Raw genomic sequence first — 61,952 nt, 5'->3', positions numbered from 1 at the left:
CATTAAGTAGAATTTTAAAGAAGTTAGGGGAGGGGAGGTGTGTGGAGATGACACTGGACATACCTTATTTTTAATGGAGGGAGGGAGGGAGGAAGAGAGGAAGAGAGAGAGAGAGAGAGAGAGAGAGAGAGAGAGAGAGAGAGAGAGAGAGAACAATCATGCTGAATTGAAAAAGAAAAAAGCAAGTATTTCCCAAACAGGTTTTGAGATACAGTTCAAATTTATATTTTTCAATTTCTCATGGGGATTAATCATTATAAGAGATCTCGGTCAATAAAGGCATGTGTCCAGGACAGTCTACTTAGAGAAGCAAGGATATTACACATTAATTCTTATCTTTGCTGGCTGCAATAAAAGTGAAGACCAGGGCATTGCAAGGTTTAATTAGAAAACCAAATCAACATTTTGAAGCTCATTCCTTAAACAAGTGGCTCTTGATTTAGCTGCGCATTAAGGCAACCCTGGGAGCTTCCACAGTCTTTCCACCTAGGTCCACTCAAGATCAATTAAAGGAGAATTGCTGACATTTTTAACTCTACAGGTGATTCTGGTGTGCTTCCAAGATTGACATAGATTTCCTTGGATACTAAAGCTATTTTAAGCTTTAAAGCATTTTCATCTAAGCTACAAATTAAATATCTACAGCTCCACAGCCTTTCAGTCCTAGAAGTAGTGCTGCACCCAGTTTTAAACCCTGATATAGAGGAGCATCCTTGCTGGGTCTTTTCTTTCTGGGATGAGAACTGAGCCCTTTTAGAGCAGGAAAAGTGAACTTCACCCCTTTGTCCATTCCCCTGGCCCAGGACTGTGCTATACACCCTAAAGGGAAGAGGACATCCGCCCATCAGAAAGTACCAGACATGAGAATAAATACAAGCTAACTATGTTGTCTACATTTACACAGAAGTTGACTCAAAGATGATCACTCTTAACTATATAGCTACAGCAGTGATGAACCTTTTATGTAGATTCTCACCTAACTACAGATTAAACTTTATGCTGAATCGAATAGCCTCAAAAGCATCTAGAAATATGGAGCTCCACACTGAGGTCATTAGATAGTTGAAGGATGGGCAGAGTTACTGGGTTACAAGCAAAATCATAAGATGCAACTTTTGTATTATGCTATAAAAATGAAAAATACTTCCTGAGGGTATGGGGGACTTTTGGGATAGCATTGGAAATGTAATTGAGGAAAATACGTAATAAAAATATTAAAAAAAAAAAAAGAAAAAGAAAAATACTTCCTTACTCCAAACAAATAAAACTCCATGTCAAGAGCTTAGGGGACTAATAATGAGGGCTTTGCTATAGAGCAAGTTTTTATCCCTCTTGGTGGAGAGGCAGATGAGCAGTAGGGGGTTAGTCTATATCTTCAAGAGGCTTAGATGTGTTGTCCAGAAGATGAGGTGCTGCTAGCCCTGAAATTAAAGACACAAACATTTCCAGATTGTGTGGTTGTGGTGGTTTGAATATGAGTGACCCTCCCCCCCCCCCATAGACCCGTATATTTGAAAACTTTGGATTAGAAAAATCTGTTGAATGCCTTAAGTGGGGTTTAGTGGGACACAGTAGGAGCATGGCAGGCAGTGGTGCTGAGGGTGATTTGAATTGTGGGGGCCTGGTTCAAAAGGTTTCCAGAGGAGAATATGTGTATGTGATGTGGAGACTGTTCTTGTGATATTTTGGCTAAGAATGTGGTTGCTTTTTGCCCTTGTCCAGAAAAAAATCTGCCTGAGGCTAAATTGAGTTTTGGATTGTGTTGGCAGAAGAAATCTCAAAACAGCCTGGTATATTCTCTGCCATGAGGTTTATTAGTGTTCACTCTTATGAAAATCTATAATGAAAAGGAGCAAGCTGAGCAAGGAAAAATAGAAAATGTGCAATTTGAGGAGAAAAAGGGCACCAGGAAGTGGAATGGAGCTAAGTCCTGTGTTTAAGGAGATCAGGAAATTAAAGAAAAGCCTGATATTAAATGAAACAAAGGAGGTTGTGACCTCAAGGCAAGACCCCCACCCAAGTAAGCTTTCAAACTTGTAAAAAGGAATTAAAGAAAAGTTTAGGTCCAGGCCTAGTGGTACATGCCTTTAATCCTAGCACTTGAGAGGCAGTGACTGTTCAGTCTCTGAGTTCAAGGCAAGCCTGGTTTTCAGAACAAGTTCCTGTACAGCCAAGCTTAGGCAGTGAAGGAAACCATAAAACCAAAAAGCTGGTGGAGATGTGATTTGATAAGGAGGCCATTTTCCAGCCCAGCAAGCAGTAGAACTTGGCATTTTTGGTGTAGGACCCTGAAAGGCAGCCTGGTTTCTGGTTGAGCTAAGGTTGGAAACCCCAGCGATCCTGAGGGATGGTAGGTGTTTTGCCAAGCTCCTGGACACCAGGCTCCTGGCACGAGGCCATAGCTCTCCATATGTATTTGTGTCCTTCAGTCTCGTAAGGGCAACGCCCCAAGCCCCTCCACAAGTAGACCACAGGTCACATAGCCTCAAGACAGATCTCCATTTTAATGAGGTACCTAAAGACCTGGAGGCTTAGCCAATAAACTCCCCTTCCCAGACACTCTTCCCTGCAAAAGGAATTTAACCTCAGGCCTGCCCTGAGAAAGTTGGGTACGGTTTTATTTATCTACTCTCTGCCATGACAATAAATGTCTTAAAACCATGGACTGTCTCTTTCCATCGGGATCAGCCTAATAATCTGTGGAGGGCCTCTCAGCGTTCCCAGTCACGGCCTCCACCAAGCCAAGCCACCCACTGAACAAGTCAAAGACTCTGCTACCCGCAGGACCCAGCCAGAGATCTCCCTTCTTTTCCCCCTTGGCCCTGGGCTAGATCCAACCTGCGGGCCCATACCCCATTCTCAGCTCTTCCACGGCTCCCAGCGGTACCTGGGTGCTCAAGAGTCTGAGAACCAGATGAGCCCGGCCTCTCTGCAGTTCCGGGACCCCTGAGCAGGCTCCGGCAGTCTCTGGGACCTCAGACCGAGCTCCCCCAGCCCTGGAGCGGTGTCCAGTAGCTTCTGGTAGCCTGTGGGGTAAGCACAGTCAAAACTCCCAGGTCCTGTCTCCACCAGCGGCTGGAGCCCTATGGAGCAGTGCACGTGGGATACCCCACCCCAAACCTTACATTTTGGCCAAGGGGTCAAATCTTGCTCCATGGAAGCTGCTGAGGCCACTTGTGTGGCACGGGTGTCCTTGCATGGAGGCCCAAAGAAACAATTGTCTGAAGCTGTGAAGGTGAAGCCTGGATTGTCTTTGAGACACAAAGATATTAGAGATACACACTCGTGGGATATCTGCCAAGGATAGCTGCAAACAGGGGGTGGAGCCAGCCCAAGAGAAAGACCTGTGTTGTAGTCAACAAAGCTGAATGGAGTTGGAGATCTGAAGAACATTTTGCCATCAGACAATCAGACATGGAGATGTAGTTTGGAGTTTGCCCAGCTGGTTGTTCGTCTTCTTTTAGTCCAGTATTCCCTTGCTATGCTCCCTTTCCTCTGCTTTGGAGCGGCAATGTATAACCTGTGCCATTGTATGTTGGAAGTATGTGATATGCCTTTTCAGTTTGGTTTTACAGGGGATTACAGTTAGGAGACCGCATGGGTCTCAGAAGAGACTTTGAAGTTTGGACTTTTAAATAAGTTTGAGACTGTTATAGACTATGGGAACTTTTATTAAAGTTGGACTAAATGCATTTTGCATTATGATATAGTTACAAACCTATGAGGACCAGTGAGTTGAATGTGGTGGCTTGAATAGGAAAGACCCCCATAGTCTCATGTATTTGAATGCTTGGCTCATAGGAACTGAAACTATACGGTGGTATGGCCTTGTTGGAGTAGATGTGGCTTTGTTGGAGGAAGTGTATCACTGAGGATGGACTATGAGGTCTCCCATGCTCAAACCAGACCCAGTGTGGCATTGCCTTTCCCTGTTGCCTGCCAATCCAGATGTAGAACTTCTCCATCACGATTTCTGCCTGTGTGCTGCCAGGCTTTCTGCCATGACAATAATGGACTAAATTTCTGAACCTTTAAGACAGCCCCAGTTAAATGTCTAAGAGAGATATTTAACTCAACTCTACTCAACTGGAGTTGCCTTGGTCATGCTGTCTCTTTGTAGCCACAGAAACTCTAACTCAGACAGGGGTATTCTGTAGTTCTTTTCCTTCTATGGGGCATTTACTTGTCAGGAGTTTCTAAGTGCCCAATAGACACTTGAAAACCAGGCTCTTCTGGGCCTTGATTTCTTGATCCTTATTTTCCTTTCTTTGGCATTTGTCAAATTAATAAATTCCAGTTTGTTTGTTTGTTTGTTTGTTTTTTCGAGACAGGGTTTCTCTGTATAGCCCTGGCTGTCCTGGAATTCACTCTGTAAACCAGGCTGGCCTCGAACTCAGAAATCTGCCTGCCTCTGCCTCCTGAGATTAAAGGTGTATGTCACCACACCCGGCTCAAATTACAGTTTAAAAAAAAGCAGTACAGAGACATCCCATTGAATTTGTAATCTGACTCTTGTAACCAAAGCTAGTGCATCCCCTGCGAGCCCATACTCCATTCTCAGCTCTTTCACGGCTCCCATCAGTGCCTGGGTGCTCAAGAGTCTGAGAACCAGATGACCTCGGTTCTGAGAAAAAAAAAAATCACCTTCATAATTCTTATTTAATGCATTTCTTCTTAAGCTATCATAGAAACTAACTGGTTTCATTGTGAAATTTTAATATACATATGTGTATATATTTATACTTTGTTCTTATATGTCCCCTCACTGTTCTTCCCACCCCACCTCCCCTCCACTTTCTCCTTTCTCCCTTCAAATATCATTTCTTTGTTTTCATGTCACAAATATATTTTGTTCCCCTCTCCCTGTAAAGCTCCCCATCCCATCAGTCTCCTCTCATGTCCTACACACACTCAAGGATAGGAGGAGTAAATATATTTGTCACAATAAAAGCAGACAAGTATTTATGAAATCTGTGTGCCGAGCAGTGGGATGGGTACCTGAGAAGTAAGTGTGGCTTCTAACCTAGCAAACTGCACCGACTTATGTATATTACCCTTCTCAAGCTGAATGTCTCAAAGAGAAAACACTGAGTGAGTTGGAAGATACGACAATCTTAAGGTCAGTGTCTTAGTTGCTGTGAAGATGCAGGCTGTGAGGATACACCATGACCAAGGCGACTATTAGAAACAAAAGCATTTAATTGGGGCCTGCATACAGTTTCAGACATTTAGTCTTTTATCATCATCATGGTGGGGAGCGCCTTAGAAGCATGGCAGCACTCACGGCTAGATAAGTAGCTGGGAGCTACATCCTGATTCTCAGGCAAAGAAAAGGAGAGAAAGTGGGCCTAGCTTGGGCTTTTGAAACCTCCAGGCCCATCCCTCAGTGACACACACACTTCCTCCAACAAGGTCATACCTACTCCAGCAAGGGCACACCTCCTAGTCTTTTTCAGTTTCATTTCTTTGTGACTAAGTATTCAAACATATGAGCTTATAAGGACCATTCTCATTCAAATGGTGACGCAGTACACCAGGGATCAAATACTAAAGTTCAGCTTTTCCAGATGTAGTTGGCTGGTCTCTGCCAAAGATGTCCAGACTTTAATCCACAGGATATGTAAATATGGCTGGATTTGGATAAAAAGGTCTTTCCAGGTATAATTAGGAACTGGAGATATTATCCTGTTGGATCTTAAAACAAGCTGAGTTCTTTTTGTAGGCCCTTGGTCTTGTAGATAAAAAGAATTGAAAATCAGACTCAAAAGAGAACAACTCAAGGACAATTTTATTGGAGTTTGCTTTTATTGATTTTTTAAGGGTGCTTTTAAAAAATCATATTGTGTGTGTACTTACAATGTTGCATGTATGGAAGTCAGAAGATAAGTTGGACTCCAGGGATTAAATTCATGTCTGTCCTCAGGCCTGGGGCAAGCACCTTCACTTGCTGAGCTGTGTGTGTGTGTGTGTGTGTGTTGTGTGTGTTTGAGAAAACAAAAAGGGTCAGCAAGCTAGAGCTCTTGACAGCTTCCAGGAAGAGAGCACTGGGTAAGGAGAAAGTTAAGCTTTTTCACATTATTAGTCAAGAAAGTAGGCAGGATCAATAACGTGTAGCCTAGTGCATGGCCAGTGGTGGTGGTAGTGGTGGTGGGGAGAGGGATCTTCAGAGAAAACAACCTTCCAGGGAGTGAAGGCAATCCCGACTGGGATCAGGCTGTTATCCAGAGCAGGGAGATAATAAAAAGGGAGGTGGAAGAGTTGGAGTCAGCTGTAATTCCGAAAGCAGGGTCACAGAGCAGAGAGCATCTGTAAGTGACTGCCTTGTGAGAGAAGCTTCGGGGATATTCATAAGTGCATGGCTCACTGAGGAGACAAGCATGCTTCCCATCTTAACATGCTTTTAAGTTTATTATATTTTGTTAAGGTTTCCAGAGCACTTCCTGTCCAGATACTTGACAGGCAGATTTGGATTAACTGGAGGGTCTGATATGTTTTTGTAATTTTATTTTCTGATCAGTTTAGAATATATGTGTTCTAAGTCGTACACAGCAACAGAGGTACGACTTGGGTCTAATGTTTTTCATTATCATCATCAACAACAACAACCAAACAAAACCTGAAGATCTTTTAAAAATTAAAGTAAAACAAAATAATATAGCCAGACTTTATCAGGATATTTATAACCTTTCCTTGATTGGAAAGCCCTGCGACTCCGTTCCTTCATGGAATATCTATGGAATTTGCTTTCATAAACCTCTTGTAACTGCATAATATTAAATATTGAAGGGGAGTTATAATACATCCTTCACATGGTAATTCTAAAAAGGATCAACTGTGGTATATTCCACTTTCTTAAAATAGGTATTGCTGGCCATTTACACCAACTCAAGCAACAGGAAGGCTTTTCTGCCATGACCTCCCTTTGTAAATTTTGTATACTTAGTAGCCGTTGTAAATCCTCAAGGCACAAAAGTGGCTAGGTCTTGGCCTCAGGAGCTCTAGCAAGGGCGTAAAGGCTAAAACAGCTGTAACTGCCTTTCTAGTGCTTCAAGGCAGGAAATGGCCAGACCCCCCGCCCCCCGCCCCCATGTGCCCTTGACTTCCCTAATGGTCATTTTTTAAAGGCTGTAATAGCCATTCCCAGCCCAGGTCTCACCGTATAAGAAAAAAAAAAAAAAAAAGAAAGAAAAAGAAATCAAATCCCAGACCACCCTGGAAAGTAACCCCCACCCCAGAACCCTGATATATTTCTCCATCCCTGATATATTTCCCCATCCCCCAATTCAGCCCAGTTCTCTTTCAAGCAGGGGCAACCACCCTCCTTAGTTTTTCCCTCCAAATTAATCTCTTGCCTGAGCTTAGCTGTGCAGCGAGACTTTGTGGTATTCCTTGGCTCCTGACTGCCAGGATACCTTTTGGAGCAGAACTGTCACAGGGGAAATTTTCTATGAGCCAGAGCAAAGCTGTAACACTTGCATCAGGGAAACTTTCCCAGCAGCTGAAGCCTTCCCCTACAGAGCCTTAACACTTAAAGATGTGTTACCAGAGACACAAGAGACAGTGCCCACAGGGAATTATAGTCTCTAAGCTTATTTGCAAGCTATCTCAACAAACTGACAAGTGTTCTCACAACAAAGACGGAAGAGAATGAAAGGCAGGGGCAGGAGTCAGGTAACCATAAGCCAAGGAACGCCTGAGGCACCAGATGCTGAAGATACATGGGACATCCACTCACTCTTTGGGGCTTCAAAACGGACCCTGCTCAACCAACTAACTAACACCTGCATTTCAGAACTGTTAGGCAATAAGGTTCTGTTGTTTGGCTTGACGTGGGATCCCCTGGAACTGCCGCCATGTAGGTGCTGGGAACTGAACCCAAGTCCTCTCCAAGAGCAGAAAACAGCTTAGCCATCTCTGCAGCCCCCAAGACCAAGTTTGTTTCTATTGCTTCCTCGGTAAAATGGAGTAATACCTTAAACATATATCCTAAAGTGGAACCGTGGGGGGGGGGGGAATGTATGCCCAAGAATGGGCCTACGTTAAAAACGCCACCCACACATTTATGGAGAGAGCTTTTCACAATATTTGACTGTGCTCCGTTCTTTACACTTATGGTTCCCGAGGGATCTAATTTATCCGGAGATTCGTAGCTAGGGTGGGAAATAAGGGAGACATGGGTGTTGGCAAAGACGATTACAACAGAAGAGACTCTGGTACAGCTTTTACCCTCCAGGCTAGACTAACGACTCAAACAGACACACTAACGGGCGAGCTGTCCCAACGCTAACCCAGCTTGCAGACTTCGCAGTCTTTTAACTCCTTCAGGACCTGGGTGGCCCTCGCGAGAACCCGTGTCGTTCCCAGAAATCTGCAGGCTCAAGCGTCACTTTCCCGAGCCACGGACTCGTCTTCCACCGGACGGATCCCTTCGAGGGCCAAAACTCATGCAGCCATCTTCAGACGAGAGGTGTGGCGAAAATGGACCAATAGGAACTACGGATTTCGTGTTTCCTAAGCTCCACCCCTTGACCCCAGTACCAGGACGTAACGCTACAATCAGCGGATCCGGGGCGGGGCAGAACGCGGAAGCGGAAGCGGAAGCGGCGGGAGGTGGCGGAACTCCGCGAGTTTCTGCCCCACGTGTGCGGTGAGTGTTGTGGAGAGTTTGGTGCGGGATGTGTGGGGCGAGTGTCCGCCGGCCGCTCGGGAGCGGGGAGCTTTGCGGGGTGGTGGGCGAGCGGCGTCTTCAGCTCCATCTCCGGGACGGTCTACCTGGCCGCTTCTATGGCCCGGAGTTGAAGGAACCCTGGCGAGGGCAGGGGTTAAGCCCTCTCTGTTAAGTTGATTATTGTAGAGCTAGAGGAACAAGTTTCGCTGTCAAACTCCGGCCTGTGCGAGTCACAGTCAGCCCCCTCGTCCAGTGTCAGACGTTGTGCATAGCATCAGTGCAGGGAAAACTGAAGTGATCCATAAGCCAAGCATGATGGGAGGCAAGAGTATTTTAAACAGAGGCAATGGGATGTCCCGGAGGTGGGAGTCAGGAGTAAGTCGTGGACTGGACAAAGAGGAGGGTAGAACTGTGGAGCCTTGGTGTCGAGTCTCTTTATTTTTGTGTAGTGGGAAGTATTTTTCTTTGTGTTCCTAGGCATATAAAATAATGAAGGATTATTAGAAAAGATCGGGAGGTTCATGGTAGGTCTTGACTCTCTTAAGGAGATTTTTGATGATTTGCATTGAGTGTTGGTAGTAGAGACAGAGGTATCTTTAAGGAGACTGCAGGGTAACTTACTGTTGACTGATGACTGCCAAAGAAGTGAACATCAGGAGCGGTGCTCCAGTTTTCTCTCTGCGAAGTGGAGTAGATGGTCCCCGTTGGCTACAGCAGGAATAGACAGGGAGAGAAAGATAGTAATTTGTAGTGGAATGCAGAGGATTATGTCTCAGACATTAAGCATAAGATGCCAGTTATATACATAATCAAGAAGTGTTGAGGACTCAGGTCTGTGAGTGTAGGACATTGTCTCAGGGTCTGAAGACACCCTTGGCCCAAGGCTGCACTGTCTAGAATACCTAATTTGCTTGTCTTGCTCTTGGATTAGCCGTTAATTTGATTGCGAAGTAACTTGGTCAACAGTGCTTTAAGTGACCAGGGTTAACATCATCATGACTGCCACATAGCTTTGTCACTGTGATAACAGCACTTCTTTGCTGTCATGTGCCACCCCTTCCCCTGGCCCAAGCATAACCTCAGTCTAATAATGAAAATCTTAAACTCCCAGAGGGGACATAACCTGGAAAAAAAGGACATGTGGTGGCTATATTAACTGTATCTTGGAATAGGAAGAGGACAGGAATGAGAAAATTGATTTCTAAAAAAACCCTGTGTTATACTAGTGTTATTTTCATAAGTTTCATTACACTGTCTTATTAAGTTGTCATTGGGGAAGCTGGGTAATAGATCTATAGGCTCTTTATCGTTTTAACTCTAATGTAAGAGGCATAGTTTTAAAATAGAGTATGTAAATAAGGTTTTTCTAGAAAGCTACATGTGAGGGCCATTGGCACAATTGCTTAGCATGTGGTAGTACATGAAACCTACATGCAGAAATGCAAATGTGAATGTGATTTACCAGGTAATAAAATGACTGTGAAAAAGAGATGCCCTGCAGGAAGCCGAGCAGTTCCTGTGCTGGAATTATAGATCTGTACCCTGTGTACACACTGCTGGGCATCAAACCCACTGCATTTTCCAGAGTGTTTCCTGGACAAATTTGGTTCTATTAGGTTTAGGAAGTCTTGTGCAATAGATAGTTCATAGTAGCAAATTAAGAATTTGGAAGACCTTTCTTTACTTGCTGACTATTGCTGTTTGATTTAGTGTTTCTCAATCTCAAATATAACATGGACCCCTGCCCAAGATGTTCCAGCATCCTAAGGAACATCTTGTTTTGTTTTGAGTTTTGAAACAGTATCTCACGATGTAGCCCAGACTTGCCTTTAATTTATGTTGCTCAGAGTAGCCTTGAACTCACAGTGATCCTTCTGCCTTAGTCTAGGTGCTAGGGTTACAACTGTGTGTCAACATAGCCAACAAGAAATTAATTCTTGAGTGGAAGTTTCTAATCTGTAGACATTGTCTAGGAATTCCGACAGGTGACTCTTGAGGTCATTTAGAGATGGGCGAACATGTAACTTTGGGGACTGTAGTCATGAGCCTGGAGATGCTTGCCTTTGGTCCATATGTGTTCTGCTTCTTGCAGAGCTTGTAAGTTGGTGGGAGGTGAAGGTCACTGGACCCAACAGGTGACATGTTAGACAAATCCTTTGAAATAAAGTATTACATAGCTCTGTGTAACTTAGAGGCCAGCCAGATATTTGGTTTCCTCTAAAAGAGTTGGCCAGTAACCTTTCTTTTAGCTTTCTTGTGTGTGTGTGTTTTCATTAAATTGCAATATGTGCTGAGCACAGCCTATTTCTGGTCCCTGCTTTGTAAGGTGGATGCCGAGAGATCCACTTACTCATCACCAAGGCTACCCAGGTTAGAAGCTGCAGACAGTGGTGTTTACTCTTACAGTGGTCTGTATTTAGCCAGCTAGGGTGTGCTTGGGCTGGGATCTTTTTTGCCCTTCCTTTTAATGTCTTAGAGGTTAACTATATACGTGGTGGACTTGAGAGCCTCCAGGCCGTGCCTGGATAGTTTATATGGCATCTGAACTCAAGGACTAAACGCTGTAGCAACTACTTAATGACTCTTCTTGGATGAGCAAGTCAGTGATTCTTTGTGGTTTTGGCTTTTGTTTTTCAGAAGTACTATGATGGAAGTCAAAGGGAAGAAAAAGTTTACAGGAAAGAGTCCACAGACATCACAAGGAAAGAATAAATTTCATAAGAACAGTGGTAAGAGGGCCTTTCCCAAGGGTGCTTCCCTTCTGGTGGCTACTTAGATGGGGGCAGGGGGTGGGGATTTATGGCAGGTGCCACTCTGTTCATGGGCTAGGATTACAGTAAACGTGGGAGAAAGAGGCCACTGCTACTGTCCACAAATTGACCTGTTCCTCATGAAACGTCTATGAGATTGCCAGAAGAATCGAGGAATTTTTTTTTTTATTTCTGAAAGCTCCTTTGTGTCAGCAGTCGATGTGGCCTCACGGTGTTCACATTTATTCTCTGAACAATTCATTTTAACATTGGTGAGTTGGAGCTGGCTAATTTTGACAGCTTTTGCCTTCTGAATTTTGAATGGTGATACCTCTGTTATTCCATCAGGTGTCAGTATTGCTGAGTAGAAACATCCAGGCCTATATAGATAACTGTTTCCTAAGCTGTCTTATGTTCCCCTTGTAATGGTCTTGTCAGCTATTGTTATTGGCATCCTGTTTATTAGGTATATGTAAGCTTTTTGACCAAAAATTTTAACCAAATAATTTTATTATAGGCTTTAATTTTTTTTTTTTTACAGAATTAGACCTTTTCAGAAATACACTTTCACTCATTTTTATGATATACTTTCTTATCGTCAGTGATATTCATTTTGTTCTTAGACTCTTATAGAACCACTGATTGAGGTTTTTGTATAAATACTGATGGTACGTAGAGCCAGTAACTTCGAGCATATGCTTAGAACAGCAGAACTATGCTGAGCTAACAGTAGTGGTTGTTTCTAGGAGGTAAATTACAGTTAATTGTGAACTCTCTACTTTCTGGGGCTACATCACTAGTCTATATTGCAGTTTTATAATCAGAAAGTTTTCTTTTGATTTGATTGTTTAGGTACGAATCTATTCAAAAGGGTTAATGCATATTTAAGAGTAAGGCTGTCTGTTGCTCTACAGAGCAGTTGAGTGGATGCTGGTGATTAAGGCTCAGAGTCAGTGAACTAACACATATTTGTTGTTACTGCTAGAGTCTAGTTCTTCAAAGACATTCCCAAGGAAAGCTGTTAAGGAAGGCGGACCTAAAGTCACATCTAAGAACTTTGAGAAAGGTGCCACAAAACCTGGCAAGAAGGGTGTGAAGCAGTTCAAGAACAAGCCACAAGGGGGCAAAGGACCGAAGGACAAATTTCAGAAGGCCAACAAATTCAGCAAGAAGCGGAAATTCCAGCCAGATGGTGACAGTGATGGTAAGCTGACTCATAGAGCCATCGCAGAAGCCTCCCTGAACCAAGGCGCGCAGGTCTCCACCCTGTCGGAGACCACCTGTCCTTGCTCCAAGACAGGCAGCAGTCTGAAGCAAAAGGAAGGAAGCACACAAGGTTTTAAGGAAACAACAGCATGTTTCCTAACCAAAATTTCTCTTACTGGGGCTGGAGAGTTGGCTGGGCGGGTAAGAGCACTTGTTCTTGCAGAGGACCCAAGTTTGAGTCCCTGCACCCACGTGGTTGCACACACCCATCTCCAACCACACACCCATCTCTTCAGACTTCCAGTTCAAGGGGATCGATCAGTGTCCTCTTCAGACACTGGTGACCTCCTCAGGCACCAAGCACACATGCTGTGCTCAGACATGCATGTAGCAAAACACTCATAAGATGAAAAAATAAGTGGTATTTATACCTTGGATTTATTATGACTCATTTACTTTTTATTCTTTAGGTTTTTGTATTGAGTCACTTTTATAATCAGAGAGTGGGAGACATTGGAAATAACTAATTTCTAAAGGACTCAGGGAGAAACTCGCATTAATAATACCCTAGTGGAGTTCTCATTTCATTTTTCTCCCTGGTGGGTATTGCTGTTGTGTAACTGATCATGTGATCAGATTTCAGAGACGACGACACAGGCATAGGTGGATACTCAACCTTTATAGCACCGATCTGTAGAGAACGTCGAAGCTTGCTGTGCATGGTCAGGAGTGAAGGGTGACTGTGGGTCGTCCCTGGATTCGTGTCTTGTCTCCATCACGTAGGAGTGAGGGGAGGCTTTGACATGGCACTTGATGTGGGGCCTGCTTCCCTAGTGTGGAGGGGTGATTAAAGTCATAGGTAGCTACCTCATGCTCTAAGAATTAAGTAATGCGTGACGGCTCTTGGAACGTGGAGTTTTGGGTTGTTTGTGATGTTTGCATTGAATGAGGGACCCCACACGTGCGAGTGTTCCACCTCTGAGCTTCACCACCCACTTTTGAACAATGGCTTTCTCAAATTATTTTTCCTGTTTTAACCTGGACTCACTTGTTTCCATTGGAAACTCTGGCTTAAAGGCAGTTGTCTGTGCTCTAAAGTCTAGTGTCCTTTCACAACGGAAGATGGTGCTTCACATTTGTAGGCACTTTATAATCCTCTCATGTTCAGTTCTCTTACTAGGTGTCCTCTTAAGAATAATAAGCCATTAAAATGGCTGTGCTGTGGCCATTGCACTTACTGAGTTTTAGGCTGGCCTGTGAGAGCCTTGTCTTTTAAAAAGCTACTAAATACATTGTTTTAGATACATTTTAAATGTATAGACTGGCTAAAAATTGTGATCAAATGCAAAACTTCTGGGAAATTATGGTTTCCCCTTGTAGCTTCTAGAATGAGATTGGTTCTGGTGATCGCCCTTTGTACTAACTTCACATTCGGGTATAGTATTTGGAATGCTAAACACATTGAATCTGGATCTAGAATCAGGAGCCAAGAAACCCAAGTGGGATGACTTCAAAAAGAAGAAGAAAGAGCTGAAGCAGAGCAGGCAGCTCAGTGACAAGACCAACTATGACATCGTGGTTCGAGCAAAGCACATTTGGGAGAGCTTGAGAAGGTACCTGAGAGCCACTTCTCTCTTTATCCGACCAAGACGAGGGCAGCAGGAAGGGGTGCCCTCCAGACAGACAGTGCTCTAGGCATCCTGTCTGAGACAAGGGCAGCAAGAAGGGGTGTCCTGCAAACAGACCATGCTCTAGGCAGCAAAGACTGCGCCTGGTTTCTTTGTTGTGTACTGGCAGTCTGCTGTCATGGCGGCAGGATGACTGGCTGCTCAGTGTAGCCGTGTGTGAAATCATTAGGATGGTGTCAGATAGCTTTATGGAAATGGAGAGAGTCAAATAGATTTGATATCTATCCTGAAAGATTTCTTAGAAAATGAAGGACAATTTCTTATCAGCTAGGTTTTGAGATGTTTAAGTATTTGCCATCTGAGATTGTTTTATTATTTTTCTTTGCTTCTGAAGTTCTGGCTGTTAAGATTTAGATTGATGCATAAAATTATACCTTGTGAGATGAGTTTCTGTCTCTGAGAAAATTGCTTTTGTCTGGCTGCTCCAGAATAATAATTTTAATGTCAAAGATTTGCTGCCTTCAAAGGAAAAACCTCACTGAACTGGCGACCATGTATTGCATGGTGTTTGGTTTTCATGTTTAAAATAACTTCATCTGTGCTTCCTCTGCAGAAAAGATTGTGACAAGGAAAAACGGGTGAAGCTCATGAGTGATTTGCAGAAGTTGATTCAAGGGAAAATTAAAACTGTGAGTAGAGTGTGCTCATTATTCCATTTAAAAAATAAAAATTGAGGTTTCCTTTGCTCTTAGGGAAGAGTAGTTGGCTGTTGGTGACAGGGGCCTGACACATGGACAAGTGCTAGCTCAGTGTCGGGACCCAGGTGTGGAATGAAACTCTTTTGTTTCATGAATACTTTATGCATTGGCATTGCTTCAGCTGTCTTTGCATATTTTATTTTTAGTGTGCTTGAGTGTGGCTCATGGCTACCTGTGTCCAGGTGTGGAAATTTTCCCCTTGTGGCGTCATGTTAGTGTTCACAGCTTTCAGATTCTCGAACAGCAGATGCTAATGAGAAGTGCTAATCCAGATTGAGGGGCAGTAATGCTGTAGAACTGGGACGAGACTCAAAAGCCGATCAGCTGAGAGTCTCTTCTCCCTGGATTGTCCGTGTGCTGCTTGTATGTGGTTACAGTGACTGATGCAGCGACACTCGGGCATTGGTCAGTCCTACGTCAGAACCTGTTAACCTTCAGGAAACGAAGCAGTAGTCCACGCAGTCCTGTGGTGCGGTTTTAGTTAGCATTGGAACTTGGATGGTGATAGTATCTTCCCATCTCTTGAATTTATTTCAGCTATCAAATATGATAAGAAACATAGTACCTCATATAATTAGATGTATTTTCACCTCAAGCAGTCTAGTGCAGTTTAAGTTGAGAAAAGTAAAAATTGTAAGAAATAGTGTAAATGTAAGAAACAGCTAACATTCTCCTACAGATGGCCTTTGCCCATGACTCGACGCGCGTGATCCAGTGCTTCATTCAGTATGGGAGCGAGGAGCAGAGGCAGCAGGCTTTCCAGGAGTTGCAAGGTATCGCTAAGAGCGGTGCGTTTACCGCGCGGTAAGGTCACTTGTTTCTCTTGGAGTGCTGAAGACGACCCTGCATGCTCCGAGCTTTCTGGGGGGTGATTTTTGTTGCTGTGTGTCTTAGCCTGGGGCGAGGAGAGTTCGCCCGTCCACAGTCTCGCACAGTGGCGTCACTCCGCGTCGGGACACTGCAGTGAGACGCGCAGGGCCTGAGTTGCTCTCTTTTCCCCTCCAGGCGACTTGGTTGAATTAAGTAAAGCCAAATATTCCAGGAACATCGTGAAGAAATTTCTCATGTATGGGTAAGTTGTAAAGTGGTGGTGGTGGTGGGTTTTCTTTCACTTTTAGTTTTGTGGATTTTACTTTTGTCCGAATGTTACTTTAAAATCTCTGGTCTTGGTGATTGCCTCCAGGGACTTGTGCTCTTCCTAGGCCATAACATCTTAAAACGGTAACTGAAATCGAGTAAAAACACGGTGCTGCCTTCTCTGTTGTTAAGGACCTGTTTTTACATCGTGGGTTACAGAACAAAGCATTGGAACACTGTTGGTTAACAGTGTTTATTTAGTTGGTAGTTATTGGAATAACTTCAGTGAACAGTATTTAGAGGATAGACGGTTAGGGACAGATAAACTGACTCTGAACACTGCTTGAGACAGAAATAGGTTTCCTTCTGTTCCTGGCTACTCTCGGCCGCCCAGATTTAGAGTGAATTCTGTTTCCGAGACAGTTGGACTTTACTTTCTCTCCCTTTGTCCCCTCCTTGCCTTCCTTTCCTTGTGGTCTAGTTGAAGGAACCGACTCGGGCACTTTGTATGTACTGGCCACTGCTCTGCGGGCAGCTTAGTTCATCTCGATCTCCTAGCAATTGTCTGCCTGTCTTTCTTTCTTTCTTTCTTTCTTTCTTTCTTTCTTTCTTTCTTTCTTTCTTTCTTTCTTTCTCTCTCTCTCTCTCTCTCTCTCTCTCTCTGTTTCTCTCTTTCTTTCTTTCTTTCTTTCTTTCTTTCTTTCTTTCTTTCTTTCTTTCTTTCTTTCTTTCATTGAGAAGCTGAGAAATGGAAGACTTCAGGGCTGGGGCTGTAACTTCGTGGCAGAACATTTGCTGTCGTTGACCTTTTCTCTGCTCTTTGTGACTTTAGAAGTAAGCCGCAAGTTGCGGAGATAATCAGAAGTTTTAAAGGTCATGTGAGGAAGATGCTGCGGCATTCGGAGGCATCGGCCATTGTGGAGTACGCATACAACGACAAAGCCATTTTGGAACAGAGGAACATGCTGACCGAGGAGCTCTATGGGAACACGTTTCAGCTTTACAAGGTGACCTTTCCGGAGAAGTTCTTTCCTTCCCATTGTGTTTGTTTTTATGTGGAGTCTCTTAGGTTTCAGGGTCCTATATTTAGGATGTGTTTTTACCAGGGCAGTCCTTCAGAACGCATCTCAAATCGTTTGTTGTCTTAGATTATGTCTCTGCAAGAGGATCGAGTGATCATTCTGTGCTCTCTCCTCCAGAATGTTGCCTTCAAACCCCCTTGGGATCTGTGTGTCCGTTTTGTTCCTTCCCCTGCTGTGTGTGTGATGCCTTAGCACTTCTGTCTGTAGTCAGACTGAGATCAAAGACTGCAACAGTGAGCAGAGCTTTTCTGCTCTAGACTCCTCTTCTTGCCTTGTGTTTTTTCCTGGTTTTGCCGTACCTTTGTCCAAGTTGGACCTGGAGAGGAAGGGGACAACAGACTTGGCAATGGATGGTGGGTAGAAGTCTGAGAGTGGCCAGAGATGGGACTAGTACTGCTCTAGGACCTGTTCTCAACTCTGGGATAGGAGTGTCCGGGGGATATGAAAGGATATGGATTGACTGTAGGGTTATCTCCAGTAGCTTCAGTTCCTGAATTGAATTGCTTTATAGCATTTCTGTGTGACACCTGACCTTGGCAATATCCAGCCAATTATAAAACATACTAATTTGTGATTAGGCACATGCTAGGTGCTTGGTAAGATGTAATGGCTGGTGATTTGTTAGAGGTTAGCCTGGTTCTTGAAGTATAGCCAGCTACTCCCAAACCCTTTTCCAGGGCTTCTACATGCTCAGCCAAACAAAACCATTAAGAAAAATCTATGTCTATATTGGACAAGTATGGAGTTTGTTCTTATTGTTCCTTATAGTATAATCTATTTGCAGAGCATTTCTGCTCTGTTAGGTCATGTAAGTACATGATTGATTTAAAATATGCTGAAGGGTCATATAGGTTCTATGCAATTAGGCCCCATCAAGTTTTTGTGTCCTTGGAGGTTGCTGGGGCCAGTCCTCCGCAGGGATGAGCACATGTTGGCAGATGTGTAAGCAGGCAGTCGCTTCTGAAGAGTAATCTTGCCACATAGTAGATATTTGTTCTAGAAAGGTGAAACATCTCAAATTTATCGGAAACTCAGTTTACCATGGCTGTAGCTGTTGCTTGTTTTGAAGTGATTACATTTGGAGTAATGTAATCTTTCTTTCCTTTCAGTCAGCAGATCACCCAACGCTGGACAAGGTGCTGGAGCTGCAGCCAGCAAAGCTAGAGCTTATCATGGACGAAATGAAGCAGATTCTGACTCCGATGGCCCAAAAGTAAGAGAGGGTTTTTATTAACAGACTGAAAGAAGCATTTGAGGGAGCCACATCTTAATCCTTGCCAGAGAGGGGCCGTACTCCTTCTGTTACTCCTCTGTTGTAAATAAGAGCATCAAACTTTTTGTTTGAAACCATTCTTGATGCAGGTAGACATTGTTCTTGCTGATATTGTATCTTATTGGCTAACTTGTAATAGTGATTATAAACTTTCTTAAAGTGACAAAACCTTTTTTCTTCTTTTCAAAATAAAGTGTTATACTGAAGCCTTGTATGTTAAATAGCTTCATAAGTTCAATTGGTTATTTAAACTGCATTAGTTTGAGCTTGTTACCTTCATGTCTTTTGTACCCTAACAAAATGGTTGAACACAAAGCTTCTGGGACTAGGGAGGATGGATGGGACTCCTGATGCCACATCCTGTGTGCATGTGCACAGCTTCACTTCTCTGGGCCTAGTTTCTGGACCTGTGGAATTGAGGTCATAGCAGCGCATCCTCTGTAGAGTGTTATGAAGATGAAATGGCTTAATGTTTGCAAAGCCCTTAGAAGAGTGCTGTGTGCATCACAGTGTCCATGCTCTGTGTTTGCATGGTCCCTGGGAACTTTTAGGTCCTTGATCTTGAACAGCAGCCTGCACTGAACTCCAGAGTGCACCACAGATCACATTAGAGGGACATAGACTAAGTAGGAGTTGTTGCTCCTGGTGCCACTGTTGTGGTCCATTCAAATTGTAGTGCTACTGAAATGATTTCTGATACTGAGACATTTTGAATGCTTGACAGAAAATAACCATTAGGACTTAGGTTTGCATGTGAGTTCTTAATGCAGTACCTAGAGAGGAGGTGCAGCTGATAGGACCTGGGGTAGAACTGTGGTAATAGGGCATCGGTCATCCTGCTAGAGAGCCTGGAAATTTGTATCCTAGTCTCGGTCGTAATGAAAACAATCACAGGCTCAAATTATTTAACCTCTTAGTACTGCTGACAGATGCAGTTGACTTATGACAAAATGTGTTTAGTGAGAACCATTTCACTTGTTAGATGATCTTAGGATGGACAGACAGTTACCTGCCTTTGTGTGACCGTTCTGCTAGAGCTGATATTTGTTTCTTTCTTTTGTTTCCAGGGAAGCTGTGATTAAGCACTCGCTGGTTCATAAAGTATTCTTGGACTTTTTTACCTATGCACCCCCAAAACTTCGATCAGTAAGTGCTTGGTTTCTGTTTCTGTATGAGTGTTAAGCCAGTGCTGGCACACTGAGTTTGGCACTTGGGGGCCTGAGACAGAATGACACTTACTGTATGACGATGTATAGGGAAAGCAAGGCTGCTCTGATGTCTGCAATCCTTTAGACATGCCAGGTTTTCCTTCTCACTTAACTCACTAAACAGGCACTGAACAGATCTGCTAAATCTCTTTAATGTTTCCCCCCCCCCAGAAAATTATAGAATTGACCCTGGGTTTATTAATGCCACTCAATTTTTACATTTTAGTTACAATCCAGAGAGTGTCCTCTAGCTAATCCAATCCGAAGGGTAACTTATATTGAAGCATTACTCAGTGTTCCAATAGTTTTAAATTAAAAAAAAAAAAAAAAGAAGCCCGCTTTACAAGGTTAAGGGAGGATACTTAATGTAAAACTAAATGGCCTGTGAAAACCTGGACCTTATGTGATGGCAGGCGGAGGGCCGGTGAAGGTAACTGCACCGTCCTTCCAAGCAGTGGTGCGAATACAGATGAGAGCTGATACCTCAGCCCCTGACCTTCCTTCGCTTGCCTCATCAGGCCGTGAGTTGCTGTCCCTTTGCTCTCATTGTCTAATCCCAAGGGCTGACTAAGTCACACATCAGATTTCTCTCAGTGAATATGCCTGTCACACACTTGTGGGAATTTTGTAGCCCTCCAATGAGCATGTAGAGTAATTTCTCTGCAGCAGCCCCCAAAGCTTGTGACGAGAACAGCACTTACTCTCTTAGGGATGTTCCTCTTCTCTGCTGAAATCAGTGTTTGAGGGTTTCTCATGGTGAGTGTGTTTGGAAGACAGTAGAAGGCAGCATTCAGCTACAGCAAGGGCTTGGAGTGGCTGGACAGTGACAATTGGAACCTGTGTTATCCTCTAGCCCAGTAGCTTTCTATTGATTCTTTGAGAATTTCACATATGTATATAATGTCTCTTGATCATATTTCTCCCCCTAATTCCTTCCAGATCTACCTCTCAATTTTCTGTCATCCTTTTTTAAATAAATAAATAAATAGCCCCTGAGTTCAGTTTGTGCCACTGTACGCTCACAGTTGTGGGGCCATCCATTAGACATATTATTAAGGGTCAACTGTTAGCAGCTCTTCAGCTCAGGGTGGAAGCTAGTGAGCCCCTGTCCCGCCCCCACGCTGGATCTTGACCGGCAGCCACGCTGCTGTGAGTTTGTGGATGCAGTGGTCCTGTCCAGTCAGGTGCACTCCAGTCCAGAAGACTGTTGGACCTGGGTTCCACAGGCTGTGGCTCATGGAATCTTCCTGCCCACTCTTTCACAGTGTTCCCTAAGCCTTACGGGGAGAAGCTGTGATTTAAATGTCCTGTTTATGGTGGAGCACTTTGGAGAAATTCTTAAGTTCATATATGTGACCTGCAATCTTGAGATTCATCCCTGTAGAGGATGGGGCTTTTCAGGTGAAGTGCAGTCCTTCTGTATCTGCTCACCTGCTGTAACATTTTAAGTTGGCTTCCTAGGTTGCAGAACTCATCCATATGACTTGTGGATATCAACCCTGTGCTATATTCCCCGCAGAAGCTTGAGTCAGGGTACGGTTAGACTGTGTTTGTATGTACACATGTAGGGGGCAGTTTCTTTCCCCTGCTCTTCTGATAAACACTCCTCAGCACCACTCCCCCCGGCTTCTTTTCTATATTCATTAGATTGTACCACCTGCCACCTGTGAGCACCTTTAAAAATAGATATGGGAACAAGTGGTTATGCTGTTTGTTAGACGTTAGCTGGGAGCTGTATTGGTTGCCTTTGATGGAAAAGACCGTGCCTAGAAAGAGCCTGTCTGTAGAACTAAAGTCGCAGGGTTTGACGCCTGGGCTCACTTCACTCTCTTTCACTCTTCGCCTTGCCTTGCTGTTCTCATGCACACAGGGGAGAAATTGCACCTGACCTCTCCTTTTCCCCAGGAACTAATTGAAGCCATCCGGGAAGCAGTGGTGTACCTGGCCCACACACACGATGGCGCCAGAGTGGCCATGCACTGCCTGTGGCACGGCACACCCAAGGTAAGTGTCAGAGCCATGTCTTGCCTGCAGTCTGGATTTGATGAGCCCTTAACTTTGAGTTGGTAGCCTTTGGACTGGCTTTGGTTTCAGTTGTACTTAAGCATTATCTTCTGGAAGTTGTGTCTTAGGGCCTCCCAGGGCTTTGGCATCTTTGAGCCTTGTATTCTCTGCTTCAGCAGAAATGCAAGACTTTACTGAAGGTTAGGAAGAGATCCTCTGGTACGGTTATACTCAGCTTTGGCTTATAGGGGCTTGGGCGCTTGTGTTACGGTTTTTTTACTCTCCATTTAATGGTCATTAAACTCCCATTCAGAGTGGGAGAAAGGAAGAGCTGGTTAGTATTGGATACACCATAAGTATGTTCTTGTGTATATTAAGTTCTTTGAGGAAAAGGTGAGCTCTTGACCAGAGAACTTCCCATCTTCTATATCCTTTAAATGGTGTTGTGTTTATCTTCCTTTTACTCACTGCTAATTTAACTGCTGCACAGACATTAAACACGTCTGTATGCTACATTCTTGACATATCGGATATTGGAAGAGGGAACTTCACTAGGCTTGCATGTACCTTAGACTTTCATGGTTGCATATCTGTGTCTAAAATACGGTGAAGGCTGCAGAGCTTCTTACAGGTGCTCTTGGGGTCCTAGTGCACTGTGTCTCATTTTACCTTATAACGTCTCTCCTCACTAATGATGCTGGTGAGAATGTAATACTACACAAAGCATTAGCCATGTGGTAAGGTTAACGGATACCTAAACGTCCATTGACGCAGTTTCTCCTTTTCAAGGACAGGAAAGTGATCGTGAAAACGATGAAGACGTACGTGGAGAAGGTTGCCAATGTGAGTGCAGCAAGAGCACGTTTCTTAAAGTCTGACTGACTTGATGTGAATCGAGACGAGTTGGTGCCTGCTGGCAAATTTGAACACTACAGATAATTGTTACATTTGTTCATTACATCTTTTCTCTCTATTTTTCTAGGTTAACTTAAACAAAATGGGTTTCGTACTATAGTTCTTTCTTTGTATGGCTTGTATATGTGTGTGTGTTTTGTTAGAGATCAAAGGGCTTCATGTGTTCTGGGAGAGTGCCCTGCCTCTGCACTATACCCCAGATCCTGTTTGGTTGTGATGTGTCAAGAGTGGTATTTATCCCTGCTTTACGAGTGTCTCCAGACCTGTTAGCTGACATGAGATTATAGCTGCCTATTTAAGACATATATATTTAAGTAAGTAATAGGAGATTATAGCTCAGAAACAGGATACTGGTTTTTGCTACCACCAAAACCTTAATAAATTAATAAACCAAATAAATAAAGTTTTGTCTTTTCTTGGCATAAATTTATAACGTACTCATGAAAAGGCTAAGCTATTAAACATTAAATATTTTAGTTCCATGCAATGTTGTTTTTTTTTTACTGGGAATTAATTGTTTCTAGGTGGGGAGCTGCCCAGTGGATAAACTACTTAGAGATGAGGTCTGGCCTCCACACGTGTATGCACAGGCAGTCTCACACACACACTTGCCTACACAGGCAGTCTCAATCATACACGCACTCATACACGTGTGTGCACAGACAGTCTCACACACTTGATGTATAGGCAGTCTCTCACACATGTAGTAAAAATACTGGTAGTAATGTCATTTTAATTATATAGTTCAGTAAATCTGTCAGTTACTGGTGCATGAAAAAAGCCCAATGAGATCAACTAACATTTGTCAAATCCTTTCAGACCAAGGTAGGGTAGATGCTGTGTGATCGAGGTTGTCCTCTGTGGCCCACGTTGGGAGTTGGTATGTCATCATTTGGAGATAGCTGACTTTTCTATGAGGGGAAAAGTACTTTCTCTGCTTGTGGTGTAAAGGGACATTCTACTTAGAATTCACTGTTGAGTAAGCTCTGTCCGTGTGAGATTTAACTGAAATTCTTAAGTTAGGATTGGGTCAAAACAGATGTTAATAGAAGGGTCTATCTAAACTGTATTGGTGTGGTACTTTTTAAATAATAAAATTAGACTTGATTTTAGGTTTTGAGTACATGAAGTAATTGACCAATTCATTTTCTGAGATCCTTATCCTAGCTTGGCATTGTGGTGGTAACACTACCTAGCAATTTTCCATCTTTTGAAGAATTACCTCTGAGGGAGGAGGTAAACAGATATAAATACCCATCAGTTCTTTAGAGTCTCAAGTGCTATTATTGGGTTTTAAGGTTTCTAAATTTTTATTCTATCACTCCAGTGTTTTAAATGTTATTGAGACCCATTTCAGACCTAAGATTGGGTCTGACTTAGTATTTTGATCAGAATTATTATGGAGTCCGTATGGAAGTCTATAACTGTTCGTAGTATAAAGGTGGGGTTCGGGCATCAGTATTTGCTGGGTTCCCATTTTCTAGGGCTCAGTTGCTGAGAGACACATGCTCAGTTTCTAGATGTGGTTGTGGAGTTGCCTGTTGCTCACTACTGTAATTGATGTGGAATGATTGTGGAGCTCCAGTAGGTACGATCATCACTCTTTGCTCTGTATAATTGTGCCTTCACGAGATGGTGCAGCTGTCCACATTTAACATTGACTTGTGGACCAATTTGTCCAGTCATACAGAAATGCTTTGCACTTAAACATGCTGTGCCTGCCGCCCAAGAGTAGAGACCAGCAGTTTGGGTTGTGTGTGTCTTTTCCCTGTTTCCTTCACTCACCTGGGAGCTGCTTTGTGTGAATACCTGCTTGCCACACTCAGGATGACTTTCCAGTATTCACTTAACCACGGTCCCTGCTGTTGTATACTGAAGTTGTTTCTAGAGTCATTAGCATTCCAGCACATATTTTATGTGTGTCTGTTGTTTGTGGAGGCATGACTGGGGTAAATCCCTAGAGTTAGAATTGCAGGGTGAGCACATGCGTGCATGTTGTATTGAGGTTGCCATCTGCTTCCCAAAGAAGGAAACCCCTTTACATTCCGGCCAGCGTAGCCATCCCTGCTTGACCCCACATCGCTGAACTTTTTAAAAAACTCTTATCTATAGGTAGAGTTGCATGCATTTCATCGTTTTATTATCCTTACTATTTCTCTAAAATGTTTCACACATTTAATATCATTTGCGTTTTCTGTGAATCAAGTCATCCGTTCTCTTTGAGTTGATCTGTGGTTTTTGTATAGTGTGTGTCTTAGCTTAGTTATTCTTTTCCAGTTAATTTTTTTAGGCACAATTAGTAAATTCCTCATTGCCTCTGGCCATTCATATTCCTTAGACCTAGTTCTGATTAAAGCAACCTCCACCCCTCAAAAGGCACGCCCTCTGACACCTCACAAGGAATGTGTGAGGAGCTCTGAAAACTGGGTTCCCCAAATGCACCGGGTGACATCTGTCACAGATGCAGGAACAGTTCAAAAGGTTCTTATGAACACTGTGTGTGTGCATGCCTGTGTGTAAGCCTGTTTACACGTTGAAAGCAGTGATTTATCTGGTTCTCAGAGTCATTGTGTTGTGCACTTTGTTTTTCTGTTGTTGTTGTAGACTTAGGGGCATTTGTTTCTTTGTTTTGGAACTTGTGATTTTTTTTCCTGTTTGTTTACATGGTTTGGATTTTTGTTTTGTTTTTGGTATTTGTACTTAAATATAGTTATTGTCAAAGAAACTAGACAATATAAAATCAATACCGTTGAGCATAAATAGGATACAAATAATTTATAGCTCTTTGACCCAGAGGTGACTATGTTTTGCCTTCTAGAATTTTCTGTGCACATGTTTATGTGAATGCCCGAGGATGCTCATTTCTATTTTGGTGATTTGAATAGTTTCTATATGAGGCTAATATTGTGTTTAATTATCTCATTTAAAAATTTTTTTCAAATAGCCATTCATTAATTCATGAACTGAGTGCTTGCTTAGATGTTGGATTCTGGTTCTTGGGCTGTTTGATGACGTGTTTCTCTCTCTCTTTTTAAATTAATCTTATCTTTGATATATAATTAGCTAGTTCATTTGAGTGGCTTTGATTTACCTTGCTTACCTGGGGTTGGTGCTGACTCTATGGGGAGACTGCATAAGAAGGAACCTTTTTTCATTTTTTTTTTTAAGACTGACTCTCACTATAATAATAATGTAGATGTCAAAGAGATCTATCTACCTGCTCCTCAGATGCTGAGATTAAATGCATATGCTATCAGGTCTGGGTTTCTGGGGTTTATTCTTATTCTGTCTTGTTAAATTTTTTATTACATGTATATGTTGGGGGATATGTGGTCTGCACATGTATAGAGGTCAGAGGATAACATGGGAGAGTCTGTTCTCTTCTTCTACCACATGGGTTTTAGAAGATTAGACTCAGGTCATCAGGCTTGGCAGCAAGTGCCTTTACCCACAAGAATGGTTTTGCCAGCTCTGTGTGAAATCTTTTAACCTTTTCTGTCTCCCCTTTCTTACAGGGCCAGTACTCTCACTTGGTTCTCCTGGCAGCGTTTGACTGTATTGATGATACTAAGCTTGTGAAACAGATAATCATATCAGTAAGTAACTTGGATGGGATGAGTGCTGGCGTTGGTCAGTTGCTGGTGTTGAAGTTTAATGTCACACATGTTATATAAACACTTTATTGAACCTGTGCTTTCTGTCTATGTTTTCCATGACTTTCTAGTCACCTGGGCTATGGATTATTTTAGAGTCTTGTTCTGTTCCTGTATGCATTCCAACCTTGTAACTGGATAGTAATTGTTTTAAATGACCATGGTGAAAATGACATTTTACACACACACACACACACACACACACACACACACACACACACACACACAGTGGACATCACCACCTCTTGAAGTCAAATTGTTCCTATACCTATGACAGATGTAATGTTGACACTTCTACTTTTGAGTAAGGTTGATTAAATTCTTCTTTTTTTTTTTTTTTCCGCAAAACAGTGCTTAAATTTGATTGATGGTTGCCTACGTAGTGATGGCTCAGTTAAACACACTTTGTGTGGACAAGCAGCCTCTGCAGTTGTCCTTGCCATCCATCCCTGTGTGCTGGGTTATGTGGATGGAGAAGACAACACCCAGCACTTACTCAGTTGTGCTTGTGACATCCTTTTATAGAATCAGGTTAAATGTTATTAAAGTTGAAACATTAACTTCCTCTTACAACCAATTATGCAGGTCTAATCCAATGACCAAAGGTGGTAATACTTGAGTAAAGGTCTCTATCCCTGCACTTGACTTTCAGAACTCTTGGGAAAGCTACTCCGAAGTAGATACAGTCAGAACTATCTGTCCTTTGTGATGCTCCTTTTCTCACTCTGCTTGTGTGAATCCTTCTTCCCTATGTGTAGGATGCACAAATATTGAATGGATAAGGTTGAGATTTCCCGAGTGGGGAAGAGAAAATGCAGTATTGGTATCAAAGACCAAAACTGAAAATGATTTCAAAACTGCTTAGTCTTTGTGAACACAATTGTTCAACTGGAAATCATAAATGCCATTGTGTTTGCACACGAATGGAGCCTTAGAGGGATCTTACTGACAACCGAGACTTACAGTGTCAGCAGAGAAAAGAAAGACTGTGGCTAGGTGGGGGTGCTGTCGCCTTCTTAGTCGCAGATGAGGGTGGCTGGGTGTTGACTTGTTTATCTCTAGTAGAAGGGAGGTGGGGAAGGTCTGTTCAGATGGCAGCTGTCAATCCCTGCTGTGGGTTCTCATGCCCCGCTGGCACTTTCCAGCTTTGTTGTTGACTGTTTTCAAGTTGTAATGACATTTGTAGGGGACTGGGTTGTGGGAAGGAACATGTTGGCAAGATTTTGTGTCACAGACTGGGTATTTTGACATGTTCCTTGGGACTTTAGTACCCTTTGACTCCAAGCAATAGTGGTTGTTTTTAATTTCTGTGACAGAGATGTGAGGGTGTAGAATTGGCTATGAATAAAGCTGTTTCACAAAAATGGAAACTGGCTGGCCTATTGAAAGTTTGCTTTTGTGTAGTATTTCACAAAATTGAAAATGTGCATAACTGTTCCAAATGGATTTCAAGGGAAACAATCACCCTTCAGGACTTGCCAGAACTATCTGCTGGGTTAGTCTTTCCCAGCGATTTATCTCACTTCAGCTTGCTCTTGGAGCCGTTTTCATTTCTCTTGCTTATCAGTTTGAAGTCCACAACTGTGGAGCCCATGTTCCTAAAGACTCATGGACATGCCTCTCGCTGACAAATGCTCTACCAGTTTTGTGTACCATTAAGCCCCAAAGTTAGTGATAAAGCTGTACTTAATGTTCATTGCTCTCGCATTTTCCCACCCATCCATCACAGAGTCTGTTGTAGTGCTTTTTGAAAATAGCCAGAAAAGGCTTAGAATTGCCAGGTGCTCCTCAGGGTATCCATACTTCCCGGAATGTTAAGTCAAAATTTCAACCTGGTCAGCTCTATCTTTCTTTCTTTCATTTTTCAAACTAAATTTAAGCTGTTTCTCATCTACTTTCCTTTCCAAAATGAGCATTTTTATAATTGAAATGTGGTCCCATTTATTTTAGTGTGCACAGGCTGGTGTGATAACAGTGTTCTTAAGGAAAGGAATGAGAAGCTAGCCCATTGCTGTTGGGAATGAAGCAGGAGTAATGCATATTTCAGATGCCTAATCTTCAATGTGTACTTCAAGTTACAAAGAGTAAGGTGTTGAGTGCTTGGCCTTCCATCTTGTGACACAAAGAAAACCTAGTCAGGTCTTAGTGTCTCACACCTATAGTCTCATCACTTGAGAGGCCGAGACTGGAGGATTGCCATGAATTGGAGGCCGTCCTGGGCTGGAGAGTAAGATACTATTTTTAAAAGAGTGGGTTGGAGGGGGCAGTAAAACTTGACAGAGTTGAGGCTTCTTGTTTTTAAAGAATTAGATAGTAATCATTTGGGCTCTTGTGGGCAATATATGGTTTGTCTTGTTTGTTTATACTTTTAAAGAATGTTTTGCAATGTAAAAAAAAAAAGTAATCATTAGCGGAAGGAAGAGGAGAAAGGGAAAAACCACTCTTAGCTTCCTGGGATTTGACCTGTGGTCCATAAGGTCCCCGCCTTTGTGCATTTTATTTACTTTTCAATGGCAACTAGAAAGTAGTCAGCTAGTGAATATACTGGCTTGTTAGTTTTTATTTTCATGGTGATAGTATTTCTTACACTCTTGAAAACTATTATGGACCTCATCTGTGTAGTTCTTTTGATAGAGTGCTTTTCTATATCCATAAAGCCGTGGGCTCCATACGCTGACCACATAAGCCAGGCATGGTAGCACAGGCTTTTAGCAATTCTAGTGCTTAAGTTAGAGAGAGGGTGAAGGCAGGAGAAGGGAAGGTCAAGGTTATCCTTGGCCACAAAGCAGCTCTGAGGCCAGCCTTGGGATACATGAAACCCTGTCTCAAAAACAAAAACCAACCATTTTTGGAGGAGTTTGTATATATAGTTCATTGTGGGAGCACTTGGGCAGTCCACAAGAGCGTCAAGCCCGAGCACTGGTTACCTCAAGCAAACAACAACAGAACGCAGAGAAACCCAACTTAGCAGTTACTCTTTGATTTTTATTGGCTTTTGCTAGTCCATATAATTCGTAATCACGTGTATTCTCGTTTTATTACTGTAGCTTTAAAAAAACGAACGAAAACCAACCCTGGGAAGGAAGGGTTTGTTTGGCTTTAGTTGAGAGGTTTGGCCCCTTATTGTGAGAAGTCAAAGCATCACATCATCATCACTGGCAGGATAAGGACATGGCTTCTTGCTTGTGGTCAGCTAGGTTTTTTTCTTATACTGCTCATTACCCTATACCCCGGGAATGGAGCTTCCTATAGCTATCAACAGACAAGACAGTTTGCCCACAGTAGTACCCACAGGTCATCCTGTTCTTGGTAACTCTTCAGTAAGATTCTTTCCAGATGTTTCTAGGCTGTGTCAAATTGACAGCAAAACTAAGCAGTAGAGTCCTTTGATGGTATTCCCACCTAGATGCTAAAACCGTTGGTAATTGTCCTTACCAAAATGTCAGGTTGAAGTCAAGGGCTGATAATCACTCTTTGTTTCCTAAGGCTAGTTGCCAGGTAGTGCTCTCTGACCTCTCAGCCATATCTCTACCTGTCCCTTAAAACTTTCCTTAGGTTATTTTCATTCATATTTAGTAGTTAACTGTGAAATGTCAGGACTTAAAACTTAGAAATGTCCATAGATCAGATACTTGCTTGAGTGAGATGGACTAGGTATTCAATAAAGAGGGAGGTTGGGGGCTGAGACTGGAGAGAGTACTGCCCTGAGTGCAGCCAAAGGGTGCGCTTTGGAGTAAACTCATATTCTTAAAGTCCTCAGGCTTCCTAGTCATCTAGCCTTCCCTTGGCTTTTCTGTTGGTATCTATTAAAGTCTCTTCTATTTGTTTTTAACTTTCCATTAATACTCTTGTCTATTCTGTTAGATTTAACTCCCTGTGGCTAAAGTAGCTTACAGTTTTTTCGGTTTTTGCTTTTTGTTTTTCCTCACATAACCTATTGTAGAACTGCACTTACTATAGATAGGTTCAGGTCTCGGGTTTCTGTTGCTTGTTCTGTTTCTGTCCTCATGGAAACTGTGTGAACACTTTAACTCCATTGCCTGTGTGCATCTTTGCTTTGAACCATTCACCCTCTTAAGAATGCCAAGGAGCCTAGGCAAAGGCCTGCTTGGTCAGAGCAAGGACCTGACATGTCAATTACAGAAGTTGTTCATCCTGGCAGTGCCATTAGAGTGGTTCTTATGTGTGGGACCTGTCAGGGAGGTCCATTCCTTATCTTGGTGCCTCTTACCTTTCCTCGTTATGCCATGAAAAAGAGTTCAGGTGCGCTGAGGACAACAAAGGCTTCCCTGACTTTGGAGCATTAAATATTTCATTATCAAAAGCACAGATAATGCTACTTTGGGGGATTTTATCATCAATACATGATTCTAAATTTTGCTGTATTGTGATGCTGTGGTTGATGACTGACTTTTTAGTTTAATCCTTTGTACTAAAACACTAATTTAGTAATAAAGAGGTATTTTTGTTGTCTGTTTGTTTGTTTGTTTGTTTTTTAAGAGCAGACTGGGGACTGGAGCAGTGCTCAAGAGCACTGGCTGCAGTTCCAGAAGACCCAGGTTCAGTACCCAGCTCACAGTGCTCTAATCCAGTGGATCCCAGGTTCAGTACCCAGCTCACAGTGCTCTAATCCAGTGGATCCCAGGTTCAGTACCCAGCTCACAGTGCTCTAATCCAGTGGATCTGGGCCCTCTCCTGGCTTCTGCAGGCACTGTATGCATCTTATGCACAGACATACATGCAGACAAAATACCCATACACAAAACAGATACTTTTTAATTCTTGAAAAAAAAATAGAGCAAAACAGGGGCTGAAGAGATGGCTGGGAGGTTACAAACACTGACTGCTCTTTCGTAAGTCCTGAGTTCAGTTCCCAACAACCACATGGTGGCTCACAACCATCTGTAATGGGATCTGATGCCCTCTTCTGCTGTGTCTGAAGACAGATACAGTGTGCTCATATATGTAGAATAAGTAAATAAACCTTAAAGCAAAACTAGAAACAGACCCAAGTATGTATCATGTTAGAGAAGGCTTTCCTTTCAGAGGAGGGGTATGCTTGCTTTGGATCTCACAGATTTGGAGTCACATTCAGGTCTAGTCAGATCGATGCTTCTAATCCTGACCTATACACTTAGCAAGTAAGCTAGTACTTACTAGCTAGTGGCTTCAGGTAACTTCTGCTCAGTTGTGTGCGGCTTTGGAAACAATGTCATTGGAAACAGTGTTGTGACAAAGTCATGATGGATTCCCTTTGCATTTTCTCTGTTAACAGTTGAGGGTGTGGTGGCTCATGCTGGTAACCCTAGCATTCAGTTCAAGACCTTTCCAGGCTACCTAGCAAGAACTCTTGTCTCTCTCTCTTTTTTTTTTTTTTTTGGTTTTTTTGAGACAGGGTTTCTCTGTATAGCCCTGGCTGTCCTGGAACTCTCAGCTTTGTAGACCAGGCTGGCCTCGAACTCAGAAATCCACCTGCCTCTGCCTCCCAGCTGCTGGGATTAAAGGCATGCGCCACCACCGCCCGGCAAGAACTTGTCTCTAAAATAAAGTAGGATAAAGGAATTCAGTGACTTTCTGTGATGATTTCCTTAGGCGTTTGTGGGCGTAGCAGTATCACTTCAGTTCTAACCACTGGCAATGCTGATGTTGACTCAGGATGGTGGGCATCCTCTTGCTAGATTATTTTCTCATCTCCCTGTGTGTATTTTTTACTGCAGTAAACAGCCTTCATTTGCTGTGAATAAGCAACCTAGCTAAGCCTTGATACTCTTTGTGATTAGCAGAGCAGCTTCCTGTCTCATGTCTCAGCAGGGAGGTTCTGAGGTCCGTGCTTCATCAAGGCTCATGCTACATTAAGTGCTCCTGCAGATTGACTGTCCACTCAGGTCACAGCAGGTGCTGTCCTTAGTAATAGTGGCCCGACCCATACTCATAATGAGTGGAGTCTTCTAACTTTAAAAAGTCCTTGGGTTTGATCAGTTAGTTCAAACAGATTGTTCACTAATGGCCACCACAGCAGAGAATGAACAGTTCTGAAAGTAATTCTTTGTGCTTTGATAAGACATGTCAGAACTGACGTCACAAGTGACGTGAGTGGAGTGAGGAAAAAACCCAGGGTGTGTTCTTCATCCCCATCAAATCTCAGCGGAACTCTGGGAACGTATTAAGCAGTGGACGTTTTTGTTTCCATTATCTAGGAAATCATCAGTTCCTTGCCCAGCATAGTTAATGACAAATATGGAAGGAAAGTCCTCTTGTACTTGATGAGCCCCAGAGACCCCGCCCACACGGTGCCCGAGATCATCGAGCTTCTGAAGAAGGGTGATGGCAACGCGCACAGGTGAAGGCCAGCTCGTGACTCAAAGAAATCCTCATAGATGCATCCCTCTTTCCCTCCATTTCCCTAAGACTTCTTAGTGAATTCCATAGTCTCAAGAGCTTACTTTGAAGGAAATGGCAGTATCTGGCTGAAAGAACACAGCTGAACCTGGCACACAGTAGGCATTCAAGTGTATAGTTTGCTTTTTGTTGTACTTTACTTTCAGAGTTGCCAGTATCTTATACTTAAATGTCCTGAGAGCGTCTATAAAGTACTCTGAACACGTCCTGCCTCGCATGATGACTTGCTACTACTTGGTTTAAGATTGGCAGCATTGGGAGTGGTTGGTTATTCGTTTGTGACTGTGGTGTAGAAAACAGCTTCCTTTATTGAAGTCTTGCTCCATGCCAGATAGTGTTCAGATCCTGGGGATGGAAAGATGACACCTAGTCTGCCCTTGACTCACTCACTGTCCACATGCTCGGCAGGACAGACAGTTACAGGAGATAGGGCCCTGGGTTATGATAAGCTCCTAGAGGTTTGTGATAACAAGACTGGTCACTTAGCTTACCACCTCACTCAACATATTCCAACAGCAAGAAGGACACTGCAATCCGCCGGCGTGAGCTCTTGGAGTCCATCTCTCCAGCTTTGCTGAGCTACCTGCAAGGACACACTCAAGAGGTGGTGCTGGATAAGTCTGCATGTGTGCTGGTGTCTGACATCCTGGGTTCTGCTACTGGAGATGTTCAGCCTGCTATGGATGCCATCGCCAGTTTGGCAGCAGCAGAACTGCATCCTGGTGGCAAGGACGGAGAGGTGATGTACTGTGATTATAGTAGGAGAGCCCCGGGGCCCATAATATCCCCAGATGTGGATTCTGCAGAGTGTTAACAGTCATGCCAGTAGTACATTTAAAAACGGTAATTCAGAGCGCCGGTGGTAGCACTTGTTTTCCCCAGAATGCAGAGATCCTGTAGTGCCTACAGACATGTGCTATGACTTATGGTTATCTGTGATTGCCCCTTCACTACCTTTCCAGAGTAGTCCATGCTTGCTGTGGCAGCTGCTTCCTGTGGTGTGAAGTGCTGTTTGTCCTGTGCTCCATCAATTCAAAGCCTAATGCATTCCAGTGCCCATAGTTCTCCTTGAAGGCTTCCCTAATTTTGTTTGACTCATTAAAAAAGACTCACTCAGCCGGGTGCATAACCACAAACCTAGACTTTAGACTTGAGAGGTTGAGGTAGGAGAAATAGGAGTACAAGGTCATTCTCCTACACATGGAGTGGAGGGCCTGACTGAGCTAGGTGAGGCTGTCTCAAACAGAACAGTTGTTCATTCTTGTTTATAGTTACATGGGCATGGTGTGATTCTACATTGCATCTGAAGTTCACTGATTGTGTGTGCCTTGTTAGTGCTGTACTGCAGGCAACACCGTCCTCTGCTGCACCCCAAAGCTTTCGGAAGACATGCTATTTAAGGAAAGTAATTATTTAAGTTAACATGGAAACTAAAACTGAAGGACAACTGTGGATTCTAAGGGGTTGTATAAGACCAGCTTGTCCCCAGGTAGCCTTCCTGGAATTGGAAAAGGCTACACTGAGCCCTGAAGGGTTAGCAGTTCAGTCAAGAATGATGGAGAAGAGCGTGGGCTGCAGGGAGTATACTGCAGCCCTGAGGAGGGGGGCATTAGGAGCTCAAGACTTGTGTTTGCAAATCAGCCGGCAGACAGGAAGGCAGGGGCCGATCGTACTGCCTTTGTCCTGTGCTGGCTTGTAAGACCCTGGAGTTCTGAGCTAGCAGCTGGTTACAGGGAACCACCAATTTTATTTTATTTTATTTTATTTTATTTTATTTTATTTTATTTTATTTATTTATTTTGAACCTTTGACCTCTACTGTCAGTCTCACAGAAGCCTTTATGTGCTAAATAGAATAGCCTTTCATTATGATCGCTGGCATTGCTCAAGGATATAAAATAAGCTGTTCAAGTTCAGCCTTTCATTCATTAATCGAAAAGGCAATAAGTCTGTCAGGAATGCTTAAAGAGATACTCGAAAGATGAAATGACAGTCCCTGCCCTTCAAGTTTGGAATCCATTGGACAGAAGTGTATGTGTCACTTTTATGCGCACCTTTATGTTAGCTGAATGCTAACAGCTGCATTTTAGTTCTGTCCCAGGGACTTTAAACTAGTGATGTAGTTCTGATGACAGTAAGCTACACATAATGGAATGCCTTGTGGTAGCAGCACTAAGTCGTCACAGTACAAAGGCTGTGCTGCACAGGGCAGTCAGCCTCCCCTGTTGGGCTCCTTTGCCCTGCCCTCTTTCCTGTGTGTTCTAGTCCGAGCCAGCTTCCATAGCCACAGCACTTGCTCACATCAGGCTCTCAGGCAGGAAGGAAAGCAAGAGCAAGGAGGCCTTTTCTTGTCAGGGAAGACCATCTCCAGCCAGGCTTTCCTGCCATGTCATTAGCGAAAATTGGTCTGAGGCACACCTGCGTCCAGATCAGTCTAGCAGAGTGACTGGATGGCAAGGGTTACTTAAAACCATTGAGGATGTAGCCCCTGAGAGCACAGTGGAGCCTTTAGAGGAAACAAGCTGGGGCTACCTGTTGAGTAAATAGTTCAGAATCTTTTTCACAGCACAGTTATTCATTCCATCTCTAATTCCCTTTAGCCATGGGTCTAGTCTGGCACTCAGCAGTGTTAATCCCCACTCGCACTTGATTCTGGTATTGAGTGTCTGATGTCTGACATGTGGCGTGCTTTTGATAACGTGGATTGGAAGAGACAAGTGGACTGTCAGCTGAAGCTCAGACCCCTGCCTTCCTGGAGCAGACGGATGAATGTGATGAAATACTGCTCTCTATGGAAGTAGTGCTCATTGGTTCTCATCCTAAATGAAGGGAGACCACTATTACTGTGGGAACAGTTGATAGGGCCGGCAAGCAAGCTGCAGAATGTTTTCTTGGCCTGCTGATTAGGTCACTGTAGAGAATAATATTTAAACGCCATGTAGCATTCTCCCCAGAGATTTCTTTATATCTTAGAACAATGTTGCCATGGGAAGAGTGGACAGATTACCTGATTTTTTAAGATGAGCATTGTATGTTGCTATTCAAACAAACTAATTTCTGCACTACCTTGTAGGGGCTATGATCTTCTTCTTTGCTGTTTGTTGCACCCTAGGTATATGATGGGCATCCTGGGTTAAGATTTCTTAAAACTGAAACATAACCACATATGTGTCTACACGTAGGGTAGAGATAGGCTCAGGGACCAGAAGATATTTACTAGCTTCTGCAATAACGTGTCGGGTTCTATTGTAGCTTCATGTTGCTGAGCATCCTGCAGGACATCTGGTTCTCAAATGGTTACTAGAGCAAGATAAAAAGATGAAAGAAAGCGGAAAGGAAGGTAGGCTGTGCAGCTTATCTTTTGTGTGTGTGTGTTACATGGAGTTTTTGCATTCCTTGACTTTATACTGACCATTTAGGTTCAGGTACTATTTGCCAAGTATGTGGAAATCGTGCCTGTGAATAAGTAAGTAATGATTAAATGTCAAGGGCTGGCTACAGCTCACTAGTAGACTGCTTGCCTACCATGCAAACACCATGAGCTGTTACGGTGGCTGGAAAAGCTTTGAGCTGACGTCATGGATTTGTTTCTGGAGACAGCTTCCAGTGGAGGGCGGAGGGTGGTACTGTCACATAAAGACCTAGGACTGGTTTCTGCCGCAATTTCATTATTGGAAACATTGATGCTCTGTTTAGGTGAGTTTGACAAGTTACTAATTTCCAAACATTTTTATAATGATTTTTTTATAATTAAGACGCCAAAAGCCCTAAAACATGGTTGGTGGGCTTGGAGTGGTTGTTGTTTCAAGCACGAATAAGTGTCTGTTATCCAGGTTATGTATTGCTGTGTGACAAGCTCCCTCGGCTTAGTGGTTCACTGAGCAGGATTTCGGCTTTAGTTGAGCTTGTTCCTGCCTACCTCTCAAGGCTCCTTGTTGGGCACTGGAGTTTACACAGTGTTGCCGGCCCAGCCACAGGGCTGCCAGTGTTAGCCGCACTTCCTCGTCCTAGACTGCTTGGGCCTGCACACATCATGGTGGTTAATTGTTTTTTATTTATTTTTATTCTTTTATTTATGGCATGTATGTGTATGACTATGGACATAGCATGTCATGGCACATGTGTGGAGTGCAGAGGACAGCTTCAGATGTCAGTCTACCTTGTTTGAGACAGAGCTTGTCTTTTGTGATGTGTCGCTTCATATGCTGGGCTAGCTGGCCCCTGTGCCCTAGGGGCCCTGTTTCCACATCTCATCCCACCTGGGAATATTGGGTATATAATAATAAAAAGCTCCAACCATACATAGTTTCTGAGTTGAGGTCCTCAGCCCCGGGTGTTGGTGCTTAGATTGAGCATCCCAAGGAAACAGCCCACGTATGCTTAGGCCTCAGGATTAGTCCTTAGATGCCATCTCATCTCACTTCTACCCTGTTCTGTGGTCCAGGCAATGAGACCACCCAGATTCAACAGAAGACTTAGATTCTACCCTTAATGGGGGACTGGCAGCATCTAGGAATGCACACAGTGGAGAACATGTTGTTTTTATCACCTTTGGAAAGCAAACAGCCTCACTAGCTATCCCTGTTTACCACAAAGAGCTAAGTGTGCTCCATGCGTATCTTTGAATTAATTATTATATATACACAGTACCTACTTGAGGTTTTTGCCATCAGCATAGGTCATCCTTTCCTTCCCAAACCCCAGTCACTAGCATTCCCCCACTGGCTGAGAGTGAGCTGCACCTAGAGGGTACGGGGAATAACAGGCTAAGACCTTGGAAATAGAGTTACAGATGAACGGTGTTTGGGATGGAGGAATCAGATAGCCTGAAACTCATGGCAGTCTTCTTGCCTCAGCCTCCAGAGCTGGGACAACAGGCTATGGTGGCTACGAAATCACTGTAGATAGAAATTGCCATGAGTAAGCCAAAATGTTCATTCTTTAGTCACTAGCCATGTTACTGGTCCCTTCTAGTTAATTTTTTTTTCTGTAGGAACTAATTTGGGCTACAGGTAAAGTGATATTGTCAAACATTTACTTGCTGGTCAAGGTTAAATCATTAAATATTACAAAAGTACAGATGTGATCAAATAAGCTTTTTAAAAATAATTTGTTTTTCTTGGGTAATTATTGCTAAAAGATAGTTTAGAAGTTGCATCAGAGTTAAGAAACTTGGCTTTATTAACACAGTGCTTGATCTATACTAGAATTTTAGTGTTTATATTAACTTAAGGGGATATGCATGTGGCGACTACTAAGTATCAGTCTACTTTGCAGGTTGTTTTGCAAAAACCCTTGTAGAGCGTGTTGGTATGAAGAACCTCAAGTCCTGGGCCAGCATCAACCGAGGTGCCATTATTCTTTCCAGGTTGGTAGCTGTGTCATGAAGCACACGCAGACACTTATTTCATTTCTTTCTTTTTCCCGAGTTTATTCCCAATAATGTGGGATTACTCCATCACTCTTAGTCTAGAGAAATATGAAAAAGTACTTGTCGAGGCGGTGAGACAAAGGCATTTGCCAGTAAGCCTGGCTACCAGAGTTGCATCTCAGGCCCCACATGATACGAAGCGAGCACTAACTCCTGCGAGTCGTCCTCTTACCCATACTCTCATGCTGAGGCAAGGAGCTTTGTGTGCTCGCACACAAAACAGTAAACAGTGCGATTTAAACTTTTCTCTCTTTTTTTTTTTTTTTAAGATTTATTTATTATATGTAAGTACACTGTAGCTGTCTTCAGGCACACCAGAAGAGGGTGTCAGATCTCATTACGGGTGGTTGTGAGCCACCATGTGGTTGCTGGGATTTGAACTCAGAACCTTTGGAAGAGCAGTCAGTGCTCTTACCCACTGAGCCATCTCGCCAGCCCTAAACTTTTCTTTAAGCAAATACAGCTCTTCAGTCCTCAGATCTAAGTGTCATCTTTGGGTGTCAGGGGTCACAGAAATTTACGTTTACAGTGTACGTAGTTTTACTACATTTGTAGATTTGACCAAAATATAGTTATATTTTTTTCTTAATGAGTAAGATGTATGCCTGTGGAAACTGTCACAGAGCTGTTTAAGCCAAGCCTAACTTTATAGTTTATTTTGTTGTCTTTAGTGATTTCCAGATTGATAGAGATTTGTTAAAGTACAAGAAGTTGATGATATGGAAATGGAGGTCAAGTTATAGACTGCTCTCTGGAATTGGTTATGTTGAGTTTATAATGTATAGATCATTGTTTAAAATGTTCATTTTATAATATCTGTGTGCTGTTTAAGTCAGTTACTGGTTTTCTGCTGTGTTGCTATCCTGGTTTGCTTCTCAGTTATAAAACACTAGCCAAGATCAGCCTTGGGGAGCTTATTTTATCTTAGAACTCCTGGGTCAGAATCCATCACTGAGCAAAGCCAAGGCAAAGCTTAAGGCATGGGGCTGAGACTGTGGGCAGATGCCGCTTCCTTGCTAGTTTGCTCCCAGGTTCACCTGCAGCTGCTTTTCTTGCCTGGCCCAAGACCACCTACTGGGGATGGCACTTGTCACAGTTTGCTGAGCCCTCCTACATCAATTAACAAGAAAGCGACCCATGGCCAGTCTGTTGGAGGCAATTCTTCATTTGAGATTTCCTTTTCAAGTTGACAACACTAGCCAGCACATTTACCGACAGTGAGAAGCTTTTTTTTTTTTTTTTTATAAGCTTACAACTTATATGTGGAACTTGCTGTCCAGCCTTGCTGTGATTTGTAAACTAGGCTCAGTATTCCAGTATATGATTTGATTTACTGTAGATACATGAGAATTCATTTTTAAGCCAGTCATTTTATTTGATTGTATGTTATTACATGTATATTCAGCTGTCTGTTTCTTAGTAAAATGAGTTAATATTTGAGGGGATGTTAAGGAGTCAGAACCCATTAGCTGCAACAGGAACTTTTTTGACTTGCATTTCTTTACCAGGCCTTTGGAATGTTAACACCTACTGACACATGCTTTCATTCTGCCCAACTAAGTGGAAATTTCAGTGATGCTATGAAATTAATGGGTGAAGTTTGCTTATCAGTCAGCGCTCCCTTGGGTAGCCCAGACATACGAATGATCCAGTGTGCTTCTTGTGGAGCTTTGCCTGGAACTATATGGAGATACATAGTGTTTAAGGTTCTAAACAGAAGTTCAACTGTTGTGTGGCTTCAAAGGTAGTCTTCATGTTTGCTGGACAGTTGAGTAGAATTTGTTTGCCAAATTTCCCTGCCTGTTTACATTGTAGTTAGAATTTGTGTCTTCTTTTGGGACATTTTAATGTTGTTTGTTCACAGTTGCTATTAGCTTACTGAGGGAACATTTTGGGTAGAAAGGAAAAAGCCTTGTATGCTGGCTGAGGAATAACACTGGAGAGTTCTTTAGCAGCTAGGAAAACAGGCCTTAGTCTGCCTGGGCCTCGAGCCCTGCCTGCTGTATGGTTTGCAAAGTCATTGAGCTTTTCTGGTTGTAAAGCAAAAAGTTAATAATCTTAAAGTTACTTTGAGAACAAGGCATGTAGGGTGCCTTTCACTGTGTCTGTGTGTGACTTACTTATGCATACCATGTAATACAGTGGCTGTTTAGCCAGGTTGCTAACATAAGGACACTAAGTGACAGGTCCACTACAGGGCACTCTACTAGTAGCTGTTGTCATCTCCTGTGAGCTGTAGGATGCTGCCTAATACTTTTAACACAGCTTCCTCGTTATTGATATAAATGAAAGTTACTGGGACCAGGGGCTCTTGAAAATGCCAGGTGATCTCCTTATAGAATATATTTCAGAGGGCAACATTTAAATGTAGTCCTAAAGAACTTGGGGGAGAAAAGGAGATTTGGGCCTGGTGGCATGCAGTCAGGTGCCTGTGACCCAGCCCTGTGTAATGGTTCTCATTGAGTATTTACTAAGTATCAGTGTCTAGTTTAAAAAAACAAAACAAAACAAAAAAACATCCCTCTGGGAACTGTTATCTCAGTGGCTGAATGTGGGCTTAGTGTGAGTGGGTTGAGCCTGAGTATAGCTCAGCTTGGCAGCAGAATGCAACCATAAACTACTAATCAGGGGTGAGATCCTGGATTCAGTTCTCCAACCAAAAGGAAACAACCTGAAGGAGAATGTGAATTCTGTTGTTAATTCTATTCTGCAGACAAGAAAACGGAGTCTAAGACAATCACCATGCTCTTGAGTTACTGACAGAAGGCAGTTTCTGGCCGAATCAGGGACGTTCTAAGGTGAAGGCCTTCCACTTCCACAGCATATGTTGTAGGTGTAGAGCTCAGTGACAAGGTCACCAAGGTCTGCTTTCCTCCCATGCTTTGTCTGCCATACCTGTTCACTAGGGCGAGTTCATCTATGGAGCCATCTGTGTCCGTAATGAGTGAACCATGTGGCCTCTGCTTTTGAGATTGTCACCAGGATAAGATTGCTGTCTTAGTCCATGTTTATTGCTGTGGAGAGGAAGAGGGGAAGGGAGGGAGGGAGGGAGGGAGGGAGAGAGAGAGAGAGAGAGAGAGAGAGAGAGAGAGAGAGAGAGAGAGAGAGAGAGAGAGATCAGAGGGGCCTTTCTTTATATATGGATGGTGACNGAGAGAGAGAGAGAGAGAGAGAGAGAGAGAGAGAGAGAGAGAGAGAGACCCATCACCAAGACAACTAATAAAAGGTTTTTGGGAAGGGGTTGCTTACAGTTAGTTTTAGAAGGTAAGTCCATGCCCATCATGGCAGGGAGCATGGCAGCATGCAAGCAGGCAGCATGCTGGAGAAGTAGCTGAGAACTCATATGTAGTCACAGGTAAAAGACAGGGTGGGCAAGACTGAGTCTACTACAGGCTTTTGAAACCACAAAGGCCACCCCAAAGGCTCTACCTCCTGATCCTTCCCAAACAGTTCTGCCAAATGGGAGCCAAACATTCAAAGGTAGGAGCCTAGACCACCTCGCCTGCCAAACAGTGTTAAGGCAGGATGCAAGTGAGTCAGAAGACAATCACCACCGATGGAGTCTTACGCGGGGTCTCCACCCACAGGGTTATAAAGCATTTCATCGTTTCAGAGTGTGGACTACTCTCATTTGGTGAATTTTAATTCCTTTAAACTACATTTCTTTGTTCCTTTAGTGGGTGTGGGTATCTATATACACATACATGCCACAGCACACGGATGAGCCAGGAAGCAAGTTGCTTTATTCCGTTTTCCTCTTGGACCATGTGGGTTCCACCTGCTGAGTCATCTTGGTGGCCTTCATCTGGTAAATGTTTAAAAATCTGTATAATATACTGTACAGGAGGTGACTCAACAATGGATTGGTTACCCTGTCAATATGGGTTGTGTTGTAGATTCAGGGCTTGTGTGAAATTTAATTTTTTAATCCTTTTCCTCTTTCTAGCCTTCTTCAGAGTTGTGACCAAGAAGTTGTAAACAAAGTCAAAGGTGGACTGAAAACCCTGATTCCTACCTTGGAAAAAAACAAAAGCAGCAGCAGAGGCATCCAGACCCTGCTTGAGAAGCTGACTGCATAGGCATGCAGGATGAGCAAGTATGGACCCACTTCCCAGAGGAGAAGGTGGAATCTCTCATACTCACAACTGGATGCTCTGTGCATGGATTTGTTAAAGGACCTATTTATATAAAATTGTTTCTAAAAGAGACCTTTGGTTTAATGTCAACTGTCTGATCTGTCAGANNGAGTACTACACAGTGTGGCAGTGATCTGTGGGCCCAGGTGTGTGCTCTGTGGTTGAATGGCTTGATTTAGGAAAGGAGACAGCTATGGTCTGAGAAGGCTTCCTGGTGTAGGTGAACTTTAGAGGGATGTTATAACAAAAGAATTAAGGACCTGAAGTTCAAACAGAGTGTGTACAGTGGGAGCAGCAAAGTCATCTGAACTCTGGGAAGCCTGTGGCCAGGGCAGCCTGCACTGGGGACAGCTGCTTCCTCAGCTGCCGTGCAGACTGAGTTCCATCAGGTTTTCTTTGGAAGCTGCTCTGGTTAGTCCAGCACATGGAAGTGTGCTAGAGGAATCAGGAGATGATGGGTCCTTGCTTGAAGTCAGTGTTGCTGGGAAAGTCTGATCTTTGTATTAGGGCCTTCAGGGTAAATACCTTCCAAGGAGAATGAGGACATTGTCCCATGAACAATCCCTAAAATAGTCAGAGCCCGTAGTGTGACTAAAAGGGGGAACTGTAGAGGATTGAGTGTAGGTAGTGTGTTTGGACTTTAAAAATACAGCTGGCTTTCAGCAGCAAAGCTGGAGATCTGTAGACTATGAGAGCTTGTGTAACAGGTGTTTTTAGTACAGAGGCCTGTCCTTGCTGCTCTGCATGTCTGATATATACTGAGGCGGCCATCTGACCCTCTGAGGAATTGTCTGTGCCTTACCTGTCCCAACTTAAGGTTCCAGGACTACTAGTGCAGCTTCTGGGACTCTCCTGCCCTCTCGTGCTGGGGTGTAGTAAGCCCTTTCCCAGGCATNACACCTGCCACTGTTGGCTGGATCCTCTAGGCATGGAGTGAGGAGGAAAATGGGGAAAGACAGTTTGATTTGCTTCTGTGTGGCTAACATACCATGATTCGAGTTTGCGTTCTCCGTAGAAAGGACCATTTAGAGAGATGAGAGTCGGTGCTAACATGTTTAATCTTTAAAAGTGAAAAACACGTACATAACTTGAAAGGTGCTTTTGTGCAGCTTGTAGAAAAAGCAGCTGTTTTCTCTGTAGTTCTAATTCACACTCTCCATAATGACTTGAGTTCTTAGCTCTGGTGGATTTCTNAACATGCAGTATGAAGTCCCGAGTACCTAAAATGTATATATTCAAATATACAATAAAGAGCATGTTTATTTTTTGTTTTTTAAGTCAGGATCTCGCTATGTAGCTCTGACTGTTTTGAAANTTATTGTGTAGACCAAACTGGCCTCAAACTCACAGAGATCTGCCTGCCTCTGTCTCCCTGGTGCTGCAATTAAAGATGTGGGCCACTACATCCAGCTGAGGACACAGTTTCTTTTTATGTATGTATGTATGTATGTATTTATTTATTTATTTATTATAAGTAAACTGTAGCTATCTTCGGACACACCAGAAGAGGGCATCAGATCTCATTACAGATGGTTGTAAGCCACCATGTGGTTGCTGGGATTTGAACTCATGACCTCTGGAAGAGCAGTCAGTACTCTTAGCCTCTGAGCCATCTCTCCAGCCCAAGTTTGCATGACCAAACTCAAGACAGGAGTTAGCATTTCTTTTTATATTTTCCGTAAAATTTTATAAAAGATTGAATTTTAATTAGAGCACCCTAATCTCTTCTAATAGTAAATCTTGGGCAGGCAAAATGTCTCAGTGTGTACTTGCAACCAAACCTGACAACCTGGGTTTGTTGACTGGGATCCACTTGGTGGAAGGGGAGAACCAACTCCCCCAGATTGTCTTGTGACCTCCATATGCATTGTAACATGACCACATACACTCTGAATGAGTGTAAAACCTTTTAAGTTGAACTTTGCAGAGGTGTATGCATTCCTTGAGAATAATGGTGAGCAGAACACGAGGAAGGCTGCTTGTGCGAGCTTGCCTGTAATCCCCGCACTTGGGGACCTTGGCAGGAGGGTCTTGAATTTGAAGCCAGCCCAGGCAAAAGTGGAAAAAGTAAAAGAACATGAAGTCTTAGAGCATCAGTTTATATGGAGCCAATTACAGTGAACTGAACAGCCCTACCACTTGGGGCTTGCCGTGCAGCTCCATGGCAGAGAAGTTGCCTGGCATGCAGGACCCGCGAGTTCTGTTACCAGCAGCTCAAGAAAGAAAAAGCAAAACTTGGCCTCTTAACTTTGTGATGGTGCTTAGCCAGGGAGACAGGTCACACCATGTTCTCTCCCATTCCTTTCTAAATTTGAGACATCACCAAGGTGCTCCAAGTCCCTTAGCCTATGTTGTGGGGAGTGAAAGCGAGTGTATTGTTGACATGGGTGTGGCCAGGTTAGTGATCTTACTGTCTCAGCCCCATAGAAGTTCCAAAGCCTGCCCTGGAGATTGCTCCTATGGAGATTAGACTAACCTGCCTCCTTGTTCAGCTGTAAGCTGAACTGATACATAAACACACTAAGCTCCCTGGGTGCTGCGGCTTCTCCCTCAGTGATCCCAGGTCCACCTGATCCCAGCTTTCCTATGTTTGTCTTCTCTTCCCTTGCCATCCCTGTTATGTTTCTAGGACCTTGCTGCATGGAGCAAAGCACTGTGTCTGGATGAATGCTTAAGATTTTCACATGAGTGGTCCCACCCAGAAGATGCCTTGTGCTGTTTGTCTAGTCTGCGTTTTATGGGTAACACAAAGTAGCTACTCTGCACTCCAGCCTGCAAACACGCTGTACTCCACACAGTGTCCTCCTGATGCCCTCTCTCCCAGAGCTGTCAAGGAATCATGCTTTAGAGTCTTTCATAAAAAGAAAAATGTCCCACTCATTTACCCCACAAGCCAGCACGCTTGTAAGCCTGTAGATGGATAGAGTTTCAGAGGTGTGGGAGTGAGTAATGTTAGCCCGTGTTCTTTTCTTAATTACATCCTGAGAAGACATGACTCTCTCTTGGTGCCTCATGTGTTGAGTATCATGGGGGTGATCACGGTCTGGTAAGGTCATGAGAATCATCTGACTTTGCGCTCTTAATGACTACAATTAAGCATAATGAATAAGTTAGATATTTTAAATCACTTCCAGATGCTTGAAAACAGACTCTCCTTTTGAAAACTGACTCTCCTTTTAAATAGAACTTGTCTTGCACTTAAGGCTCATGTTGCCAGCCCTATCCATGTATCTGCTAGTGGGTACAGATGACATGTTGCTTCTCCTATAACAGGCAGTGGTGGGCTCTTAGAGACCAGCATCACAGAGCAGGAATGTGCTCTTTGGAAGCATTTGACCAGGTAGGAGTTTTGGTCTTCTTACTAGATCAATCATTCTGCCATTTGCATTTCAGTAGCTAAGCCAAGTCTGCATATGGATCTGCTGGAAATAACAGCCTTCTGGGGACATATGGTCCATCTGGTACCTTGCCAGCAGTTGATTATCATCATCATTATCATCGTCATCGTAGGCGAGAAAGAGGAGGTCATTTATGACCTGCCCCAATCATGACCTCATGTCCCCCCAAATTACAGTTGATTCTTTAGGGGAAAAATGGTTAACAGACCAAAATACTCTGCTTAAGTGAGAGCATCCAATCAGAATGTAGAACATTTGAGTTCTCCAGCTTAGGTGAGCAAAACTGTGAAAGATACTCTCTCTGAATCCCAGGCTACTTGGACCCTGAACTGCAAGCTGCTTGCATAAGTATTGCCATACTCTATCACTTCCATTCTGCACACTTGCGATTTGCAAGTCTTTCAGTTGCATCTTAGCAGTGATACATGAACATGGCCGATACTTGACAGGCAGCTCATTTCTTGGTGATACATAAGACGACAGAGTTGGGCTCATGGAGTATAAAGCACAGAATTCTGCCCTTCCTCGCCTTCTCTGCAGCAGTCTGGTTTGCTCAGCCTCTCAGTCCTCCTCCTTCCTGTCAGTTAGCATGGTGAGATGGCATGGCTTCTGAAACACTGGCACACAGAACCCACTGCTTTTGGAAGACAAAAACCAGGTGAAGTGAGAGGCAATAAAAAAAATACTGTCTGGGAGCGCCAGCCTGGAGCAAGTGATTTGAAGCCTAGCCCTGCGGTTTGGTGGGCTGTGGGAAGTTTGCACAACTTCAGCTTCAGTTTGCTCACTGATGGAATGAAAGTAGCACAACACCTCTTCCCCTCGTCTTTGTGAAGATTCGATGAGTTTGTTTATGTGAAGCGCTTAGAACTGGATCTAGCCCAGTTGGGTCGTTCATAGCCAGGCTTCCTACACAAAGGATCACTGGAGTTTGGAAATTCTTCTAAAGGCCCCGTGACAACTCTGAAACTTGTGACTTGAAAGTGAAATAAACTCTCTCTAGCCTTTGGAGGTAGAACATTTCTGCCTCCCCTTTCCTGCACACAGGAGTCACTGGAGCTAGGTATTCACTGCTTCAGCTATTGTCTGGGGTAAGAATATCTGCACTTCCCTCCAGTCCCTTCTGCCTGTGGGTTAGGAAGCCTGGAGGAACTCTGAACCCAAATAAAAATCCTTTTGAAATGCAAATGATCTTGATAGAAATAGCACCTTGAGCTGTTGCTTGTCACAACACCTTCTTGTGAAGTCTATCAACCCCATTATGTAGATGTCATAGTGCAAGACTTGTTAGAAAGGGAGGCTGTTTGCATGGGGAAAAAAATGAGGGTAAGATGAGGTCACCTAGGCTCAGTAGGTGAAGGTACAGAAGAGAAGTGGGGCCTTCCAGTCTCTTGTCTTAGCCTCCAGAGGTCAAGTTTGAATCAGTCAAGAGACAAGGCAGGGATAACCCTTGGTCTTGGTTTTGTAGCAGAAATGCTGTGGGCTTTTATTTTGGAGAGGGCTACCATAGGGGCCTACCTACTGGCCAGCCGGTGATCTTGATCCTATAAAGCAAAAACCACCTGCTTGAAGCCATCTGCTTACTTAAGTCCTCAGAAGATCTGATAGTGCAGTGTTGCCCTGATTCTGACCAAGAATTCGGGCAAGTGTCCATCCCCAGAGCACTCCACTCATCCCTGTGAAGGTAGAAGTTATGCCTGAAAGCCCTCAGGATGCTGTGTCAGGCTCGTAGAGGCTGTGTGTGTGCCAAGATGTCTTGCAAAACATTAGGTAGTCACGTGTTGCTAGGCTTGTTTTAGACCCATATTACAAGATTGTAGGTTAGAGATTTAAAGGAAAGACGGAAAAACCAGACAAAAACAAAATCTCTATTGCCTGGCAGAAGGGTCCAGATTTGCCCCATTCAAGAGCATGCTCCAGCAATGTCTGCCTGAATATGGGTCATCAGTCTTTCTAAGGGAGTCATAGCTATTTGAAAAGTGGATGATATAACCGGGCTGCCTTGTCTAGCCTCAGTAGAAAACATACCTACCCCTACTGCAAATTGATATGCCAAGGTGGTTTGATATCCATGGGAGGCCTCCATTTTTCTGTGAAGAAAAGGAGGACAGGAGGATGTGGGCACGGGGTGGGAGGAGATAATGGAAGGAGAGGAAGGAGGGAAGCTGGGATCAGAATGTAAAGTATATAATTATATAGAAAAACAACAATGAAAAGAAAAGTGGGGATTAAGATGGTGTGTAGAACTGTAAGCGTTAGCTATCCAATAGCATAGGAAACACCTAAGATGAGTTGGCCTGCAGAATTTACCCAGGTTGATCTAAATTTGTCATCTTCTAGGACCTTCATTATGTTTGTGTGTGTGATTTCAATCAAGTGTGTCCTTTTAACTTACTGTCTTCCTGCTTATTTTTTAATAAGTTACATGCAAATCATTGTATGTTTATATAAGGATGTATGCTTTTTCTCACATTATTGTGCTGTGTTTTGTTGTTTGTATGTTTGATGCTTTAGGTGTAATTATGTTATTTTTCCACCTTTTGGTTCAACCAAACCCAGACAACATTTGGCCCTGGTAAAAGGTAGTAGCCAGGCAATAGCTGATTGCCAAATAGAGAAAGCAGGCTGCCCACTGCTATTGTGGTGTCCTCGGCAGTGCAGGCATGGGTATTCTATGGATAGCCATTTTCTTGCATTCAGATTGTGTTTAAATTTGTTTTGAAGAAAACATTTAAGAGTGACATTTCAGTTCCTGAGTGTCCTAGTTGCTGCTCTGTGGCTAACATGAGAAACACCATGACAAGGCAGCCTATAAGAGGCTTCTTATTGGGGGCTTCATTGCCATTTCAGAAGATTAATCTATGATCATCATAGCAGGAGGCATAGCAACAGGCAGGCATGGAGCTAGAACAGTAGCTGAGAGCTTACATATGATCCACAAGCACTCAACAGAAAGAGTGGACCTGGTTGGGGTTTTGAAACTTCTAAGCCCAGCTCTTCTAACAAGGCCACACCTCCCCCAGCAAGGCCACACCTCCTAATCCTTTCTCAACAGTCCATCAGGGAGAAGCCAAACATTCAAAGACATGAGCCTGTGGGGACCATTCTTATTCAGACCCCCACAACGATGAACATTAAAGCTTCTGGCTCAGTTGAAATTTGTTCCTTGGCATATTATAATTGAGGAGCAAGACTCCTCATTAGAAAACTAAGTCATGGATCTTTGCCTGTATACAGTTTAATGATAGGACTGTTTGAATGAAGAAAAACACATACCATGCAGGGAACATTTGTTTCAGCACTCAAGTGGGCAAAAAGCAAACTGATATTCTATGAAAATGAGGAGCAACTTAAAATATCTTTCTAGAGAAGCTAAAAAGGCCAAGACTAGAAATACAATAAAAAAAAAGACACCAAGTCCCAGCAAGTGGCGAGGAATAAGTTTGCAGCCCATATTTAAGTCAGTCAGTAATAAAAATGAAAGATAGAAAAACAAGTGTGTGTGTGCCTACATACAGTTCCTTAGCCCTCCCTGGGGCTTTTTGAATGGTTGCTTTTATCTCTGTATACGTAGATTCAGTCAACCCAAGATCAAAAATAGTGTTGAGTCTGTAGCACGTATCTCTGGCTAGCCTGTAACTTGTAATCCTCCTGCCTCCACTTCCCAAGTACTGAGATTACAGGCATGACCACCATACCCTGTTTGTGTGTTTGAGGGCACAGATCCAGGACTACTAGCCAGCTGATAACTGCTTTCCAAATAGGAAAATCGAGCTTTTTGTGTGCATGCCTGGCAAACACTGCCAACTGAGCTACATCCCCAGCCTCAGAAAAAAAATGTGTTTTAATGTTTGGGACAGGACCTGGATGGTGGCTCAGTTGGTGAAGTGCTTGCCTCACAAGCATGAGGGCCTGAGTTCAGATCCCCCACCATCTATATAAAGAGCTGAGTGTGCCAACACACAAATCACAGTGATAAGAGTGGGGTGTGGGATGAAGACAGAAGGATCCTGGACTTGTGGGCCAACTAGTTTTATCAAGTTGATGAGATCTTATGTAGCAAGAAGCCCTATGTCAGACAAGGTGGAACGATTGAGGATGCACCTGATAGTGATCTCTGGCCTCCACTCCTGTCATGAATATCTGCATAGCCATGCACACACATACATACACGCACAATGTGTGTGCTGAGCATGTATAGACCTTTTTGCTATTTAAATGGTATAAAAGTAATTATTTGCATAACATTTACATTATCTATTATGTAAACTATGCAAATATTTGATAGGTGACGTAAAATGTTCAGGATGTGCTTCGGTGGGCATGTGGGCCTCACCATATCCTGAGGAGGCTCCTATGGCCATAGCTGTCTAGAGATGAATTATATTTCATGTTTCATGGAGCCAATGCCACACGCTGGCTTTCTTCTCAGCCTCTTGCTTTCTGTATGTATGCCAGTGACTTAGCCAGTGGCACAGTATGAGGTAAGGGCAGGCAAGATCTGTACAAGGCAGAGGCTTCACTGACCAGGCTGAGGGGAGGAATACCTACCCACCTTCCTGAGCCACAGTGGGAGAAATTTTCTGACTTTTCCATATAAGGGGTAATACCTGCTGTAATTCTATCCTGTAAATCCTTTTAATAACCCTATTCTGGGGAAAAGGTGGGAGACAACTTGATAAAAGACTGGCTTAAGAGTCAAGGTGGTGTTGTGATGCAGTGTAAGATCTGGGGGTAGACAAGAGTTCTAGGTGCTCTTGCCCAACACTTACGCATGCAACGTAGGCTGAGCTATCCAAACTTTCTGGGTCTTCACTCTGTCCACCATAATAAGCAGACCTTGAGATATATCAGGTAGTTTTCAGACGAGATCCTTGAAGCCTTGCATGACACATCAGTAGCTGAATGGAGCTGAATCATGGCAGAACAGATGGAACTCTAGAATCCCCACCAGGACTCAACCAAGTCGCCCCAATCATATCTGCTTAATATGTTCAGATGTGGAGTCAGACTTCCTCTGTAACTGTGCTGTGGTCAGGAAACAGCAAGCCACGGCTTTGAGATTAAGAATGCATGCTTGAAGACGACATTCAGTTTGATGCTTTCAGTGACTCTCCATTGCTTTCCATTCATGGACATATGTTGTGCTGGTTGGCTTTAGCCAACATGAAACAAAATTTCAAGAATATGTCAATTGAGGGATTGTCTCCATTAGACTGGCTTTTCAGCCTGTCTGTGAGCCTTATTTTAATTGCTAGCTGTCTTATTTGGAATTACTATTGGCCGTGATGAAAGCATGACTAAAGACAGCTTGGGAGGGAAGGGTTCATTTGGTTTATACATCCCAAGTCATAGTTCATCTAAGGAAGGCAATGCAAGTCAAACTGGAGGTGGGCAAACAGCAGAGCCTGGAGGCAGAACCTAATACAGAAGCCATGAAGACTTGCTTACTGGCTTGTTCCTCGTGGCTTGCTCATCCTGTTTTCTTATAGCATCGAACACCACCAGCTGAGGGATGGTACCACCTCTAATGGGCTGAGCCATCCTGTGTCAGTTGATAAGTAAGAAAATGCCTTTCGTTTTTCTCAGTTGAGGTCCCCTTCTCTCAGATGACTCTAGCTGGGTCAAGTTGACATAAACTAGTCAGCATCCTAATTCAGGGAGGGCCAAGACCACTGTGAGCTGTGCCAGCCTTGGTCAGATGGGCCCGGGCTTTATAAGAAAAGTGGCAGAGCAAGCCAGTAAGCAGTATTCCTCCATGGTCTCTGCTTGAATTCCTGCTCTGACATTACTGACTGTGATGTACCTAAGCCAAAGAAACCCTTTCCTCCTTCCTGCAGAGTTTTATCATAGCAACAAAAACCAAACACCTCGACAACCTCTTTAAGCTCCACTTTGCTCCTCTATAAAATGAGAGCAACAATTCCCCATAGGACTGTGAAGAAACAAGATACCATGCATGATGAGCTTAGAGTAGTCTGCATGCTTAGGTTGTGTACATAGGTTTGCTTTTCTTATTGCCATTGCTGGGTAACACCACAAACAGTCCCTTGATTGCTTTTCCTTTTTTTCATTTTGAATGTGTGTGTGTGTGTGTGTATCTATGCCTGTTTTTGCATGTATATATGTGTGCATGGGTACACATGTGTGGTGTGTGTGTATACCTCTCTCTCTCTCTCTCTCTCTCTCTCTCTCTCTCTCTCTCTCTCTCTCTCTCTCACACACACACACACACACACACACACCCACACACCACTACTGCGTTTTTTTTCTTTTTTAGAACCTTGATCTTGAACTGGGTAGTTCAGTATCCAACCAACAGTCATTTTCTGCTTCACAGAAAACAAAACAAAACAAGATGTGCCTTGTTTTTGCTGTTCTTTGAAGGTTTTTATGTTTGCAGTGTGATGTGAGAAGCGGCGCTGTGCTCTGACACAATCATGCTAAAGTAGAATGTGTGCTCTCTATTCTACGCCCTTAGACCAGCTGTGATCGCTGGATCCCAACTGCTGCCCTGGTGAACCTGTGCACAAGGTTCATATGTGGCCATGAAAATGATGAGCAGGGGGAAGTCCAGGTCCCTGGCAGCTTCTTGGTTCTGCTGGACTTTCCTTGGGTGGCCTCCTCCTCAAATTCTTAGAGTAGTGCTTCTTGAATCCATGGAGGACTCACTAAAAGGAGTTCTGTATCCTGCCCAAACAGTTTCTCGTTGCACAGATTTGGTTTGAAGTCTAAGAATTGACATTTCTATGGTGCTAGTGAATGCTGAGACAAGATACAATAAGACGTAACTCCTCCCTCATGTAAGCCTGCTGTCCAGAATGCTCAGTCAACAACAAAGACTCTCTTGTTACTGACGTTTTATAGCTCATTTTTCTTGTTCTGATGAATAAAATAAGCACAGCAAAATGGCTAAACAGAAAGCCAAGGCAGATCGCAAATTGAGTCGCTAACCTCCGCACTATCCATGCATGCAATGCGCATTGAGGATCACAGATGGGCAAAGATGGCCAAGACAGGCAGTTGGTGCTTAGCAGATACTAACGGGAGTGTGGGTCAGTCGGACTGACAGCCAGGGTGCTTGTTTCTCTTTCCATGACAAAAATAAAATAAAATAAATAAATCCTGACTATAGCAACTTGAAGAAGGGAGGTTTTGTTATGGCTCAGTTCGATAGGTTACTCCACCGGGGAAGGGAAGATGACGGGGTGCTGCTGAGCCGAAGCTCTCCTTCACCCCTTGTGTTCCATCTCGGACTCCACCCAGTAGGATGGTGCTTGAGTCTTCTCAGTTAAACCACCCTGGAAAACCATTCACAAACCTACCCAGAAGTGAGCGTCCCAGGTGACGATTCCAAATCCAATTGAGCTTAAGTATCACAGCCAGTGCCAGAACCGAAAAGAAGGGAATGAAAGAAGCCAATGGCTTTCCATCATTCGTAGAAATGGGGAGATCACAGAGTCCTCTCCATGCACGAGTCGTCCAGTCCACCTGCATCTAGAACTCCTCTAAAGAGCTTAGCTTATTTATCAAGGATTCTTCTGTAGTTGCCTGGGGTGGGGATCCGGTATCTGGAATATTAAAATATGCTTGATGAATTTGCTGTGGCCTCAAGGTTGAAAACCATGGGTCTAGCTCTCCAGAGAGGCTGGGTGGCTGGACCCAAAGGTACTGGTGTAGAGAACTACAGGCAGCTCTGCTGTGCTGTGCAGTGTTCTTTAAATGCTGGGTCTTCTCACCAAGGCCAGGTGCAGGGTAGTCCTCCCTCCCTTGTGTTCAACAGGCAGTTCTGTGATCATGTGTTCCCAGCTCACTAACAACCCGCTGCAGCTCATCAGTTTCCCTAACAAGATTTTCCTTGGTGACAGAGAAACAGATCATTTTAATTAGCATTAGATAATGAATTTAAATGGCATTGCAGTAATTCCAAAATCTCCCTTAACTGTCCTAAATAACATCATGCAGGCAGTGCTCTAGTGGGATTTATTGCTGAGAAATATCCATGGCAAGAACACAGTTCTTTAAAGGCTCCCTACATGAAATTATTTTCTCCTGATACAGTCAGTTTAGAGCTACGCTGGAACGATTTACATGTCATCTGGTGGCCTTGCTTCTTGGCTATGTGAATATCTGTCTCTGAGTAGAGGGGGTTTGTTCTCTGTCTCCTGAGGAGTCCCCGTCCCTTCAGAAAGTCTTTTCTACTACTCAGCTAAGAAGGTTCCTGTGTCTTCCACCTCCATTCTCACTTCTGCTGTCTGGGAATTCATTCTCTGCCTCTCCATGCTAAGGCAGTACTTCTGAGAGCCCCATATTGGATGTGAGCAGATGATGCTTTAGAGTGAATACTACTGTATCAGGTCTGGGACTGGAAGAACCAGGAGAATATGTGCTATCCTTGTCACTCTGGAGGATCTCGAAAGCCATCCCTCTACATAACATGGCTGGGAAGTTGGTTGTGTATTTTTTGTTTGTTTGCTTGTTTGGTTTTTTGTTTGTTTGTTTTTGTGTTTTTGTTTTGTTTTGTTTTTTGTTTTTTTGAGATACAGATTTGGTAGTCCTGGCAATCCTGGGACTCACTATGGAAACCAGGCTGGCCTTGAAATTATAGAGATCTGCCTGCCTCTGCCTCCAGATTGCTAGGATTAAAGGCATGCATCACCATGCCCAGCTTGTGGTGAATATTTTTCATTCATATTTCTTAAAGAAAAGGAAGGCAAACGAATATGTTTGCTTCCTTCAAGCCACTAAACCATGGGCTTGCTTGTGCTGGCTTGTTTTTATGTCAACTTGACACAGTCTAGAGTAATCTGAGATTGGGCTGCGGACAAGTCACTAAGACATTTTCTTAGTGACTGATGTGGGAAGGTTCAGCCCACTGTGGGTGCTGCTAGCACTGGGCTGGTGGTCCTGGGTTCTACAAGGAAGCAGGCTGAGCACACCAGTGAAGAATAGCCTATGGCCTCTGCATCAGCTCCTGCCTCCAGGTTCTTGCCTTGAATTCCTTTTACCCTCTTTGATGATGGACTGTGATCTGGAAGTTTATGGAAAGTAAACCCAAGTTGCTTTTGGTCCCAGTGTTTCATCACAGCAATAGACACGCTAACTTAAAAAAAAAAAAATACCCTGTTCTTATTGTGGTGTTTATGTCTCAGGCCGTATTCTGGTTTAGAAAGAGGGGCTCTGAAGTCTGGGTGTGGAAATAAATGCCCATGATCCCAAAACTTGGAAGGCAGTGGAAAGATTGTTATGTTTGAGTCTCTTCTGATCAAAATAGTAAGTTCCAGGCTAGCCAAGACTATATAACAAAACCCTCACCTAAAAACAAATGTGAAAGAGAAGCTCTGCCTTCTCTTCCTAGCTGGCCTTGCCTTCCTGTGGACAGACTGGTCATCAGTAGTCTTAGCTATTCAATGCTAACCCAGGTCAGTAACCTGCTATTCATGAACATATCGACTGATTCGGTTTTCTCAGTTACATAGGGTAAATGGACTTGAGAGCTTTAGTCTCTGAGACTCCAGGCTACAGTTCCTGATTTACTGACATGGTCTGAGGACAGTCTTCTCTTGGTGACTTAAAATCTCAGGGGAAGTATAGTATGAATAACTGAATACTATACTCCAGGAGTAATTAAATAGAACATAGCTGTTAAATGTCTTAACTTGATATTCTGCCTGTTGAGTCCATCATCCCCAGATGATACTTGTTTGCCTGAATTATAATGCCTTGGTCTTTTTCACAGAGCAAATGCACTTGGTTTTGGTTTCCCAGCATCCAAAAGAACATGATTTTTCTTGATCATCCCTTTCACGTCCCTGATTCTCTGTGCCCAGAGGTGAGAATGTTCCGGAAGCTCCTGCCCAAACTGTTGAAGAGCATGGGCTCTTTGTCCACCATGTTCCGATAACAGTGTGATGCAAGCTTTGAGTTACTATTGCATGTAACCAATGGGAAAGAAGGCACAATGGAGGAAATGGGCGTGGGGATAGCCAAGTCTATGTAGCATTATTTGAACCCCAGTCCAACTGTGCTTGAAGTCAGATTTAACTTGCAGTCAGTTCTCAGTTTGTCAAAAATAAAATCAGGAAGAAGTTTAATTCATGCACCAAGAAAAAAATATATAGAACAATCCAAGAGAGTTGGACCAGAAGGTTGTAAGAAACTCCACACAGAGGTGAGTGCCAGCTTATGGAGCAACAAAGATAAAAGATAAAACATGCTATTTCTTGTCATGACTGGCAAAGTTTACATTTCTCTCCAGGTAGCCCTGCTCCGTGAGTTTATGCACTCACTTCTCATTGGCTAGGAGTTTGAAGGTTCATGCTGGCCTGGGAAACCTTGAATTTTGCTTCAGGTGGAGCTTGCATTTCTGAGGAAGGGAGCTATTTTCAGGTTTGGTTACCTCAGGTGTTTGAGGTAAGGACTTACCAGACAATGGCCTCCAGAAAGTTCTCTGACTGCCTCACTCGTGGTCATTCTCTCAGGGAAATTAGGCATTTCTGTGGTCACTGCTGCTTTTCTTCCTCTCAGGGGATTTCTGTTGCTCATTTCCCAAGGATTCCATCCCATGAGCTGGTGACCCCTAGTAAACATGGACGCCTCTTCACAGCACACAACTCAAGAATGGTTTTCAATATGACTAATAAGAGGGTGATAGCATGAGTGAAACATAACCCCATGGCAAACCCTCCCCCAGCCCCCACATTTGAGACTTAATCACTTGACCAGGTCAACTGATTGTCCTTTCTCAGGTAGAATACATGGACAAGACTGTCCAGGTCTCAGATTCAAGACTACAGTCTCTGAGTTAGTGATATAAAATACCACGTTGTTTCTAATAAAAGCACATAGCTCCTCTTTATTAAGCAGAGAGATTATTAAGAAATTTCCTGTTGGTTTAATTTCCAGTACCCATGTGGTGGCTCATAACTATCTGTAACTCCACTTCCAGGAGATCCAATGCCCTTTTTTTGGCCTCTGAGTGCACTGCAGGCTCATGATGCACAGACATATATGCACATAAAAGATAAAGGAAGAAAGTTAAATGAAAGCATACAGTCAATGCAAAATGGGGCCAAGTTAAAGAAGTCAAAGCAATTAAGGAAAGAAAAACCTGAGCCCATTGCAGTCCATTTGGCTCAGCTGGTCCCTTTGCCAATAGGATGTTAGCATACAGTGAGAACTCTTGGAATAATGAGGGCTGGGGAGATGACTTAGTTGGTAAACTGCCTAGCTTACAAGCATAGGGACCTAAGTTCAGATCTTCAGTACCTACTTAAATGTGTGGGGCAGAGCCAGACACGGGGAAATCTCTGCTGCTCACTGGACAGCTATTTTAGCCAGTTGGTGATCTCTCACAAAAACAAACAAACAAACAAAAAACTGCTGGAGAGCAATAGAAGAAAACATACACTTACACACACACGTCCACACCCACGCATATCTTGGACTAACTTCTACTTTCAACTACAAGATATCTTGCAAACTTCCATTTTTTGTCCCTGCTTTTGTTTTGATTTTTCTTTTTAATGGGCAGGGTAGAGAGTACCATTGCAGAACAGTACAAGGAACAATATTACTCTTTGTTATTTAAATCTTTTATAGAGTAAGTCCTTGTCTAAGCTCGGTTTTAAGAGATAGTCCTTTATTCAATGCCCTTTCTGTTGGCAATACAAACAAATGTCTTCATCCCAAGAACTCTAATCTAAAAGTCTTTTAAAGCCAGAGCGAATGGACTGGGATACGACTGTGTGGTTAGGATGTTCATCACAAAAATGTAAGAACCACAGTTCAGATCCCCAGGACCCATATAAATACTGAGTGGAAACAGCAGCCCAGCTGCAGTTCCAGTGCTCAGAGGCAGAGTCAAGGATCTCCAGCATTAGCTGGCTAGGCAGATTAGATTATCAGCAACCTCTGGTTCAGCTGAGAGGCCTTGCCTTGGTGAAGAAAGATGGACAAAACCCCCTCAGTTCAACCTTGGGTCTCCACGAGCATGTGTGTGCATACATACATACATATATACATACATACGTGAATCCACATACATTTGCTCCTACATAAACAAATAATTGTGTGCACATTGGACCCCCCCCCCACCACCCGACACACACACAAAAGAAAGAAAAATTAGAACAAATATCTTGGAACAGTTGTAAATACAGAGCCATTAATATGCTTGACAGTGATTCCTCGTCTGTCCTAACATCCTCTCGAAATGCTCTGCTAAATGTTGTCATTCTATCAGGGGACAGGGGAGAGTCGCTTCCCATTCTAACAGATCTTTCTTGAATCACTTATCTCTGTATGTAGTCCATTAACAACATGGAATGACAAGACCACTTTATCAGCTCAGCCAATAAGACCAGTGTTATTGATATGTTCTTCTAACTGCATAGCAGATTGGGTGCATGTGTTTGAAGACTGGGCTGTTTATTCTTAAAGAAAAAAAAAAAAAGCTAAGAACATTCTTAAGATTTACTTTCCTGCTTTTCTACCTCTTATTGATCCATCCTTGGAGACATGTTGCATAGAATCACCACGAAGCCTGGTGGGACAATTCCTGTCTAAATCAAGGGCTATCAAATAGACAGATTGGTAGAATCAGGGATTCCTGGAGCTTACACACAAAGAACTTCCCATTTCAAATATTTAGTTTGACCTTTTTTTCAGGTCTGAAAAATACCGTACCATGGCTCAGAATTTGTCTTGAGATGAAGGTTCCAGTTCTGCTTTATTGAATACCTCAAGCTCATCACCTTAAATGGCATTTGCTGTGAAGAAGTTCATGAAGAAACAATCAACACTGTTAGTATATTCAAAATAGGCAATAGAAGTAAATGGAGGATAAGTGAGGGTGCCTACTGCATCTAATATGGTTTTAGTCTTGAATTTATTAGCACATTATTAAAATTCTTATAGAGAGAATTGGAGTATAATTCCTCTAGAAACCTTTATATGCCAATTAAATGATGCATCCCATGGTTTGTGGAGATTTTATATTCTATTTTCTCAAGGGCACTTCCAATAAATGACTATTTTATCTAAGGGAAAGATCCCAAAAGTGGCCACAATTCTAAATTATCCTTAGTGAAGTTCACCATTTTTTTTCAAAAACACAAAATTCCAGTCTTTAGTGTTTAAACTGCAACTGGTCCCAGACCTTAGCACAACTGACCCTGTTCAGGCCTTGGAACCCAGCATGTGAGCAGCAGTACTGGCCAAAGCAAGAACAAAGATCTAGTCTACCTGCCAAGACAGGAAGAAAGGCTGTCAGTGATCCCAGATTGGAGCTAGGAAAGTCTCTAAACATACTAGCCTTGCCTTTTGGCTTTAGTGTTTCCATTTCTTACTAACTGTTCTTGTTAACCGAAGTGATTCGATCCAGGATATGGTCTTTTGTGCTTAATAGGCCAAGAACAGTATGGCTCAGGCCTGCAAGATTTGGGCAAGTTCCCCGTGCAGCCTCTGGCTATAAAGGCTTTCTGTTGGCTTTAAAAATCTGTGTGTTCAAGCCAGGCGTGGTGGCACACGCCTTTAATCCCAGCACTCGGGAGGCAGAGGCAGGCAGATTTCTGAGTTTGAGGCCAGCCTGGTCTACAAAGTGAGTTCCAGGACAGCCAGGGCTATACAGAGAAACCCTGTCTCAAAAAAACAAAAGACAAAACAAACAAACAAAAAACCAAAAGAATCTGTGTGTTCTCTGAAGGAGTTACCGTACAACAAAATTTCTAAGCAGCTCTAGAGCCAGATGAAGCTAACACTAGAACTCCACTCAGCCAGGATAAAGTGAGTACAGTGGACTCTGTGGGTCCTGCTCGCTTTGAAGCTTCTCTGGACTGTTTAAGTATCCCTCCTCCAACACTGAACTAGACCAAACTTATGATGCAGTGAACGTAGGCCACTGGGAATACATGAAAAGGACAAAAGGGGTCTCCTGTGCAGATGTGGGGAGAATGCCTCATCTTCACCCAGACTCTACATTGGCCAACCCCTTCGGGGACTTGGTACAGGGAAAAAAATCCTCAGGGTCTTTCCCACATGGATCAGCTCTGATGGTTTGAATCGTGATGGCTCTCATAGGCTCATATATTTAATCCTTGGCCACCTGTTTGGTGAAGCTCTTTGGGAAGGATTAGGAGGAAAGTCCCTAGGGGGTGAGCTCTGAAGGATCAAAGGACTTCCACCAACCCTACTGTGCCTCTCTCTGGTTCCTACTTGCCCATCAAGATGCAACCTCTCAGATGTTCCTGCTGCCACACCTCGGCTCTGGCATGACTCTAACCCTCTGAAATAATAAGCCCATTTATACACTTTCTTTTCTAAGTTGTCTTGGTCATGGTGTTTTATCTCAGCAATAGAAAAGCAAGTACTGTATCAGCCAGCTTAACTTCTTATACTTAGTCCTTCTTAAGCAGAGAGGTTTTCTTTAAGACTTAATATTTTAAGTGTGTGTGTGTACGCACGCACAGATGCCCACAGAAGCCAGAAGTGTCAGATACCCTGGGTGGTGCTGTGGATACCGTGTGGGTGCTGGCAACTGAACTGAGGTCTTCTGTGAGAGCAGTATATACTTTTAACTACAGAGTCATCTCTTCAGTTCAAACATTGGTGATGACCACTTGGTATGAGCCTTTAAAGAGGTCCATGAGAGGAAAGAAAGTCTTTCTACTGTAATTGGAGAGGAAAAGGCAATCTTAGCCCAAGTGGCTATCCCATCCACCTTGGGTGTAGTCATTAAAGCCTCTGAAAACAAACCAACTTCTTGCACTGCTGCCAACCTGCCAAGTGAACCCATTCCTGCACTGTTTGGAATGTTCTTTAGCTTTGCTAAGTAAACCTCTGCTTAAACTGTCGCTATCTGCTGAAAATTCTTTCCTCTGGAAAAACAAAAACCAAGAACCTTTTACCTGGCAGCAGTATGAAAAGAGAAGGACAGAGTAGGATTCAGAAAATTCCATGCTAAAAATGGCCAGAAACTCAGCTAACAGTAGGTACGACCCTACTTCATCATCAAATGATAAAGGGCATTGCTTTCTGCCTTCACTGACTACTTGAAATGTGCATTCCTTTTAGGGTAGCAACACTGCATAAGCTTGTTGTGGCTGACTGGCTAGGAATTGTTAAGGTCAGGATGACCTGGGAAACCTTGAATTTTGTTTATGGTTACAGCTTGCAATTTAGGGAGTTAAGAATAGCTTTTAGCTTGTTGACTGCCCAGTGACAATGAAAAGTTATTCTTGGTTTAGTCCAGTAATGGTCTCTAAAAAAAGGTTATCATTAGCAAGTTACTTGGAGGAACAAATTGCTGGGGTAGGATGTTGTTTGTCTAAACTACTTTGAGCCTTACTCAAGAGTCCTAACTAAATATACCAGTTTTCTAGGTAGTAGTGTGCTAGTAACTGTTTACCAATCCATTCTCTTTGGGAAGGGAAAGAACAATACCTCATGTGTCATGCTTTCCTATTTTATAGTCTCTGCATTCCTTCTGTGAGAACACAGCTATTGTCACGAAGCCTACAAGCTTTCAGATACCCTTGCCATCCACTTTCATAAGCCAGATTTAAGACACTACCTTTTTCTTGGATTTGTCAAGTTTCAGTTTGTTTTGTTTTGTTTATCAAGACCAAGCCAAAAACCATCAACTAAGGAACTTTCCTCTCATAGCAACTTGTCATGGTACTTCAACCAACACCATTTTGGCAAGTCCAGCAAGCTCCACATTTAGCTGTTTATACTGCTAGCCAACTTATTCCTATTTGGTCCAACATAAAAGGATGTCCAAGTGAGCAGGGGATGAGAGACTTTGGAGAACTGAGTCCTAATTGGGATTTCTTCATCAAATCCTCTTCCCTCAAGGTTCAGATATCTGGGTGGCAGAAGAGGAGGAAAGATTGAAAGAGTATGAGGTGATGGATTCTTGTCTACACATCTTTAATGCTTACTCATCCAAGAAACAGCATCTTCCAGACACAACAAGGCTGATATACATATGAACTCACAGACACAGTGACAGCACACATAAAAATTGCACAAGTTTAAGCCAGACAAAATTCCAGCACTAAGAAATGGAAATGGACATGAAGTCCCACCACAAACGAGAACTAGTCAGAGTTGATATCTGCTAAGAAAGGAAAAATCAGTTTTCTCCAATGGAGTGCCCACTGGGCATACCAACTACGTTCCAGGGCAGGCTCCATGCCCAGACGTTGACCAATGTAAAAGGAATTCCTTTTTGTTTATGTGCTTTTGGTGGTTTTTTTTTTTTTTTTTTTTTTTTTTTTTTTTTTTTTTTTTTTTTTTTTTTTTTTTTTTTTTTTTTTTTTTTGTTTCACTAGCGTGAGAAAGAACATGAAGGCAAGTACAAAGGCAGG

At 43.2% G+C, this 61,952-nt stretch overlaps 1 protein-coding gene across 2 annotated transcripts; it reads left to right on the top strand.

The window, feature by feature from the left end:
- Positions 1-8,539: 8,539 nt before the first annotated feature.
- On the top strand, positions 8,540-43,611 carry Pum3 (pumilio RNA binding family member 3). Of its 2 annotated transcripts, none has more exons than XM_021151372.1 (18): positions 8,540-8,647; positions 11,306-11,397; positions 12,404-12,622; positions 14,102-14,237; positions 14,866-14,941; positions 15,690-15,783; positions 16,016-16,082; positions 16,920-17,094; positions 18,279-18,382; positions 19,510-19,588; positions 21,556-21,654; positions 22,444-22,497; positions 26,085-26,165; positions 32,420-32,562; positions 33,138-33,360; positions 35,873-35,960; positions 37,898-37,988; positions 41,998-43,611. In XM_021151372.1, the coding sequence occupies exons 2-18, from the start codon at positions 11,313-11,315 to the stop codon at positions 42,128-42,130; spliced, it is 1,947 nt and encodes a 648-aa protein (XP_021007031.1). In that variant the 5' UTR covers positions 8,540-8,647; positions 11,306-11,312; the 3' UTR covers positions 42,131-43,611. The 2 variants fall into 2 exon arrangements, with proteins under 2 accessions (XP_021007031.1, XP_029328539.1); XM_029472679.1 differs by lacking the exon at positions 8,540-8,647 and adding an exon at positions 10,988-11,038 and having other exon boundaries at positions 41,998-42,889.
- Positions 43,612-61,952: the final 18,341 nt, after the last annotated feature.

Source organism: Mus caroli, chromosome 19 (genome assembly GCF_900094665.2).
Source record: "Mus caroli chromosome 19, CAROLI_EIJ_v1.1, whole genome shotgun sequence".
Lineage (NCBI taxonomy): Eukaryota > Metazoa > Chordata > Mammalia > Rodentia > Muridae > Mus > Mus caroli.
Note: the sequence above shows the minus strand (reverse complement) of the source record. Positions and strands in the feature narration are given on the sequence as shown.

Excerpts from the sequence above, each read along its gene's own strand:
- Pum3 (XM_021151372.1), top strand. The coding sequence starts at position 11,313 with ATGATGGAAGTCAAAGGGAAGAAAAAGTTTACAGGAAAGAGTCCACAG. Across the intron at positions 14,238-14,865 it reads ATTTGGGAGAGCTTGAGAAG|AAAAGATTGTGACAAGGAAA; the intron begins GTACCTGAGAGC and ends CTTCCTCTGCAG. Across the intron at positions 14,942-15,689 it reads TTCAAGGGAAAATTAAAACT|ATGGCCTTTGCCCATGACTC; the intron begins GTGAGTAGAGTG and ends ATTCTCCTACAG.